Source organism: Aegilops tauschii, chromosome 1 (genome assembly GCF_002575655.3).
Source record: "Aegilops tauschii subsp. strangulata cultivar AL8/78 chromosome 1, Aet v6.0, whole genome shotgun sequence".
In the NCBI taxonomy this organism is placed as follows: domain Eukaryota; kingdom Viridiplantae; phylum Streptophyta; class Magnoliopsida; order Poales; family Poaceae; genus Aegilops; species Aegilops tauschii.
In genome coordinates, this window is record NC_053035.3 from 204,348,959 (window position 1) to 204,421,047 (window position 72,089).

At 47.3% G+C, this 72,089-nt stretch overlaps 1 protein-coding gene across 6 annotated transcripts; it reads left to right on the forward strand.

The window, feature by feature from the left end:
• The first annotated feature begins 43,877 nt into the window (after nt 1-43,877).
• LOC109778885 (uncharacterized) lies at nt 43,878-47,437 on the forward strand. 6 transcript variants are annotated; one of them, XM_045233781.2, is made up of 9 exons: nt 44,388-44,586; nt 44,876-45,005; nt 45,595-45,721; nt 45,807-45,853; nt 45,938-46,238; nt 46,312-46,424; nt 46,590-46,784; nt 47,052-47,084; nt 47,184-47,437. In XM_045233781.2, exons 2-9 carry the CDS (start codon nt 44,895-44,897, stop codon nt 47,274-47,276), a joined length of 1,020 nt encoding a protein of 339 aa, XP_045089716.1. In that variant the 5' UTR covers nt 44,388-44,586; nt 44,876-44,894; the 3' UTR covers nt 47,277-47,437. The 6 variants fall into 6 exon arrangements, with proteins under 6 accessions (XP_045089722.1, XP_045089719.1, XP_045089716.1 ...); XM_045233784.2 differs by having other exon boundaries at nt 43,879-45,005; nt 45,595-45,700; XM_045233778.2 differs by having other exon boundaries at nt 44,392-45,005.
• Nucleotides 47,438-72,089: the final 24,652 nt, after the last annotated feature.

Below are 72,089 nucleotides of genomic sequence, written 5' to 3' on the forward strand. Positions count from 1 at the left end.
TGGAGCACCTGCTTCCTCATGAGGTCGCCGAGCGGGAGCTGGAGATGCAGGAGGCGGCGGAGATCGAGGAGCGCCGGGAGGAGGAGTTGCGCGTGGCCGAGGTCGAGTTAGAGAAGAGTCTGTCCGTCGAGGAATCGGCGGTGGAGTACCAACACGAGCTCTGGCGCAGCCACTACTACGAGTACTACAACCTTGAGGGCGGCGCCGAGGACGAGGACAAGGACAAGGACGCGGTCGACTTCAGCAGGGGGGACGCGGAGTCCACCAACAGCGGCATGTCGCCAGGACAAGTCATCGACGTCTCATCTCACACCGGCGATGCATAGGCCGGCACGGTGGCAGATTTTAATTATGCGTACTTAGGATTTGTTTTTAATGCTTGTCTTTTGTTAGAGCAATGTTTAGGTCAACTGGCTCTGTGTAATTACTAAAATTGCTCGATTCAGTAAGTGTGGTCTGTCTGCTGTATGCTCTTTTGTGTTCCCAAATTAGCAAGCGATGTTAAATTATGCAATGACGTACCCGGGGAAATTTCCACCAAAATTTGAATTATCAAACTCATCCCATGCGCGTAAAGCAGAAGAATCGTTTGCGATGCACACAATCGTTCAAAGTGAATGGTCCGGCAGCACCGCACTCGTTCAAAGTGAATGTGCCCATGCCTTGAGACCAAAATTTGAATTATCAAACTCATCCCATGCGCGTAAAGCAGAAGAATCGTTTGCGATGCACACAATCGTTCAAAGTGAATGGTCCGGCGGCACCGCATGCAAAGTTTCCCTCCACATTTCCAAAATTTTGGCCTACTGCCAAAATATCTACCCCCACCCCCCTTCCCGACCCCCTTTTCTCCCCAACCACAAGTCACATTTCCCCTGTTTCCTCATTCCTTCCTTCCTTGCTAAGCTATAGCCGCTTCCTCGCTCTCGCCGTCTCGCATCCTACCGCCGGGGTCGCCATGGTCTTCTTCAAAGACATCTCCAGCGGTTCCTCCTCCGGCGACTACTCCTTCACCACCCGGGTATGCCTCTCTTCTCTCTCTCGGGCTATGACTTGGAATGAAGGATTTTTACCCGGAGGTCAATTTGAGTCGTTTCTTCCTCTTGTAGCTCCGTAAGACCATCAGTGGCAACGAATGGAGCAGGGTGGTTGAAGATCTATGTGCTCGTTGTCACCATCAATCTCCATGCGTGAAGCTAGTTGCGTTTGATTTTGTGGACAGTGGGAGGAAGTTTCTGGCATGTTCAGAGAAGGTTAGACCCTCTTTCGTTGTTACAAATCATTTGTTAGATGTGATTGAGACACTGTCACGGTCCCAACCCATTCATACCACACCTTCAACCAAACGCATCCTAAGACAGTGTCACAGTTTGTACCTAGTATCTTAAATTGTTGCCATCTCATCAGCGGTGCCATTAGATAATTATTTGGCACCGCTTCAGCAGTTTGTGCAGCCAACTTTGGTCCACACATCCGAGCAGCCAAGCAGTAAAATACTAAATCTTTATGGCACGAAGGAACTGGGCATCAGAGCAAGTACATGCTATGGAGTCCGGGTCCCTGATTTTTTTTCTGCTACATCGGCTCGCCAGTGCAGGGCACCGGTGCGAGATGTAGCAATAGTTGTCGTTACCCCAGTTTTGGCATACATAGTGGACGGCCTTAGTGCTATTAGTTCTATGTTACTAAATTTGTGCATGTACACACCTGTTAGTATCAATTTGTTGTCATCCAAACACTGTCGCTATGCTGTTGCAGTTATATTTACCTTCCTCATAAAATGTTCAATTTGTTATTTATTGTACTCAGTAAGAACTTGTAGCGTCATTGTAGTTAATTATAGCTTCTGATGTTCCAGAATTTGGTTGTTGTGTCAGTACCAATTATTTTATTTGCACATTGATCTTTTTGAGAAGATATGTCATAATTAACATGTTTCTTCAGTTTTTCAAAATAAGCATTGGTGATTTTCTATGTTGCTATAAACCCATTTCCCCTACAATTGTTACTGATCTAGTTTTAAATATTATAGGATGAACGGAAGTGTTCTTACTTGGAGTGGGTTGATCAAGAGTGGCCACAGTCTTTGAAGATGTGCCTAACGAAGCTATGTAGCATGTATGAGGAAGAGAACACACGTAGGCTTAGAAAAAGTCTTGTCAACGCTGAAGCATATTTCAAGATGCGGGATAAAAAGTTGAAGGTGGAGAATGAGCTCAGATTTTTAAAATCAGACTTTGCTAAGATGGTGTTGGCTAAGGAGGAGGCACTTTCCCAGTTGGCCCATGCAAAACGGGTTCTTACTGAACTAGAAGCAGAGGTGGATAAGACGAGCCTGGATGATCTCAATTAGGGAAATGAATATATTATTCTTATGAAGTTGAACTAGCTATATGTTGTACTGTGTTGTTTTCATGTAGCTACCATACTGTGATGTTATAATATATTTATGTGCCTGATATGAAATTGGCAAACAGCTATTCGATATGAAATGTGAATTTGCGTAATACTAGAATTATTAATTGTAAACTAATAAACCTGCTAAATGTGTCATGGACCTTTGCAAACGGTTCTAGCAGTAAAAGCACTTGCGATGGATAGCCCAATGCCACACAGTTTTCTTCATCAAATCGTGTGTGATATAGTTGATAAAAGCAAACAGTTAACCAAGGAAGACCGTGTGTGATAGTTACACCTTTCACACACGAGCCTACACATAAAACTGTGTGGGATGTACGTCCGAACGGAAACGTTTTCCCTGGATTGACTGTGTGGGATGTACATAAGAACGGAAATGTATTCCTTGGATTGACTGTGTGTGATATACATACGAACGGAAATGTTTTTCTGGGATTCACTGTGTGGGATGCATATACCTACGGAAATGATTTTCTCGGATTACCGTGTGGGATGTACATACCTACAGAAATGATTTTCTTGGATTACCGTGTGGGACGTACATATCTACGGAAATGATTGGGTTTCGATGCCTCGCCTGATCGCACACGGCCCCAGCCTGGGTCCCAAGAGGGCCTATCCCCGACGATTTCTGGGTCGTGTGGGAAGGACACCCTATCGCACACACTCACTTGGCGACGGTTCCAAATGCCATCGCGGAAAGGGGTTAAAAACCGTTTGTTTAGGACCGACGCGCACCAGTGTAGGTCAAGCATATTCGCTCCCTTGTAATCGAAACTCAAGCAATACAACTAGAAGCAGGACATAGGCTTTACCTCGTTGAGAGGGGCCGAACATGGGTAAACTCCTTGTGTCCTTTGTCCCATTCAACCCCTTCAAGCTAACCTACGTTGCGATGGCTCCACACCTAAGTCCTTTCACAAGGGCATCTGCCGTGTTAAATCCACGATAGTTCAGATCTAAAATCATGGCACCCGGGCCCAAAGTGACAAGCATTAAGCATGGCAAAGTCATAGCAACATCAATCTCAGAACATCATGGATACTAGGGATCAAGCCCTGACAAAACTAACTCGATTACATGATGAATCTCATCCAACTCCTCACCGACCAGCGAGCCTACGAAGGAATTACTCATTCCCAGTGGGGAGCATCATGGAATTGGCGATGGAGAAAGGTTGGTGATGATGAAGATTGAAGATTCCCCTCTCTGAAGCCCCAAATGGACACCAGATCTGGCCTACCAATGAAGAACAGGAGGTGGCAGCGGCTCCATCTCATGAAACGCGATAATTCTTCCTACCTGGTTTTTTCTCTGAAAATGTGATTTTATAGTATAAGGGTTGAGGTCTGCAGGGCCACCAGGTGGGGACAACCCACCTGGGCTGTAGGAGGGGGGCGCGCCCTGGTGGGTTGTGCCCACCCAGGTGCCCCCCTCCGGTGGTTCTTGGCTCCAGTAATTCTCTTTTATTGTATAAAAAGTCCTCGCAAAGTTTTGTTCCAATCCGAGAACTTTTATCTCTGCACAAAAACAACACCATGGTAGTTCTGCTGAAAACAGCGTCAGTCCGGATTAGTTTCATTCAAATCATGCCAATTAGAGTCCAAAACAAGAGGAAACGCGTTAGGAAAAGTAGATACGACAGAGACGTATTAGGATCGACTAGAAACGGCCAAAAATTACTGGAGTACATATATACTCCACTAAGGGTTTTATTCCGTTAACTTTTAAGGGGTCAGCTAGAGATGGCTTATGCCTTGTGTATTTCACTTATTCACAGTGTGATGCTCTATATGTGCAACTATTTGCCGTGCAGTTCAATTTCATCAATAACAGTTTCAATAATACCGTTACGAATTATGATATTTGATTGTTGTTAACGATGTTGTAGTTAACACGCCTTTTCGTTTTTTAACAAGAACTAGTGTACTTTAGACCTGCACAATACCTGTTTGAATGACTATATTTGCTTGTTTCTAAATGTTATGCCTGTTGCAGTTAACACACCTTTCCACTTCTTGTTTTTCTTAACTAGTGTGCTTAAACCTGTACACTGAAGCTATCGTTTGTAGATTATGCTGTCTACCATGGATATATTTGGTTGATGTTTAGCCGGTTGTGCTTAACATGCCTTTATATGTACTCATACATGACAATATTGAGAATTGATACTGTTTTCCATCGAGGTTAGTTTCATCGCATTGCTTATATACACTCACTGTTCAAGATATCGGTAGCTGGTACTGAGGGAGTCCTGGATTATGGGGTCCCCGGGCGTCCGGGCTGTGTGACATGGGCCGGACTGATGGGCCGTGAAGATACAATATAGAAGGCCTTCCCCCGTTTCCGGATAGGACTCTCCTTTGCGTGGATGGCAAGCTTGGCGTCCAGATGTGTAGTTTCCTTTCTCTGTAAACCGACTCTGTACAACCCTAGGCCCCTCCGGTGTCTATATAAACTGGAGGGTTTAGCCCGTAGAGGCACTCACAAGTCATACAGGCTAGACATCTAGGGTTTAGCCATTACGATCTCGAGGTAGATCAACTCTTGTAACCCCTATACTCATCAAAGTCAATCGAGCAGGAAGTAGGGTATTACCTCCATTAAGAGGGCTCGAACCTGGGTAAACATCGTGTCCCCTGTCTCCTGTTACCTTCGATCCTCAGACGCACAATTCAGGATCCCCTACCCGAGATTGGCCGGTTTTGACATTGACATTGGTGCTTTCATTGAGAGTTCCATTGTGCCATCAACAGAAGGTTCGATGGCTCGATCGATCATCTACAACGATGTTGTTTCAGGGAAAACTTTTCTCCCCGGTCAAATTTTCGCATTCGGCGGCTTCGCGCTGCGTGCCAACTCGATTGGCCACCTTGAACAGATCGACAGCTACGCCCCTAGTCATCAGATCAGTTTTGGGAATCTGAATTATGCCGCTGATATCCGTGGAAACTTGATCTTCGAAGGGTTCGCGGCCCCGGCCACCGCTCTGGCCTTAGATCTGGAGCAAACTACCAGGTCCGAAGATGGGAGTTTAGATTCCACCAGAATCTCTGGAATTACGGAGCTCGCTACCGGAGATCCGGAGGGGGACTGCGTCATCGGCAAGCCCGGAGTTGAACCGGGCTCCCCTGTCATTGGAAAGCCAGACTCGCCCCAGATACCAGCTCCGAACTCTCGAGGTCCACGTTATGTGAGCATGGTCGGGAGGCTCCTGCCCTGCCTAGCTCCACGGACTCTTGCTTCTCCGTCCAAATCTCGCTCTTAAACGAGGCTCTGGACAAAATGTGATCTCTCGCCATTACAGAGGAATCGCCTCCGAACAACGCCCAACCCGGACTAGGGGCTGAACGCGGGGAATTTTACGTCCCACCCACCACCCACTTCATAGCCACTATCGAGGACCTAACCGACATGCTGGACTACGCCTCTGAAGACATCGACAGCATGGACGACGATGCCGGAGACGAACAAGGCCAAGACCCGCCGTTTACCGGACGTTGGACGGCCACCTCCACATATGAGGTGTATATGGTGGACACACCCAAAGAGGATGACGGTGACGGCATGGAGGATCCGGTTGAGGACAAGCCTGCTGAGGCACCTCCAAAGCGCTGACGTCAGCAGCGCCGTTCAAAATCGCGTCGTGAAAAAGACAATAGTACTGGCACCGGAGGCAATAACACTCCGGAGAATGCCGAAGACCCTGAAGCCCCCATCGAACCAACATCCGAACAGGATGATTGGGAGGAGGGGAAAGTTAACCCTGATGATCCGGTCGGGAACGAGGACTCGGAGGATAGTAACTATCTACCAACCTCTGAGGATGATGTGAGCCTCGGCGACGAAGACTTCATCGTGCCAGAGGAACCACTTGAGCAGGAGCGCTTTAAGCGCCAGCTAATCGCCACTGCAAGAAGCCTTAAAAAGAAGCTGCAATACTCCAAGCCGAATAGGATACACTCAACGACAGATGGACCCAAGTCCTAGCTACCGAAGAGTATGGCCTTCAACGCCCAGCAAAGAGTTATCCGAAGTGTCGGCTACTACCACAATTCGACGACGAGGCCCTCGAGCCAATACCATCAAGACATGACCGCGCTGATGAACCAGAGAGGCCACCGCGTGGACGGGACAGAGCGGCCACTCATGTCGAACACCAGCCCGCACCATTCCATCGCAGAGGCAGAGAGACAGCAGCCCCAGGGTACACCTACGACCTACGACAGGACCTGGACAATAGAGCAGGCCAAGCCATACCAATCTATGGATCAAGGGGGCGTGCCCCAACACGAGAAGATGGCCATCAGGCCTGGCGCGATAAGCACAACCTCACCCGGGCCGAAAACCGCATACGGACGACATCCGAACTCCATCGTGATGTCGCTCGATACAGAGGCGCCGCACACCCCTTATGCTTCACCGATGAGGTAATGGAGCACCAGTTCCCAGAAGGGTTTAAACCCGTGAACATTGAATCATACGATGGAATGACAGATCCCGCGGTATGGATCGAAGATTTTCTTCTCCACATTCACATGGCTCGCGGTGATGATCTCCACGCCATCAAGTACCTCCCACTAAAACTAAAGGGACCAGCACGGCACTAGTTAAATAGCCTCCCAGAAAACTCTATTGGTAGTTGCAAGATTTGGAAGATGCCTTTAGATACAACTTCCAAGGCACATATGTCCGGCCTCCAGATGCCGATGGCCTTAGTCACATAGTCCAGCAACCTGGAGAGTCAGCCCGGAAGCTCTGGACCAGGTTCTTAATTAAAAAGAACCAAATTGTCGATTGTCCGGACGCCGAAGCCCTCGCGGCCTTCAAACACAGTGTCCGAGACGAGTGGCTCGCCCGACACCTCGGCAAAGAAAAACTGAAGTCCATGGCAGCTCTTACCGCACTCATGAATCGCTTTTGCACTGGAGAAGATAGCTGGCTAGCTTGCAGAAGCAACAGCACCAGCAACCCTGGCACCTCTGAAGCCAGAGACGGCAACGGTAGTCCACGACGCAACAAACACAAGCGTCGAAGCAATAATGAAGATACCGAAGATATGGCAGTCAACGCCGGATTCAAAGGCTCTAAACCCGGTCAGTGGAAGAAGCCATTCAAAGGAAACAAACATGGTCCATCCAGTTTGGATAGAATACTCGATTGGTCGTGCCAGATTCATGGCACCCCTGACAAGCCTGCCAATCATACCAACAGAAATTGTTGGGTCTTTAAACAGGCCGGTAAGCTAAACACCGAACATAAGGGGAAAGGGCCGCCTAGCGAGGACGATGATGAGCCTCACCCAACAAACACGGGGGGGGGGCAAAAGAAATATCCCCCCGAGGTAAAAACAGTAAATATGATCTACGTTACTCATATCCCTAAGCGGGAGCGCAAGCGCGCATTAAGGGACGTCTATGCCATAGAGCCGGTCGCCCCAAAATTCAACCCATGGTCAACCTGTCTGATCACTTTTGATCGCAGAGACCATCCGACTAGTATCCGTCATGGAGGTTCGGCATCATTGGTCCTCGATTCAATTATTGACGGATTCCATCTCACGCGAGTCCTTATGGACAGCGGCAGCAGTCTTAACCTGCTTTATTAGGACACTGTTTGCAAAATGGGTATTGATCTGTCAAGAATCAAGCCCACTAAAACCACCTTTAAAGGAGTGATACCCGGCGTAGAGGCCTGCTGCACAGGGTCAATAACGCTGGAAGTAGTCTTCGGCTCACCAGATAATTTCCGAAGCGAAGATTTGATCTTCGACATCGTCCCCTTCCCCAGTGGCTATCATGCACTGCTCGGACGAACCGCTTTCGGCCGTTTCAATGCAGTCCCGCACTATGCTTATATAAAGCTTAAGATGTCTGGACCACGCGGCGTCATAACAGTGAACGGAAACATGGAGCGCTCCCTTCGTACCGAGGAGCATACCGCGGCCCTCACAGCCGAGGTACAGGGTGGCCTTATTAAGCCAAATACTGCATCGGCAGTCAAGCCCCGGACACTGTCAAATGAGTCCGGTCTACCTTGCAGAATGATAGTCCGGCTCGTCCAGAGCTAGATTAGCAATTCAGCCTCCGTCCAATCCCTCACCCAATCGCGGCATACATACCGCGCGTACATAACTACACATTAAAAATACCATGGGCAGGGACGGAGATACACTAAGGAAAAAGTCCACAATACGGCTCGACCCTATTCGGACCTTGATCTCCTTCTTTTTTTTCTCTTTTCTCTCATATTTCAGGTTCTTAAAACCCAAATCACTTGTCGGTGGTGCAAAGGGCCCCTTACTAGGCCCCTTCTATATACTTGATCATTGATCCTCTTAAAGGATCCTAAACCAAAGGTGAAAAGTGGCGCAGACGTGCGGCAGGGTGTCCAAAGGATCTTCAAGACCACCTTTTTTTAAGGACCTATATAGAGCTTTTCCCCTGTTCTCAAATTCTGGGCATGTAAAATAGCCTTGATGATCGTGGCATTCCCTGTAAGAGCATGTTTTGATGTATCATTTAGACTAATGGAAACAGTTTCGTCCAACCCTGTTTGGTATTGGCTTATTTCTTAATCTGTCTTCCCTCTTTACGTCAGATTGACATATACACCTCGGCATGATTCAAATCTCCAGGGGCTCTATCCGGCCACATATATTCTTTCAAAAAAAAGAAGTCCGGACACTTTTATAGTATACTTCGGCGTCCTGAATATGGCATTATATGCATTGGCTCTGAATCATGTCTTTGGTCAATAGTTGGGTTGCCCGGCTCCTGTGGTTACTACCTTACGTTCTGCTTGTTCGGCTAAGGTAGTAAAGGGAGAACTACTGCGATTGTGTTTCTGGTTCGCCCTACCAAGCACCTCAATAGAGAAAGCCGAAAATTGACTGTCATGATGCGGCGAGAGCTGGTCAGCAATTCGGCAACTTACTAAATCTCTAGAGATTTCTTCCGTATTACACGAGGGACTTGCTCTCTTCTAGTCACGCGCATAAGGCATCCAAGTTCGGATAGCCGCATACGCACTAGGGGCTATCTCACAGTCCCATTGTCAAACTCCTATAGCTAAGTGAGAGTGATAAAGCCGCATAGTCCGATTGCCTGGTTCGCCGCGCTGACACCTCCTTTACGGACCAAGACGTTGGGTCAAGTGTGGTCATGTGCTATTACAAACACCCCCTTAGTATCTACGTGGGGGCTGAAGCCGACGACTAGCAATCTCTCTGGGATAAAAATGACCGCACAGGAGGAAAAATACTTTAAGATAAAAGGCACAAATATATTACAAAAGCTTCAGTTCATGGCGCAACGCCTGGTCAGGTCAGATACATTTACTCGAACATGATATCCTTCGAGCATTGACCCTCTATCAAACGGGCACTCTCTAGGACGTCTTCGAAATAGCGCTCTGGCTTGCGGTGGTCCTTGCCTCCTAGCGGGCCCTCAACTGCCACGACGGTGGCCTTCATTTTCTCCCAATGCATCTTGACATGGGCGAAGGCCATCCGCGCACCTTCTGTACATGTCGACTGCTTGACCGCGTCAATTCGAGGCAGCACGTCGACGAGTCGATGCACCAGGCCGAAATAACTGCTTGGAATGGGTTCGGTTGGCCACAGCCGGACTATGACGTCCCTCATGGCCAATCCGGACATCCTATGCAGCTCGGCCCACTACGTCATCTGGTCATTCAACAACGTTGGGCGCTTCTGCATCGCGAACTGTGACCAGAATAGCTTCTCCGTCGTGTGCCCCTCCTAGGCCTGGAAGAACTGCGCGGCATCGGCGGCACTCTCCGGAAGATCCGCAAAGGCGTATGGAGCACTCCACAGTCGAGTGAGCAAGGCATACTTCTGATTGCCGAATTTACTCTGTAAGAGAATGGGCTTACCAGGCGCTATCTGTTCGGCCTGCTTGATCTCCTCGCGTGCCGCACGGAGCTCGGTCCGCGCCTCCTTGGCCCCTTGGAGAGCCTTGGTCAGCTCGGCCGCTTGGGCCTTATTCTCCTCTTCCAAAGACTCGCACTTGCTGGCGGCGTCCTTGAGCTCTTGCTCTACTTCAGTCACCCGCTCCTCGTAGTGGCGGCGGGCAACCTGCTCGGCCTTCAAATCAGCGGCCGCTTTGTCAGCGGCCACTTGGCTCACATGTGCCTGCTCCTTGGCTCGGGCAAGGTCGCCCTTCAGGATCTCGATCGTGGCTGCACTACCTGCAATAATGAACAGGGCAACACAGGAGCTTAGACTCCGCATGGGTATATTACTTCAGGTGTGTAAGCATTTTTTCCAAAAACATACCTTGTGCCTCATCAAACCTCTTGTTGATGCGGACGAGATCCTCATCGGCCAGCCCCAGCTTCCACTTGAGCTCAGATACTTAGGCGGCCTGGGCGGTTCCGCTAACAGGGAAGCCTGTTTCTCAAAATAGACAAGTACATTATCTCCTACGAATATTATCGATCCTCTATTCGGCCTTTTTCCAAAAGCCGAACAGAGTCTCAGGGGCTACTATCTATACACAGTCATATTTTTCATATGAAAAGCGGCTAAAGCCAATACATCGTATACCTCAAAGCCTGTTAATAGGCTGGTGAAGGCTTTGTTCAGCCCACTTTTGGCGGACTGAACCTTCTCAACCACCGTACCCATCAGGGTATGGTGCTCTTCCGGATTAGAGGAGGCCGCCACCGGAATAGGTGCTCCCCCCTCCTTCAAAGGGGGTCGCTCATTCGATCCGGAGCCATTTGGGTCTCTGGAATGGCATCTGGCTGGGGGCCGGACTGGTTAGGGCCCCCATCGTCAGTTCCCATGGGGGTTGTGCCCCCCCCCATGTTCTCGGCAGCCGAGGCATTACCCTCTGGTGTCGTCTCGGCGGTCCCCCGCGCCTCTCCGCGGCCCAGAGAGGTCCTTTGAGATAACACCTCGGCATCATGCGCAATAGGTGGCGCGGAGGTTCGCGGAGGCGTCTCGCTCTCCATCATCTCTGATGCCAGAGAGTTCCCCGAAGATGCAGATAGTTGGGAGGAGAACGCGGGCCGGACTGCATCGCATGATTTAATATGATTGCCACGATTCGTAAAAGATTGGATGTGTGTAGAGCATCCTTAGATACTTACGATTTGGCTAGGGGCTTGGCCCTGGGGCGGCGCTTGGGGATGGCTTCGCGTCTGAATCTGAGCCATCCGAGAGGGATATCTTCCCCCTCTTGGATGCCTCTGCCTCCGGATCTACGGAGGTCATCCTCTTCTTCCCCCTGTGAGGAGGGTCATCTTCTTCCTCCTCATCTTCGTCTTCATCTCCCTCATGGGAGGAGGGAGCCTCGGCCCCTCCAAACGTCGCGTCCCAGGTACATTTATGGTGGAGGCCGCTTTCGGCCTCCTTGCTCTTCTTCTTCTTGTCCTTCTTCGCCGGCACCTGGTATGGCGCCGGGACCAACATCCTCATTAGTAGGGGATCAGCTGGGTTTTCGGGCAGTGGAGCTGGACATCTGATCCGCTCCACCTTCTTTGACCAGCCCTGTTTAGAGATGGAATTCTCAGTACACTCCTTTGATTGATGAACTAAGCTATGTTCGGAAATTTAACACTTACCGGGGGGTGAATGATTGCAATCAAGGCCGATGTCCTCGGACGTCTTCGGCCATGACATCTGAGCCTTGAAGAGCAGCTTCTAGATCTCTTTTTACGTCATGCCAAAGAATCGCTGCAGGGTCCGTGGCCCTTCCGGATTGAATTCCCACATGCGGAGAGGCCGTCGCTGGCAGGGTAGGGTTCGGCGGACGCACATCACCTGGATCACGTCAGTAAGGCTGGTGTCCTTTTCTATGATACTTTTGATGCGCTTTTGCAGCATCAACACCTCGTCGGACAAACCCCAGTCCAGACCCTTGTTGGTCCATGACGCGAGCCGCAGTGGGGGTCCGGATCTGAATGCAGGAGCGGCCGCCCATTTGGTGTCGTGGGGTTTGGTGATGTAGAACCACTCGTGCTATCATATCTTGATGGTCTCCACGAAGGCCCCCTTGGGCCAGGTAACGTTGGGGAGCTTGCTCACCATGGCATCGCCGCAATCCGCGTGCTTCCCGTTGACCACCTTCGGCTTCACGTTGAGGGCCTTGAGCCACAGGCTGAAGTGTGGGGGGATGCGGAGGAATGCCTCACACAAGACGATGAACGCCGAGATGTGGAGGAAGGAGTTCGGGGATAGATCATGAAAATCTAGCTCGTAATAGAACATGAGACCGCGAACAAAGGGGTGAAGGGGAAACCCTAGTCTGCAAAGGAAGTAGGGGATGAATACCACCCTTTCGCCGGGCTCCGGAGTGGGGATGGTCTGCTTCGGGGCAGGCAGCCTATGCGTGATCTCCGCAGTCAAGTACCTTGCCTCCCGGAGCTCCTTGACGTCCTCCTCCATCACAGAGGAGGCCATCCACTTGCCTTGAGAACCGGATCTGGCCATGGTCGGAGAAGTTAGTGGTGGTGCAAAAGATTGGAACTTAGGCGCTGGAGCTCGAGGATGGGAAGGCTGACGAAGAAGAAGGCGTGGGGTAAAAAGATGGATCTTTATCTTTTTATATAGGCTGTGAATATCAAGATCCCCCCCTCAAGTCTTAAAACTCGCCTGTTCCCAAAAGGTCATGCGACTGGCACGGTTGGATTACCCAAGCCCGCATTGATGAGAATCCCGCAATAAGGGGACACAATCTCTGCTTTGACAAGACGTGTCAATGGAGGCTGCGTCTCGAAAGCGAAGCGGGAGGCCAGAAAACGGTTCAAAATAATAAAGAGACCAGACGTAACGTTTCGCCGAAAAAACTGCCAGTGGACATACCTCATTTTGGTTAAGTATTGTGCCTTTGTGGTTGAGGGTTGTAACTATTATACAAAGCTGGATATAGTTCTATTGTTCAACTGCTTTGGAGTATTCGGAGGAGGAACCCGCCTTGCAATGCCGAAGACAATCTGCGCGCCGGACACATCATCATTGAAGCCTGGTTTAGGGGCTACTGAGGGAGCCCTGGATTATAGGGTCCCCGGGCGTCCGGGCTGTGTGACATGGTCGGACTGATGGGCCGTGAAGATACAAGATAAAAGGCCTTCCCCCGTGTCCGGATGGGACTCTCCTTTGCGTGGATGGCAAGCTTGGCATCTGGATGTGTAGTTTCCTTTCTCTATAGATCGACTCCGTACAACCCTAGGCCCCTCCGGTTTCTATATAAACTAGAGGGTTTAGCCTGTAGTGGCAATCACAAGTCATACAAGCTAGACATCTAGGGTTTAGCCATTACGATCTCGAGGTAGATCAACTCTTGTAACCACTATACTCATCAAAGTCAATCAAGCAGGAAGTAGGGTATTACCTCCATTAAAAGGGCCCGAACCTGGGTAAACATCCTGTCCCCCGTCTCCTGTTACCTTTGATCCTCAGATGCACAGTTCGGGACCCCCTACCCAGGATCGGCTGGTTTTGACACCGACAGGTACCATATATCCTGGGGGCTCATAAGGGATTAATCATCGAATCGGACATTTCACTGAATATATCTGTAACCCATTTATTAGTATGTTAACTAGGGCCATATTTAATATATCTGAGGCTACATAGCAACATGCATTGTACTGAATGACTAAATATGCAATCCCAGGCTACATAGAAACAAGGAAGAGTCTTACCTTAATGTTCTGATGATGTCTAGATATACATGTGAAAAGATCTTACATAATGGGATGGAGGGAGTGTTGTACTACATCATTTTGCAATTGTTGTTTAGCTTCTAAAATTAACTTGGTGATTTTAGGTACATATGTCATAGCCAAAGATCCACACTTCGACCCTTTCTGCGTATGGGGCAATGAGATATTCATGAACCAGCATCAAGTGAGGAAACTAATAAAGATTGTTATTAAAATGGGTCAAAAGTTGTCAATCGAACTATTTGTTTACACTTTATGCAAGATAACAGTGAACTGCGGGATGGTAAGTAAGAACTCTGTAGCCTTCTTTTTACTGCACATAATGACTTGTTGTGTTAGATGACAATGTATGAATCTTTTCCTTTATAGTGGATCCTGAAGCAGTTTACTCAAGATTACCTCTCAAACTACATGATTGGCGGCCAACCATCACAAGGGGTTGGACTAGAGTCGTGCATGCCTTCTGCATCGAGGAGAGCACAATAGGGCCATTCCGCTTCACCTTGTTTAGCAACTAGAATGTCTCTCGCCTCTTTATTTACTATCTTTAATAGTACAAGTATACAACCCTGGTTCATCATTCTTTATTTGGTGCTTATGTAATTCTTTTCTTTGATGTAATTCTTGAACATATGTACATGTGAATCAAATAATGCATTGGTTGTTTGAGCCTGATGGATATGAATAAAGCTATAACCTACTTTCAAATTCAAATTAGGTACAATTTTAAATAGCAGCAATTAAATTAGGTTGAAATTATGCTCTGTAGGTGATTACGGCGCACATGGTCTATAAAGCACAGTGTGTGTGATATACATCATAATCCGACACGGTTCACGGAGAGGAAATCTGTGTAACCATGCACACAATTGCCCTTTGTAAAGTGTGTGTGATGTCAGACATTATCACAAACGGTGCGGGAAAACTAAATGTGTGTGATTGCCGACCTATTGTACACGGTTTACAATCATGAATTGTTTGTGATGTGTCGGGAATCGTAAACGTAGAGCTAGTTTGGTACGTGCCTGGAAAAATCTCGTGCCTAGACTACGCCTGGTATTAGGTAAAACCACAAAAGTCCGAATGTGATGGTAATGCCAGCACACACGAGTAGCAAAGATGGAGCGTTAGGGATATTAGATATATCCCAAACAGTTGTGTGAAGAATCGCGTTTGGGATAGGTGTGGGCATCGCATACGCTTTGTTTTCGAAAATGTATGAATTCCTACTCCCTATCCCCGACGGTTTCTGGGTCGTGTGGGAAGAACCCCCTATCACCCACACTCGCTTGGCGATGGTTTAAAATGTCGTCGCGGAAAGGGGTTAAAAACCGTTTGTATAGCAACTCGTTGTACCAGTGTATGTCTCTATAAGGGGTGGACACACATTTCAAAATTGAAGTAGGAACATTAGAATCATATCAAATTTGTATTTGAACAAATAAACTAAGGAATTACGAGTGCCATAATGTTTAGCTTCAAGGGTGGAGTGCTGGTAGTGCGACACAAAACAAGTAGGCAGATTGTATTCCATGTAAAAGATCGTAGTCTATGTAAAAGGTGGACATGACACTTTTCTTTCTATACAATGCAGTGTTCGTTGCCCACACATGATGGAAGATATCACATAGAGAAATACTATTTACTCATTTCTACGTTCCAGTATTTTGAAACGGGGTGGTCCATCCTAAAAGAATATTGAAAAACAAATATGATCAGGCATGCATAGAGGTAGTGAATCAATCATTACTTGTGAGCTTCCTAGGACAAGTATGCAGAATTGTAACTGTAGTAAGAGACCGTCCAAAATCTGAATCAAGAAGTTGGTCTAGCACTTATTGTTTGCAAGTAATCGAAGTGAATAATTGAATATCATATCGAATGAGTAATAAAGACAAGTAAAATTGTCAACAGACCTGGGCTGCAGTAGTAATCTGGGTCAATGTCACTATGACCAACAATCCAACATGACTAGTGTTTGTTCCTAGGGTGGGACTTTTGAAACCCTGTGAACTTTACAGGTACTAAAGATTACTGAAATATGTAAACCATTAAGTGCAGGTAGCACTCAGTAGAGAACAAACCCTAATGACAGTCCTGCCTAATGAGTAGTGAATCAATTAGAAAATGGGTGATGGGGAGTGGCTGCTGAGTGTTGAGGACGATAAATTAGGTTGGCTTAGTGGGTAGTGCATGCCTGGGCCCTGAACAAGCTGGGAAGGTAGGCACAGCGGCGCGCCCGGGCAACGGTGACGCTGTTGGGCAAGCGGCTCCTGATCTCCTGTTAGTCTGGCATCTCCTCTAAAGTCATGCCGTCCGGGGATGGCAAGTCACCGGCGAGGCGGGTAAGGGAGTCCTGGATTATGGGGTCCTCGGGCGTCCGGGCTATGTGACATGGGCCATACTGGTGGGCCGTGAAGATACAGAATAGAAGGCTTCTCCCCGAGTCCGGATGGGACTCTCCTTGACGTGGAAGGCAGGCTTGGCGTTTAGATATGAAGATTCCTTTCTCTGTAAACCGACTCTGTACAACCCTAGCCCCCTCCGGTGTCTATATAAACCGAAGGGTTTAGTCCGTAGTGGCGATCATAATGATACAGGCTAGACATCTAGGGTTTAGCCATTACGATCTCGAGGTAGATCAACTCTTGTAACCCTTATACTCGTCAAAGTCAATCAAGCAAGAAGTAGGGTATTACCTCCGTTAAGAGGGCCTGAACCTGGGTAAACATCTTGTCCCCGCCTCCTATTACCTTTGACCCTTAGACGCATAGTCCGGGACCCCCTACACGAGATCTGCCGGTTTTGACACCGACATTGGTGCTTTCATTGAGAGTTCCTGTTTGCTGTCGATAGAAGGTTCGATGGCTCATTCGATCATCTATAATGATGCTGTTTCGGGGGAGATTTTGCCCCCGAGCCAGATTTTCGTATTCGGTGGCTTAGCACTGCGGGCCAACTCGATTGGCCACCTCGAGCAGATCGACAGTTACGCCCTTGGTCATCAAATCAATTTCAGGAACCTAAACTATGTCGCTGATATCCGAGGAGATTTGATCTTCGAAGGGTTCGCAGCCCCAATCGGCGCCCTGGCCTTAGATCCAGAGCAGGCTGTCAGGTCCGAAGACGGGAGTTTAGAGCCCGCTGGACTCTGCAATTATGGAACTTGCTACCGGAGATCCGGAGGGGACGGCGTCATCGGCAAACCCAAAGACGAACTGGAACCCCCTTGTCACTGAAGCGTCGGACACTCCGCCGGACTCTAAATCCGAACTCTCGAGGTCCATGTCAAGCGGGCGCGGCCAGGAGGCTTCAACCCCGGACAGCCCCGCGGACTCTCGTTTCTCTGCCCAAACCTCGCTCCTGAATGAGGCTCTGGACTTGATGCGAACCCTCGCCATTACGGAAGAATCGTTTCCGAATCACGCCCGGCCTGGATTAGGGGCTGAGAGCGAGGAATTTTACGCCCCACCCACCACCCACTTCATAGCCACTGTCGAAGATCTAACCGACATGCTAGACTATGCCTCCGAAGACATTGACGGTATGGACGATGATGCCGGAGACGAACAAGGCCAAAACCCTCCGTTTATCGGACTCTAGACAGCCACTTGCACATACGATGTGTACATGGTGGACACACCCAAAGAGGACGATAGCGACGGCAAGAAGGATCCAGTTGAGGACAAGTCTGTCGAAGCACCTCCGAAGCATCGACATCAGCGCCGCCGCTCGAAATCACGTAGCGACAAAGACAGGAATACCGGCACCGGAGACAATAACACTCCGGAGAATGCCGAAGACCTCGGAGCCCCTGTAGAGCCAACATCCGAACAGGATGATTGGGAGGATGGGCAAGTCAACCCCGATGATCCTGTCGGGAACAAGGTCTCGGAGGACAGTAACTACCTACCGATCTCCGAAGAAGATGTGAGCCTCGGCGACGAAGATTTCATAGTGCCGGAGGAACCCCTCGAACAAGAGCGCTTTAAGCGCCGGCTAATCGCCACTGCAAGAAGCCTGAAAAGGAAGCAGCAATAGCTTCAAGCTGATCAGGCTTTACTCAATGACAGATGGACTAACGTCCTAGCAGCCGAGGAGTACGGCCTCGAACGCCCAACAAAGAGCTATCCGAAGCGCAAGCTGCTACCCCAATTCGACGATGAGGCCCTGGAGCCCATACCGCCAACGCGTGACGCTGGTGACAGACCTGACCGACCACCACATGGCCGGGATAGAGCAACAACGCAAGCCGAACACCAACCCGCACCACCTCGCCGTAAAGCCAGGGGAACAGTGGCTCCGGGGTACACCTACGACGTACGACGGGACCTGGACAATAGAGCCGGTCACACCATATCAATCTACGGACCACGGGGACGCGCCCCAGCGCGAGACGATGGCTATCAGGCCTGGCGCAACAAACATAACCTCACCCGGGCCGAAAACCGCATACGGACTTCATCCGAACTGCGTCGTGACGTGGCCCGATACAGAGGCGCCGCACGCCCCCTATGCTTCACCGATGAGGTAATGGAGCACCAGTTCCCAGAAGGGTTTAAGCCCGTGAACATTGAATCATACGATGGCACAACAGATCCTGCTGTATGGATCAAAGATTTTCTTCTCCACATTCACATGGCTCGTGGTGATGATCTGCATGCCATCAAATACCTCCCCCTAAAACTCAAGGGACCAACTCGGCACCGGTTAAATAGCTTCCCAGAAAACTCTATTGGAAGCTGGGAAGACTTGGAAGACGCCTTTAGAGACAACTTCCAAGGCACTTATATCCGACCTCCGGACGCCGATGACCTTAGCCATATAGTCCAACAGCCCGGAGAGTCAGCCAGAAAATTCTGGACCAGGTTCCTAATTAAAAAGAACCAGATTGTCGACTGTCCGGACGCCGAAGCCCTAGCAGCCTTTAAACACAGCATCCGTGACGAATGGCTTGCCCGACACCTCGGCCAACAGAAGCCAAAGTCCATGGCAGCCCTTACAGCACTCATGACCCGCTTTTGCGCGGGAGAGGATAGCTAGTTAGCCCGTAGCAACAACGATACCGGCGACCCTGGTACTTCTGAAACCAGAAACGGCAACGGCAGGCCCCGATGCAACAAACACAAGCATCGAAGCAACAATGATAATACCGAAGACACAGCAGTCAATGCCGGATTCAGTGGCTCCAAATCCGCTCAGCGGAAGAAACCATTCAAAAGAAATAAAGACGGTTCATCTAGCCTGGACCAAATACTCGATCGACCTTGCCAGATTCACGGCACCCCCGACAAGCTTGCCAACCATACCAACAGAATTTGTTGGGTCTTTAAACAGGCCGGTAACCTAAACACTGAACATAAGGAGAAGGGGTCGCCCAACGAGGATGACGACGAGGAGCCTCACCCACCGAACACAGGGGGACAGAAGAAATTTCCCCCCGAGGTCAAAATGGTGAATATGATATACGCTACTCACATCCCCAAGCGGGAGCGCAAGCGCGCTCTAAGGGACGTCTATGCGATAGAGCCAGTCGCCCCAAAATTCAAACCATGGTCAACCTATCCGCTCACTTTCGATCGCAGAGACCATCCGACTAGTATCCGTCACGGAGGCTCGGCCGCCTTGGTCCTCGACCCAATTATCGATGGATTCCACCTTAAGCGAGTCCTCATGGACGGCGGCAACAGTCTTAACTTGCTCTATCAGGACACGGTCCGCAAAAATGGATATTGATTCGTCAAGAATTAAACCCACCAAAACTACCTTTAAAGGAGTAATACCTGGTGTAGAGGCCCGTTGCACGGATTCAATCACATTGGAAGTCGTCTTCGGTTCACCGAACAACTTCCGAAGCGAAGACTTGACCTTCGATGTCGTCCCCTTCCATAGCGGCTATCATGCACTGCTCGGACGAACCGCATTCGCTCGCTTCAATGTGATCCCGCACTATGCCTATCTCAAACTCAAGATGCCCGGACCACGCGGTGTTATAACAGTCAATGGAAACACGGAGTGCTCCCTTCGTACTGAGGAGCACACCGCAGCCCATACAGGGCGGCCTTATCAAGCCAAATATTACATCGGCAGTCAAGCCCCGGGACACTGTTAAACGAGTCCGGACTACCCTGCAGAGCGACAGTCCATCTCGTCAGGAGCTCGATTAGCAGTTCGGCCTCCGTCTCATCCCCAACCAAATTGCGGCATATGTGCCACGTGTACATAACTACGCACTAAAGATACCATGGCAAAGATGGAGGCATATTAAAGATAAAGTCCATAATACGGCTCGACCCGATCTGGACCCTCATATCCTTTTTTACTTATTTTTATTTTTTTAGGTTCTTTACAACCCACGTCAACTTTTGATGGTACCAAGGGCCCTTTTTCCAGGCACCTTATGAAAACCCGATCGTTGATCCTCTTGAAGGATTATACACCAAGGAGAAAAGCAGCGCAGACGTGCGGTAGAGTATCTAAAGGATCTTTAAAGATCACATCTTCCTTTTTCCAGACCTATACACAGCTTTCCCTTGTGTTAAGCATGTAAAATAGCCTCGATGCTTATCGCATTACTTGTACAAATACATTTTGACGTATCAATCAGACAATAATGGAAATAGTTTTTCGCCCAACTTATTCGGTACTGACTTATTTACTAATCTGTATTCCCTCTTTTTTGGCCGATTGTCATGTACACCGCGGTACGACTTAAATCGCAGGGGCTCCATCCAGCCACGTACATTTCTTAAAATAAGTCCGAACACTTTTTTAGTACAATTCGGCGTCCCGAATATAGCATTATATGCATCGGCTCCGAATCATGTCTTTGGTCAATAGTTGGGTCGCCCGGCTCCTGTGGTTACTGCCTTACGTTTCGCTCGTTCGGCTATGGTAGTAAAGGGAGAACTACTGTGATTGTGTTTTTGGTTCATCCGGACAAACACCTCAGTAGAGAAAGCCGGAAACTGACTGTCATGATGCGGCGAGAGCTGGTCAGCTATTCAGTGACCAAGTATAAATCTCTTGCGATTTTTTCCATATTACATGAAGGACCGGTCTCCACCCTGTTAGGCGTCTACAACACCCAAGTTCGGATAATCGAATAAATACAAGGGGCTACGCCTATAATCTCATTGTCAACCTCCTATGGCTAAGTGAGAGCAATAAAGCCACATAGTCTGATTGCCTGGTTCGCCGCACTAACACCTCGTTCAACGACCAAGCTGTTGGGTCAAGTGTGTCCAGGTGCTATTCCGAACACCCCAGTATTACCTACGTGGGGGCTGAAGCCAACGACTGGCCAACTCTCAGATATCGTAAACGGCCGCACAGGAGAAAAAGAATTCTAGGCAAAACAAGCAACATATTATACATAAAGCCTTGATTCATAATACAACATTCGGGCGGCACGGATACATTCATTCGAAAATAATGTCCTTCGAACACTGGCCCTCTACAATACGGGACCCTTCCAGGACTTCATCAAAATACCGCTCCGGCGTGTGGTGCTCCTTGCTTGCGGGCGGTCCCTCGGTTGCCAGCTTGACGGCGTTCATCTTCACCCACTGCACCTTGACACGGGCGAAGGCCATCCGGGCACCTTCGATACAAACCGACCGCTTTATGGCATCCAATCGGGGGCAGGCACTGACCAGCCGCTTCACGAGCCCAAAGTAGCTGCTGGGTATGGGTTCGGCGGGCCAGAGACGGATTATAATATCTTGCATAGCTAATCCGGCCACCCTATGCAGTTCGGTCAACTATTTCAGCTGATCGCTGAGGGGCACCGGATGCTCTGGCGCAAGGTACTGCGACCAGAACAGCTTCTCTGTCAAGCTCCCCTCTTCGGCTTGGAAGAACTCGGCAGCACAGCAATACTCCGGGGCAGATCCGCAAACGCTCCTGGAGAACTCCAAACCCGGGTTAGTAAGAGGTACCTTCTCCTCACAAATTTGCTCTGCATATTAAAGGCCTTACCCGCCGCGATCTTCTTGGCCTCTTGGATCTCCCAGCAGACGCCTTGGGCTTCAACCCGGGCCTCCTATGCGCTTTGGAGGGCCTTAAAAAGTTTGGAATCTTGATACGTAATCTTGCGCTCCAAGGACTCACATTTGCTTATGGCATCCCTGAGCTCTTGTTGGACTTCCTCCACCCTTGATTCATGCTTTTGGCGGGTGGCTCGTTCCTCCCTCTCCTCCTTCTTGGCTTCGGCCAGCGTGGTCTTGAGGGTCTCGACCTCAGACGCATCAACTGTAAGCATAATTACAAAACTCAGCAAGATAACAAAACAACAAGTCATATCATTTCAGATGTGAATAGGTATCGCATACCTTGCTTCTCCTCCAACCGTTTGTTGGTGCGGATCAGCTCTTCATCGGCCCGCTCCAACTTCCGCTTTAGTTCGGACACTTCGGCGGCATGGGCGGTTGCCACTAACTTTGAAGCCTGTTTGTTCAAATAGACATGTATGTTCATCTCCTGCGAGAACTATCCGATCCTCTGTTCGGCCTTTCTTCACGAACGCCGAACATAGTCTCAGGGGCTACTAATTATACATTCCTTTTATATAGTTAAAAAGTATTACATCCCATACCTCAAAGCCTGTTAAAAGGCTGGTATAGGCCTCGTTCAATCCGTTTTTAGCGGACCGAACCCTTTCCACTATCGTACCCATAAGGGTACGATGTTCTTCCACAATGGAAGTGCTCTGAAGCGCTTCCACCAGATTGTTCGGCGCCTCCGGATTGACAGAGGTCGCGGTGGAGTTGACGCGCCCCCTTCCTGCAAAGGAGGGCGCTCACCTGATCCCAGAGCCGTGCGGGTCTCCGGAATGACATTCATTTGGGGGCCGAAGTGGGCATGGCCCCCGTCGCCAGTCTCCATGGGGGTCGGTTCCCCCATGTTTTCGGCAGCAGAGGTATTACCCTCTGGCGCCACCTTGACGGCTTCCCGCACCTCTCCATGGCCTGGAAGGGTCCCTCGGGACAACACTTCGGTGTTGTCCGTAGCAGTGGGTGGGGAGGCTGGCGGAGGCGACTCGCTCTCCATCATGTTCGAGCCCAGTGAATTCCCAGAAGACAATGATCGTTGGGGGAGGTCGCGAGCCGGACTACAGCACGTGATTCCGTGTGTTAGAATCGCAAGGCATAAAGCCGGATATGTACATTATCTTTAATATACTTACGATTTGGCCGAGGGCTTCGGCCTGGGGTTCCACTCGGGGACAGCTTCGACGTCCGATTTCGAATCGTCTGAAAGGGAGAGTTTCCCCTTCTTGGACGCCTTCGCCTCTAGGTCCGCGGAAGCCCCCCTTTTCTTCTTTCCCCCCTTAGGGCGAGAATTGTTCTCCTCCTCTTCCTCCTCGTCTTCATCTCCCTCGTGGGAGGAGAGAGCTTCGGTATCTTGGATGTTATGTCCGAAGTGCCTTTGCGACGAAAGCCACTTCTGACCTCATTGCCCTTCTTCTTGGCCTTCTTTTCCGGCGCCTGGTATGGCGCCGGAACCAGCATCTTCGTCAGAAGAGGAATAGCTGGGTCTTCAGGCAGGGGAGCCGAACACTGGATCCGCTCTGCCTTCTTCGTCTAGCCCTGGAGGACTGGAAGGCTTAAACTTACTCCTTGGATCTACAAATCAAGGATATGATTAGAAATCTGAAAAACTTACTGGAGTGGCTGGATGAGCGCAGTCATGGCCAAGGTCTTCGGTCGTTGGCGGCCACATCTTTTGGGTCTTAAAAAGCAGCTTCCATATATCTTCGTGCTTCGTGCCGAGGAACCGCTGCAAGGTTCGGGTACTTGCCGGATCAAACTCCCACATATGGAGAGTCCGGCGTTGGCAGGGGAGAATCCGGCGAAAAAGCATCACTTGGATCATGCTGGCAAGGCTGGTGTTCTTCTCTATCATGCTCTTGATGCGCTTTTGCAGCGTCATCACCTCTTGGGATGACGCCCAATCCAGGCCCTTATTGAGCCATGATGTGAGCCACATTGGTGGACCGGATTTTAACTCAGGAGTGGCGGCCCATGTGGCGTCACGAGGTTCTGTAACATAGAACCACTCCTGCTGCCACCTCTTCACGGTCTCTACGAAGGTCCCCTTGGGCCAGGTGACGTTAGGGAGCTTGCTCACCATGGCGCCTCCGCACTCTGCGTGTTGACCCTCGACTACTTTCGGCTTCACATTGAAGACCTTGAGCCATAGGCCGAAGTGGGGGGGGGAATGCGGAGGAACGCCTCGCACACGACGATGAACGTCAAGATGTTGAGGAATGAATTTGGGGCTAGATCATGGAAATCTAGCCCGTAATAGAACATGAGTCCGCGGACGAAAGGGTGGAGAGGAAACCCTAGCCCGTGAAAAAAGTGGGGGATGAATACTACCCACTCATTGGCTCCGGTGTGGGAATGATCTGCTTTTTGGCAGGAAGCCGATGGGCGATTTCTTTGGCTAAATAACCCGCTTCCCGGAGTTCCTTGAAGTTCTCCTTCGTGACGGAGGAGGCCATCCACTTGCCCTGCGCTGCAGTAGATCCGGACATGGTCGGAGTGTTAGTTGGGGACGGAAGGGGTTGAAGCTAGGGTGCTTGAGCTCAAGGATAGATGGGCTGAGGAGGAAGAAGGCATGGGGTAAAATGCGGATCCTTATGTTCTTATAAAGGCAGTGAATGTCGAGCGTCCCCCATGAGCCTTAAAACTCACCTATTCCCCAGGAGTCGTGCGAGCGGCATGGTTGGATTACCCAAATCCTTATTAATGAGAATCCCGCAATAAGGGGACACGATCTCTGCTTTGACGAGACATGTCAATGAATACCGCGTCTCGAAACGCGAAGCGGGAGGCTTAAAAATGGTTCAAAATAATAATAAGGCCGGAAAACAATGCCTCGCTCAAAAAGTTGTCAGAAGACATAACCTATTTTTGTTCAAGTATTTTGCCCTTGCGGTTCAGGGTTGTAACTATTGTACAGAGCCGGATATAGCTCTTTTTGTCAAACTACTTTGAAGTGTTCGGAGGAGGAACCAGCCTTGCAATGCCGAAGACAATCTGCATGCCGGACACATCGTCATTGAAGCCTGGTTCAGGGGCTACTGAGGGAGTCCTGGATTATGGGGTCCTCGGGCGTCCAGGCTATGTGACATGGGACGGACTGGTGGGCCGTGAAGATACAGAATAGAAGGCTTCTCCCCGAGTCCGGATGGGAATCTCCTTGACATGGAAGGGAAGCTTGGCGTTCGGATATGAAGATTCCTTTCTCTGTAAACCAACTCTGTACAACCCTAGCCCCCTCCGGTGTCTATATAAACCGGAGGGTTTAGTCCGTAGAGGCGATCATAATGATACAGGCTAGACATCTAGGGTTTAGCCATTACGATCTCGAGGTAGATCAACTCTTGTAACCCTTATACTCATCAAAGTTAATCAAGCAGGAAGTAGGGTATTACCTCCGTTAAGAGGGCCCGAACCTGGGTAAACATCGTGTCCCCGCCTCCTGTTACCTTTGATCCTTAGACGCACAGTTCGGGACCCCCTACCAGAGATCTACCGGTTTTGACACCGACAACAGGCGGTTGGGGGCGAGTAGAGATCGGAAGCGCAGCAGAACAGAGGGGAATCAGGGTCTGGGCCGACCCAAAATCCTAGGGTGGGTCGTGGACCACCATGGCCACCCTGTAGATCCACACCCCAACGGCATACATGCATTTTTGAAACTAAATAAGGAACATTTAGCTGACAAATTAAATGAATTTGTTTTAATAATATCAATTCGTATTTGAACAACTAGTTTAGCTTCATGGGTGGACCAGTGCTATTATGACACGAAGCACGTAGGCTGATCGTATAGTGGTCATAAAAGGGGGGCTCTAAGCATGATCAATTAAACCCTATTATGACTATGCATGGCAGATTTGAAGCTGCAAACCACAGAAATGCTACTTAGCAACCATTGTTTGCTTCCAACTAAAAACTAAATTCTAAGAGCTGAAAAGAAAGTACAGTAACCAAGTTGATATCTATTTTCTGGTTCAGATCAAATATTTGAGAAGATATGAAGTAGTACCACCTCTCTTGCGGTGCCGTGTAGGCATCTGGGATGCAATGGCTGTCGGTGGCATGGAAGCAGATCTACGATGGTAGACAGATGCACCGAGGGATAAGTCATGTTGCGGTGGACGATAAGGTCGTCGGAGTATAGCCCCGACAAGGAGGACGACGGCGCCTATGAAGCGAGAGGACGCAATGCAAGGCTCCTGGTCCGTCACCATGGATGAGAAACGTCCATCTCTAGCAGTGGACAAGACGGCCTTGGTAGGCACTCCGGCATCGTGGAGGACGACAGCGATGGATGGGGTAGCGGATGGATAAGGATGGTGTATGAATGGGACAATGGAGGGTCGGGTACAGGGAACCATGTCTTTGGGACGCGCCTGTCTGAAATATAGGAAAGTTACGAACTTAGCTCCCGTTTAAAATTTGGACGTCTCGTCGGTTGGGGATAGGATGGTAATCTCGCATCTCCCCAATATTTGCCCGGAGCGATTTCGGGCGAGGAGAGGCTGTTCTGGCACCCATGATGTATGAACGGGACTGATAGGTAGGGCGGTTGTATCACATATGAGTGAAGTTACAAACCTGCCCCTATTATTCGGCCGAGTCGAGTTTGTTTTGCCGCCCATCGTGTATGAATGGGGAAATGGAGGGAGAAAGAGAGGTTTTTCGGACGAGCTTCAATCAAATGTGTTTTGCTGCCCACGTTTGGCGCCCACCGTGTCAGAATGGGCTCAGAGGCGGTCGTGTCACGTCTGATTGAAGTTACTAACCTACCCCTATTGATAGCAGCGGAAATCGGGCCAATGGCTTGTCCGCGTAAGGGGTAGACAGTAATTTTCATCTTGCAAACACTGGCTTCGGGCAGCTGACATGGAAGTGGATGTTTTGCCGCTTCTTTCAAATTTTGGGACAATAAGCATTCATGTTTACCCTGGCAACTAAATTCTAATCCATTTTGTATTCTTATACGAATCCTTAGAAATCATTCTATGTTTTCTTATAAATCTTCAAAAGCACAACAAAGATGTATTCCACTATCATATATGAATATGATTTACAAATGCCGATACTCGAATTCAGAAGGTAGAATCCAATTTAAGGTGAATTTGAATATTTGAAACCACTTTATGTCCAACTCAAGTGTAACATGTATGACACATGCAGCATATAGTGTACTCCCTGTTATATGTACACAAGCGATGTCTCAAGATTCAAAATACTGAACCAATCAACCAATAATGTACAAAACTAACAGACATATAAACACATATAAAGTATATGGATCAATAATATCAACTAACATACATAAGCTAGTCCGCTGTACTTTTTTTGCTCGAAGAGCATCATTTTTTTAGCAAAGCTAAACAGCATCGTGGCCCTTTCAGATGTGTGCCACTTAAGGACCATCTATACTACTATTATTGTTGAATGCACATTCAGCCCGATTGGCATATTTGTAGGTCTCGCATAGCAAACAAAATAAAATATATTTTCCTCAACAACAAAAATAAATGTCTCACGGTCTTATCAATTAATACAAACTCATGCTAAAAAATACAGACCAAAAAAACAAAAAACAATTATTACATGATCTCTAAAACAAATGGTTTGATCGATTACATGAACAAACAACACAAAGGTTATGCAACGATGGAAAAAACATTTCACCTATGATTTTCCAAGTGGGATCTTAATTTCCTTTTTTCCTTCAGGACCTTAACAATGCGGTCAATCTCAGCTTGCTTCATTTTGAAATCCACCAAATATTTAATGGTTGTCTTGAGTACTGCTTCTGATTGTGTTGTTTGCTTCCTCAACATGTCAACTTCATCTCTAAGTGCAGAAGCAGAATCTCTTTCTACCAATAGTTTAGCCTCTAGAGCATCAGCAGTTGGCAATCCACGATGCACGATTGGGCCGGTGCCACTACTCTGGGATGATACAACGTCCATGGGGACCTCACTCTTTGATTTTGGGCTAACCTGTTTTGCCATTAAAGTTCTGATAGGATTCGGAAAAGTTGAAGTTAGCAAAACATCTCAACTGGGAGTTAGAATAGCAACCCAGTTAAACAAACAAGGAATTAAAGAGTTCCGATTGGATGCTGAAAAGTAATTATTAACATCATTGCAACCGGTTGTAGCAGCAAAGCAGTTAAACAAACAAGTTTTGCAAAAGGTACCTGTTGTGGCATTGGAGTTTCTCTTGGATACTGAAAAGTTGAGTAGCCAGTAACTTGATTAGAGCAACCGTTTGCAATAGCAAAGTAGTTAAACAAACAAGTTTTGCAAAAGGCACCTGGTGTGGCATTGAAGTTTCTCTTGGATCTTCAAAAGTTGAGTAGTCAGTAACTTGATTAGAGCAACAAGTTACAGTAGCAAACATGTTACACAAATAAAATTTTTAAAATGTACCTGCCAAGAAATTGGACTTCCAATTGGATCCTGAAAAGTTGAAGTTCGTAAGATGATTACAACAACAAGTTACAACAGCAAACCAGGTAAACAACGAAGTTTTTGAAAACATACATGTTGTGCCACCGGAGTTTCAGTTGGATCCTGCAAACTTGAATGTTAGCAATCATAAATAAAGTCTTGCAATAGCCATAAAAAACTAACATTAAACTAGTAAAACTAACAAGTTTTGGCAACGTATTTAATTACATATGAACTAGTAAAACTAACAAGTTCTTGGCAGCGTATTAAAGTAACAGGTCGGTACTGTTTACCGGCAACATAGACATCTGTAAATTTCTTTGATGTAAGCAAAATGATTCTGCCACATATATATAAGTTAAAAAGACGTTGTCCCTCATATAAACCTAACATTTGTTTGTCTATGAACATGCAAACATTACTAGTGCTACAACTCATAATAGTAAACCATTTAAACAAACAGGGTATCAGAAGGTAAATTACACATGAATTTTGCTGCACCCTAGAAGTAGATATGACCAGCTATGTATGTGCTTAAGTAGCTATTTAAGTTCAAGAAAATAGGTAATTCTATAAACAGTAAGTATCAAACACATAGATAGGCGCAGTCTATAATAGGATTAATAGGCTATGGCATTATGTAATCAGTAGCAAACTAAATTAAGCCAAGCAAGGTAATTGAACAATTTTGCAATCAGTGGCTAACTAAAATTCAGAGGGTAACTGAACTTACGCTAGCTCTTTTTACAAGCACACTGCAACTTCTTTTTCGCTTACAAGGTTCTATGAAGGAGTCCATGGCATCAATTGCTTGGATATGCAGTCCCAATACTTCTTTCTTCCCACATTGCATTGGTAAGTCGAATGGTTAATCTGATAAGATGGTGTGTCCTTGATATGTTATATGAGGACGGGTTGTCAGACTAGTTGTAGCAACACACATCACACTAGCTTTTACTGTATATTTCATGCAATTACATTTGGCATATCGAGATCTAAGCAATCAACAATAGGATGAAAAGACTAGCATCCTTCACATTATTGGCAAACTCAGTTCATAGAAACAAGCAATTCAACCATTCCGTGGGTAAATCAAAAGTGCCACTGGAATGTTTTTCACTACCCCAATCATACACGCAAAAAGGGGCGGTGCCACCATAGGGGCTGGAATGGGCGACCGCCTCAGGTGGCTGGAAAGTGCGCACCTAGTTTCAGTCATCCAGGTTAGCCCAGGCTAGTTTTGTTCATCCCAGCGCACAAACGGGCAATGTAAAAATGAAGAAAAACATTTCAATTTGGATGGGCCGATAACGTAAGTGCAAGGCCGGCCCTATAGCAGGCTCGCGGCCCAAATGAGCGCCTCCCATATCGATCGACAGCAGGAAAAATCCCCAATTCATTCGCTCCAGCCTCCAGTCTGGTTCGCTCCTAACCTAGCCGCCGCTGGCCAGATCGACAGAGCTCTTCCACGTGCCCTCGTTGGACGCCGTTCGCCGAACTTCAAGCGAATGGAAGGATAAGAAGATGAAGATCCAACCCTGGGTGTAGCCTGCGTGGGACGCAGCGGCGGCAGCACAGGCATGGCATCGAGCTTGCGTAAATGGACAGTCATAGCTTGCAAGAGCAGCATGCGCAACGAGCAGGTACATCACATCCCTAATTATATCTAATTCAATTGTTCAATTTCTGGCCATTAGTTAAACCTGATGGTGTTGTATAACTGCTTGTATGTAGGGAATCTACAAGAAAATGAAACCAAATTCTCCTTATGTTATAACTCCCCCAATCAATACTGAACTTACTGAACCTAATGTGACTAATCAAGTTTCCGGTGCAAACATACAAGCTCATATTGTTCTTGAGCCTGAAGTGTCTAATGAACAGACTGGTAATGAAGGATTTGATGCAAACATTTTACAAGCTCCTGGTGATGAACATATAGTGTCTAATGAGGGATCTAATGCAAGCATTTTGCAAGCTCCCATTGAAGGATTTAGTGTGTAATGATGATCTGCTATGTTGAGAGAGAGAGAGAGAGAGAGATTTGCAGGAATTGATGACAAGAAAATTATAGTACATTTTCATGGCTTGAGGAAACGTCGAGGCCATCTACCACAACGTTCCCGTATCATGACAACCTAGCATAAATAATTTTCTAATCTGTTGTTTCAAACTGTTGGCATATTTGTGCAAGATAGATATATTGATATGCAGTTTGTGCACTAGTTATAGGTGCACTTAGACTTGGATATTTTTGGCCAGTGAACGAATAATTCAAGCAGGTAGAGTCCATGTTAGTAGTCCTTGTCCATCATGTTGTATTTTGTGTTTTTTGGTGCTTACATCATCTAGTGGTTTATAGTCTGGAACTACTTTGGATCATTAGATGGTTTTCAAAGTGCATGTAGCTTCACATTTCTTAAGTTATGTTGATTTCCGGAGTGCAAGTGCCCTCGTATATTTTAAGTTAAATTTTCGCCCCTGGTAACTTGAATTTGTGGATCCGCCACTGCACACAAATCATACCCGCAGGGCAGTACGAATTAAATGAAATGCAGGGACTTACACTAGCTTGTTGTACAGGCTCGCTGCAGCTCTGCTTGCGCTTGGGATGTTCCATGTACAGGTCCATGTTACCACTTGCTTGGATGTGTAGGCCCTGTGCTCGTTGCATCCCCCACTGCATTTTTGGCACGGCGAATGGTTGATCAAATGAGAGGAATTGACTTTGCTGTTGTACCCGAGGACAGGTACATATAAGGTTATACCGGCATGCAGGATGTGTACCAGATCCCGTAGCACTATCATGCTTCGCTAAAAAATGGTTTTGCTTGTTTCAGATGATATCTCCTGAAGAAATAAGAGTTAAAGTCAGAGTTGCATAGGCGTGTAACATAAGATAACAGTACAAGGATATCCAGACATCGTCGGAACAATGCACATGGAAGTGATATGTGGATACCTATTTCGGGCCAACGTTTGGGCATGCTCGCCTAGAGTGCGAGTCACTTCAGAGCCGTTGAGGATGATGCGCTAGCGTTGGCTGGCCGCGTACAGATGCATATCTTGAGCGGGAATGGGGCGCTACGATGCTGTGAAGCATCAACTGCCTCGAGGGGTGGAGGTCGACGATGTGCTCGATAAAGTAGCCCCGGTGAGGTGGGAGACAACGTCGGTGAAGCGCACCTGATGTGATGGAAGTCGGTGTCTGTGAGGCACGTCGGCTGTGGCGGCCGAGTTTGTCGGTGGACCACTCGGTGCGGTGGATGAGGGTGTAGATGAGGCAGCACCGGTGCGGTGGTGAAGCACAACCATCGTCTTCATCATCGTCGTCCGGCACAGAGGTGGAGAAAGATACGAGACAAGGGGCGATTCGAATTTTTCTTGGGTTGGCGGCGAATTAGGGATTTCAGTGCTCTGGGCGCGGAAGGAGACAAGGGAGAAGGGAGATTTTGCAGGGCTGGAAATGGGGCTGCCAGATATTTCAATCCGAAACATGGAAGCGCGAACTTTTTTTGACGTCCTTCTTTTTTGGGGGCGGCGGGGGAGGGAGGGGGTTGGTGCTAGCGTCCGTACGACACACGCGACCACCACGACACGACCCTGGTCTGCTTGGTGCGCCTACATTTGAGAATAATTCTTGCTCGGCGACCTTCGCCTCACGGCCACAGTTCACCTTAGATATCACCTGATATCACAAGCAGGTAAAGCGGATTTAGACCTCCTAGGGAACTGATGTCTACTACGCAACTTTATTCTTGTAGACTCGTGTTGGGCCTCCAAGCGTACAGTTTTGTAGGACAGTAGCAATTCTCCCTCAAGTGGATGACCTAAGGTTTATCAATCTGTGGGAGGCGTAGGATGAAGATGGTCTCTCTCAAACAACCCTGCAACCAAATAACAAAGAGTCTCATGTGTCCCCAACACACCAAATACAATGGGAAATTGTATAGGTGCACTAGTTCGATGAAGAGATGGTGATACAAGTGTAGTAATGATAGTAGATATTGATATTTGTAATAGGAACAATAAAAAACAGCAGGGTACCAATTCATAAAACGGAGCGCAAACAGTATTGCAATGCTTGAAAATGAGGCATAGGGCCCGTACTTTCTCTAGTGCAATCTCTCAACAATGCTAATATAATTGGATCATATAACCACCCCTCAACGTGCGATGAAGAATCACTCCAAAGTTCTTATTTAGTGGAGAACATAAGAAGAAATTGTTTGTAGGGTACGAAAACACCTTAAAGTTATTCTTTCCATTCGATCTATTCAAGAGTTCATACTAAAATAACACAAAGTTATTCTTTCTGTTCGATCTATCGGAGAGTTCGTACTAAAATAACACCATATGATACACATCAAGCGACTCTAATGTCACCTAGATACTCCAATGTCACCACGAGTATCCATGACTTGATTATACGATATGCATCAAACAATTTTATATTCATAATACTCAATCCAACACAAAGAACCTCAAAGAGTGCCCCAAGATTTCTACAGGAGAAATAAAGATGAGAACGTGCATCAACCCCTATGCATAGATTACCCCAATGTCACCTCGGGGATCCGCGAGTTGAGTGCTAAAACATATATCAAGTGCTCTCAAATCCATAAAAGTATTCAATCCAATAAAACAAAATCTCAAAGGGAAAACTCAATTCATCACAACAAGATAGAGAGGGAGAAACACCATATGATCCAACTATATTAACAAAGCTTGCGATACATCAAGATCGTGCCAACTCAAGAGCACGAGAGAGAGAGGGAGAGAGAGAGAGAGATTAAACACATAGCTACTGGTACAAACCCTCAGCCCCATGGGTGGACTACTCCCTCCTCATCATGGTGGCCGCCGGGATGATGAAGATGGCCACCGATGATGATTTCCCCCTCCGGTAGGATGCCGAAATGGGGTCTAGATTGGTTTTTCATGGTTACAGAGGCTTGCGGCAGCGGAACTTCTGATATAGGGTTATTTCTGGGGGTTTCTCTATTTATAGGATTTTTTACGTTGGTTTCACGCAAAGATGGGCCTCGAGGTGAGCACAACTCATCTAGATGAGCCAGGCCCCTCTGGTGTGCCCACCTCGTGCCTCTTCCAGCCCTCCCACAAAGCTTCTAGTGCCTCTTTTGTTCTAAAAAATGTCAAAAAGTTTCATTGCATTTGGAGAACTTTTATTTCTGCACAAAAAACAACACCGCGGTAGTTCTGCTGAAAACAACGTCAGTCCGGGTTAGTTCCATCCAAATCATACTAAAATCATATAAAATTGTTGTAAACATGACATGAATACTTCATAAATTATCGATACGTTGGAGACGTATCAGCATCCCCGAGCTTAATTCCTACTCATCGTCGAGTAGGTAAATGATAAAAGGAATAATTTATGAAGTGTGAATGCTAGCAAAGTGCATAAATTTGATCAATGATAATTTCAATCACTTTTCCTAGCATCATAACAACAATTATTTCTCATAAAACTTCTCATGTTAAAGTAGCAACCAATTCACATGTTAAGGTTCAAACAATGAATTCTCTTAAAACTAAACAACCTATATTCTTAGACACCAACCAATTGCAATTCAACTTATTCAACAGAGTCTAAGTAAGAGCTCCACATACTCAATCATCATATAGTCTTCTTTGATTGCTAGTATTCAAAGCATATTTTTAGAACTAATGGCATCCATCGAACACAGACAAAGATAGTGGCTTAATGTTTCGCCTCCCAACTCATTTATCATAGAGATAATTGTCAACAATAATAAATCATGATCAAATATATTTTAATAGCCATATGTGCCTAGATCTTTGCTTGCCAACTAGAGGATAATTGAGGTTTAAATGAGAATGCATACTATTGACTCTTGCATAAAAGTAAATACTGAAAAGTAAAAGATAGGCCCTTCGCAGAGGGAAGCAGAGGTTGTCATGAGCTTTTTATTTTTGGATGCCTAAGGCCTTAATGCAAAGGAACGTCACGTTATATTGCCCCTTATGATAGCAACCTTTATTATGTAGTCTATCACTTTTATTACTTTGCCATCACAAGTTCGTACAACACTCAATGTTCCCTTACAATAAAAATCAAACATATTTAGGAGCAATTTTTATTGCTTTATGCACCGATGATAACTTACTTGAGGGCGCTTATTCAATCCATAGGTAGGTATGGTGGACACTCATGGCAAGAAACTGGGTTTAAGGGTTTTGGGATGCACACGTAGTATCTCTACTTAGTACGAATTTTTGGCTAGCAAAAGATCCTAAGAAAACACCACATGTTGGAGGATCCATAACAATATAACTTCTATGCAAATATACACGACCATAACTCATTACATTGTCTTCCTTGTCCAACTTCAACTAATTTTCTCAAGTTTGAAAATAATTAATGGGTATTCACAATCATAGAAGATGTCCAAGATAATATATTTATATGTGAAAGTTCTCTTATACTAATCATTCATGAATTGCTTGTATGACCAATATTGTGATTGTCAAGCTTCAAAATATTTCACTTTCTAAACCCAATGTGAAGCTACTACTAGGCATGATATGAACATATAATTTAAACTTCATGACATTCAATTCATTCAAAAATTTACTCATAGGATATAAGTGAAGCATGAGAGTAAATGACAAACTACTTCAAAAAGATATAAGTGAAGATCAAACGAGTAGTCATGTAAATGGGTAGCTATTTGAGGACTCTCTTTTATTTAAAAACTTTCGGATATAAGTATCTTATTAAAACTGCAAGCAAAAAAATGACATTCCAAGAATAGCACACATCATGTGAAGAAGCAAAAACTTAGGCTCAACCGAGGCTAACCGATAATTGTTGACGAAGAAAGGTGGGATGCCTACCGGGGAAACCCCAAGCATAGATGCTTGAGACTTCTTGGAATATTAACTTGGGATGCCTTGGGAATCCCCAAGATTGAGCTCTCGTGTCTTCTTCATTCCTCTCATATCACGGTTTCCCTAAATCTCAAAAACTTCATCCACACAAAACTCAACAAGAACTCGTGAGATAACTTAGTATAAATTAATGCAATAACCTTATCATTCTCTACTGTAACAAATCACTAAAATTATTATTTAACATTGCATACTAAATGCCTCTGCATATTTAATACTTCTATCCTCAAATAGAATAATTAAACAAGCAAACATATGCAAACAATGCAAACATAACAACAATCTGTCTAAACAGGACAGTCTGCAAAGAATGCAAGAAGATTCATACTTCTCTAACTCCAAAAATTCTGAAAATTTAACACACTATATAAAATTCATCATAGCTTATTGTGCAAAAAAAATCAACATTTTGTCACATTCTGACTTTTCTCGGGAATTTTCGCAACAATGATAAACTTTCTGTTTTGAAACAGCTACATGTAGACTTGCAAAATAAGCATGGTAAACGCTATCATTGCCACTTTTATTGAAATAAAAGATGCAAAACATTATTCTAAATAACAGAAAGCAAATATCAACAAAATAAAATGACACTGTAAGCAAAACACATATCATGTGACAAATTAATATATAGCCCCAAGTGAGGTTACCGATAATGTTGAAGACGAAAGAGGGGATGCCTTCAGGGGCATCCCCAAGCTTAGTTGCTTGGATCTTCCTTGAATATTACCCTGGGGTGCCTTGGGCATCCCAAGAGGGTCTTTTCACTCCTTATTCTCCTCATATCGGTATCACACCCAAAACTTGAAAACTTCAATCACACAAAACTTAACGGAACTTCGTGAGATCAGTTAGTATGATAAAGAGCAACTCATTCACTTTGGTACTGTCAAAGACAAGATTCATAATTGTTCTCACACAATGCCTACTGTACCTTATAATTTCCACAATTTATATTGAGCGATATAAGCCATAGAAACTAGAAAACAAGCAAACTATGCATTGAAAACATAAGTTTTCAAAAACAGAACAGTCTATAATGATGTGAACAATTACCATACTTCTGTTACTCCAAAACTTCTAAAAAAATTAGGAAAACGTAGACAATTTGTATATCAATCATGTATCAAAAATTAAGAATTTTATCACGCTCCAGTGAATTTTAACAATTCTTTTACTGGAAGCAAATGTTTCTATTTTTGCACAGAATCAAGTCAACTATCATCCACACTATCCCAAAGGCTTTACTTGGTACTTTATTGAAACAAAACATATAAAACATGATTACTACTATAGCTTAATCATGTGAACACACAAAAACAGTAGGGGGAAATGTTGGGTTGTCTCCCAACAAGCGCTTTCCTTTAATGCCTTTTTAGCTAAGCATGATGATTTCAATGATGCTCACATAAAAGATAAGAATTGAAACATAAAGGGATCATCATGAAGCATATGACTAGCACATTTAAGTCTAACCCACTTCCTATGCATAGAGATTTTATGAGCAAATAATTTATGGGAGCAATAATCAACTAGCATAGGAAGGCAAAACAAGCTAACTTCAAAACTTTCAACATAAAGATAGGAAATTTGATATTAGTGAGAAGCCTACAAGCATATGTTCCTTTCTCATAATAATTTTCAGTAGCATCATGAATGAATTCAACAATATAACTATCACATAAAGCATTCTTTTCATGATCCACAAGCATATAAATTTTATTACTCTCCGCATAAGCAAACTTATTCTCATGAATAGTAGTGGGAACAAACTCAACAAAATAACTATCATGGGATTGAAAATTAAAATCATGATGACAAGTTTCATGGTTATCATTATTCTTTATAACATACATGTCATCACCATAATCATCATAGATAACAACTTTGTTTTCACACTCAATTGAAACCTCTTCCAAAATAGTGGAATCATCATTAAATAAAGTCATGACCTCTCCAAATCCACTTTCATCAATATAATCATCATAAATAGGAGGCATGCTTTCATCATAATAAATTTTCTCATCAAAACTTGGGGGACTAAAAATATCATTTCCATCAAACATAGCATCCCCAAGCTTATGGCTTTGCATATCACTAGTATCATGGATATTCAAAGAATCCATACTAGCAATATTGTAATCATGCTCATCATTCAAAGATTTTATGCCAAGCATTTTATTTAATTCTTCTTCTATCAATTGAGCACAATTTTCCTTTCCATCATTTTCAAGAAAGACATGATAAAGATGAATAATATGAGGCCACCTCAATTCCATATTTTTTGTCGTTTTCTTTTATAAACCAAACTAGTGATAAAACAAGAAACTAAAAGATTCAATTGCAAGATCTAAAGATATACATTCAAGCACTCACCTCCTCGGCAACGGCGCTAGAAAAGATCTTGATGTCTACTACGCAACTTTCTTCTTGTAGACTCGTGATGGGCCTCCAAGCGCAGAGTTTTGTAGGACAGTAGCAATTTTCCCTCAAGTGGATGACCTAAAGTTTATCAATCCATGGGAGGCGTAGGATGAAGATGGTCTCCCTCAAACAACCCTGCAACCAAATAACAAAGAGTCTCTTGTGTCCCCAACACACTAAATACAATGGGAAATTGTATAGGTGCACTAGTTCGGCGAAGAGATGGTGATACAAGTGTAGTAATGATAGTAGATATTGATTTTTGTAATAGGAACAATAAAAAACAGCAAGGTAGCAATTGATAAAACGGAGCACAAACGATATTGCAGTGCTTGGAAATGAGGCCTAGGGTTCGTACTTTCGCTAGTGCAATCTCTCAACAATGCTAATATAATTGGATCATATAACCATCCCTCAACGTGCGATGAAGAATCACTCCAAAGTCTTATCTAGCGGAGAACATAAGAAGAAATTGTTTGTAGGGTACGAAACCACCTTAAAGTTATTCTTTTTGTTCGATCTATTCAAGAGTAAGTACTAAAATAACGCAAAGTTATTCTTTCCATTCGATCTATCCAAGAGTTCGTACTAAAATAACACCATATGACACACATCAACCAACTCTAATGTCACCTAGATACTCCAATGTAACCACGAGTATTCGTGAGTTGATTATATGATATGCATGAAACGATTTCATATTCATAATACTCAATCCAAGACAAAGAACCTCAAAGAGTGCCCCAAGATTTCTACCGGAGAAACAAAGACGAGAACGTGCATCAACCCCTATGCATAGATTACCCCAATGTCACCTCGGAAATCCGCGAGTTGAGTGCCAAAACACATATCAAGTGAATCAATAAGATACCCCATTGTCACCACGGGTATTCATAGAAACACATACATCAAGTGCTCTCAAATCCATAAAAGTATTCAATCTGATAAAATGAAATATCAAAGGGAAAACTCAATTCATCACAACAAGATAGAGTGGGAGAAACACCATATGATCCAACTATATTAACAAAGCTCGCGATACATCAATATCGTGCCAACTCAAGAACACGAGAGAGAGAGAGAGAGAGAGATTAAACACATAGCTACTGGTACAAACCCTCAGCCCCAAGGGTGGACTACTCCCTCCTCATCATGGTGGCCGCCAGGATGATGAAGATGGCCACCGGTGATGATTCCCCCCCCCCCCCGGCAGGGTGCCGGAACGGCTTTTCCGTCGCTACAAAGGCTTGCGGCGGCAGAACTTCTCATCTAGGGTTATTTCTGGGGGTTTCTCTACTTATAGGATATTTTGGCGTTGGTTTCACGCGAAGATTACCTTCGAGGTGAGCACAACCCATCTGTGCGAGCCAGGCCCCTCTGGCGTGCCCTGGTGAGTTGTGCCCACCTCGTGGCTCTTTTGGCCCTCCCACGAAGCTTCAAGTGCCTCTTTTGTTCCAAAAAAATCGTCAAAAAGTTTCGTTGCATTTGGAGAACTTTTATTTCTGCACAAAAAACAACACCATGGTAGTTCTGCTAAAAACAGCGTCAATCCGGGTTAGTTCCATCCAAATCATACCAAAACCATATAAAATTGTTGTAAACATGTCATGAATACTTCATAAATTATTGATACATTGGAAACGTATCAGGAACCAAGCCCGGCTAACAAGATGTCGCCGCCCTCGGTCACGGGGGCTACTACTATCATATGAACTCCAATCACTTACATGGAAACCGGGATCCAGCTCCTGGCCGACCTCCCTGAGGGCCTCCCATAACCCGCCCAGTGCTCCGTCATCAGCCTTGAAATGCGCGACGATCTCCTGAGGGACCTCCGACGCATACCGACCAGGCAAAAAGGAGGCAACCTTTGGCGGCGCGCTTGAAGACAAGGCTGCCACGCAGGTCGGGCCTCCCATGGAGATCCCCACATTCTCCGCCATGCTGGACATGGGGAAGGTCAGCACGCCCGAACTAGACAGAGAGGTCGGGACGCGGGCGGCCGATGAGCTCGTGCCGCCCCGAAGGGCATCCTCCATCTCGCAGCCAGCCACGGCCCTAGCGACAGGGGTCCCTGTCCAAAAAAAACAAGAAACGGCCTACATAAAGACTCGATCTCGCAAATGGTCAACAATGCTCACAACTGAAACACCATGCTCACGCAGAGGCCGGATTCCCTCCATTGGCAAAGGGACCTCCATAGACGGCAGCGTCCCTGGGTGCGCGGACAAGGGAGCAGCCGCAATCACGCCCGCAGCAGACGACCCCGTTGGGACATGGGGAGCGACCTTGAAAACAAGCTTAGGAGGTCAGCAAGGGAGCTAGCAGATGTCCAAATAAAGGCTCAAGGACAACGGGAGTGACTTACGGGGTGATCGGTGGCATATGCCTTCTCCGAACTGGTGTTGGGCGGATCAGAGAGATCTGCGGGTTGGGAGACTTCAAGCCCCCCCCCCCCGCCCCACGAGGCTCGCTGTTGGATGGGGTCTCCTCCCGGATGTTGCGGCGAAGCCTTTTCAAGGGCTGACATGACGCGGCGACGGCCACCTCTTCTCTATCGTCGACATCCTCGTCTTCCTCAACGTCCTCGGCCTCCTCGTCGCCCTCGACGTCCTTGGCGAGGTCGGCATTGCCGTCGCCATTCTCTTCATCATTGTCATTGCCTCTCCCGTTGCTGCCACAACCACTAGACGAGGAGAGGCCGTCCTCGTCATCCTCCCGGTCGTCATAGGCCTCCGTCTGTGCCTCCTCTGAGGCCCGCTTCCTCCCCCGATAGGATCCGACCTCTTCGTGAGAGGGCCCGGAGGGGACGATGACCATGAGGGCGGACATGTCAGGGCTAACCTACTGGCCCATCATAAAAGGCTCGGAACAAAAGGTCTAGAAGGCAGTGAAGTCCTGTTAAAAAAACAAGGAGCGGGGTTCAACATCTAAACCCCGGAAGCAAGCAAGAAAACCACAGACAAGATGCTTACGCTGCCAGGAAGGAGGACGGCCGAAAAAGGCCGCACGGTCTCTTTGTTAGACCTCGTAATGGCTTCGGGCCCAACCAGGCCGCTGAGAAGCGCATCAATTGCCTCGGCACCCAACTCCTCCTGATAGACCTGCGCGGGGTCCATAGGCCCCGTGTACTGGGACATCAGGGAGCTCTGAGCCCGCAGGGGGGAGACGCGGCGTGCCACCCACGTCCGCACGATGTGGCCAACGGTCAACCCACCTTTCTTCATGCGGGCGGTGGCTTCCGTGAGAAATTTGACCTCCCGGGTTGGCATCGAAAGCGGGGCCTACGAGAGCAACTTCTAGGGAGGCTCGTTCGCGAAGACTATCAGGTCATCGACGAGGCCCTCCATGTAGAACCACGACTTATGCCACTCCCAAACAGATTTTTTGGGAGGTCAAAGGAGAAGAAGGTGGGTTGGGGCGGAGCTGCAGGATGGCTCCCCTGATGTCGCAAACGGCATTCTCATTCGACTGAACACAGACCCGGAAGAAACAACGGAACAAGTCAAAGTGCGGTGCTATCACAAGGTAGCACTCACAGAAGGTGATAAAATTTGCGATATGCAGAACCCTGTTGGGCGGAATGTGGTGAAGTTGACACCCAAGAAAATAGAGGAGGCCACGCACGAAAGGATGAAGCGGGAAGCCGAGCCCCCGCACGAAGTACCCTGGGCATAAGACATGCTCGTTGGCACGGGTTCCAGCAGGACCTTCCCACTTGGGATGCGCACCCTCAAAAGTCAGATCTACGGGCATGGACAGGTCGTCCTTGTAACCCTTAATTTCACCCTCCGTTGCAACGGACGGGAACCATTTTCCGGTGGATTTGGGTGTTGCGTGCCCTGATCTTGCACCCTTCTTGGGAGCGCCCCTTTTTCTCTTCCCGCCGGCAGGCCTGGAAGGCGGCTCCGAGCCAGAGACCTCTCTCTCTCTCTCTCTCTCTCTCTCACTCACTCACTCACTCACTCACTCACTCACTCACTCACTCTCACTCCTCGTCTTGGCCATCAGCGGCGGGAGAACGGGAGCAGCGGAAACAAAGTGGCAGTGTGGTGAAGAGTTTGAGACGAACAAGGAGTGACACGGAATGAGGTAGGGTTTTGAAACCCCAGTTTCCCTCTCCTTATGAGGCGTCCGGACCTGAGACGTCGTCCACCCCCAGCAGAACGGACCACCTTTTCCGTTGCCTTGGGAAGGTTTTCCTTTCCCTCCTTTTTTTGCAGGGAATAAAGGTGATATATACGGTTGGGTCCTCTCTTAAGGACTCGCGACGGACACCGACTACACCGAATCGGCGTCCAAACCGAAAGGGTGACCGATCCCTTCGGTGCGCCGTACTCCGAGGCTATCCGAGCTCTTAAGAAGCAAGATGATGAAGTAGCCCGCTGGAGGTCTCGCGGCCCTCACTGCGACCTTCGCCACGCTTGGGGGCTACTGACGGGGTCCTGTACCGTGGGTGGCTAAATGCCAAGGAGCCCGGCCTCGCCAACTACAAGGGGGCCCAATAGACCCATGGTATGGCGCTAACCCTAGGAGGCCAGAAGACCTTCTTGATGCCCAAGGCTAGAGGGTGGCGGCACCGAAGATCGCATCCGGCATGTAAACCATAGACATCTCCTGTCTATATAAAGGGAGGTCTAGGGTTCCTCTTGATCATCTATCCTCATATAGGAGAAACTCTCAGTAGCAACATCAAACACCATTGTGACCCCTCGCACGAGGTATCCCACCATTATATATAACCAAAACCAGCAGGAGGTAGGGTATTACTCTGAGGAGGTCCAGACCTGGATAAACCCCTCGTGTGACCTCCAATCCATGACTTCCAGCTGTGCTTGGACCCTTATCGAGGGATCTGACGAAAATTTGCTCCATCAGTGATCCGTCATTTTTTCCTATGGTAGCTGTTGTGGTGGTGCTAGAGACAGGTAACGGGCATTGGTGTCAAGCTCAGAGATTTCTTCGGTCTTGATTGTAATTTTACTTCTTGACTAGTGTTTCTTTGTGTAAAGACTAGCGTTTCACTGTTTTTTCAGTTTTGTCAGGTCGGTATATATGTGGCTTATACTATGATCCTTGTGATATAAATAAGACATGTATTATCATGTGAAAATTATGTGATTTTAATCGTGAAAAATACTGAAAAGGCTCTTCTAGAATATTGAGCGAGATTTCAATACGGAGCGAGATTCTAATCGTGAAAACATTGAGCGGACTTTCAATACTGAGCGAGATTCTAATCGTGTAAATATTGAGCGAACGCTCGATAGGTTGTTGTCCAGCACAACATGTTTTGCACCGTGCGATCTAGCCATGCATGGTTACTCGGTTGGTGATGCCGGTGATATGCAGGGAAAGTGGCAAGCAGAGGGAGTGGTGGCGCTAGATGCTGGTCGCATGGTAGCACAATTCTTAACTGATTTCATGCAACAGTAAAATACTCCCTCCATCTTAAAATAAGTGACTTAATTTTATATTAACTTTAGTAAAAAAAAGTATAAAATTGAGTCATTTATTTTGGGACGGATAGAGTACTTGTAAAAAAAAATGTTAGTAAAAACTTTTGCTCTCTTCATTATTGGGGGTGATAACAGAGCTTATAGCAAACTACATGAAAACTAACATAAACCATCGAATTACAAACGGATGCCATAGATTTCACGAGGATGGCCCGCTATATTCATGTCTAAGTTTCAGTGCAAGTTTTTATACTTTAGAGGAGACCGATAATTTTCACTTATAAGCTACAAAACAACAAGTGCTCTCAGTCTTCATATGGACAATGTAGGTTGATTTTTCGTCTATTTCACACAAGAGCTTTTCCTGTCGTATAAGTCCTATTAATATTTATCAAGAGCATATTTAACACAGAAAAGAGAAAATAAAGTTGTTACTTCCTCCTTGTGGTTTAGAGGGCCTATGTTTTTTTTTTGTTTGTGTCATTTTCATTGTTCCACATCACATGTTCAGATTTTGAGGTGTATTAAATAGCCGCAAGCAATGATCAAAAGAAAATTCACTGATGCATGTAAAAGTCCTTGGTCATTTTGTGGTCATACATACATACGCCACAATTAATGCATCGGTAACATGATTCTTTAAAGAAAAACAAGCACACTAATTGAGTATTTTACAAATTAGAGAAATTATTTCACCACCCATCATCTATCTTGGATGTAAATTTTTTTGAATTTGACCCATACAACTTAACAGAGGGAGTACTATTTATTAAATGTTATTTTGGAAAGATGGGAGTGAATTTATAGTTAAACATTATAATATGTGACTGCACGTAATCCAACAACAACCTATAAAATACAATGATATTTCAATGACTTGTCGCATCAATATTCTTTCATATCTAATGACTTGTCACATCAATTAAAACTTATGAAAAAATAGATGAGACATCCGGTGAATCTCTCGAAAAGAATATTACACCGGATGTCACACCTAGTTTCAAAACAATTAACTTGCTTTGAGGTCTCAGGTATATAGAAGGGGAGGAAAACGCTCCCCTTCAAAATTTCTCCCGTGGTGGGATTCGAGTTGCACACTGTCACCCTGGAAGCTCTCGCCTTCATCTTCCTCCCTTCGCGCGTCCTCCTACCCTCCACGGCCGGGCCACGGTGAGCTCCAGCACTAAACAAGCCTCTCGCCTCTTCTCGCGTCTCGCGCTGTCGCCTCTCGCCACTCCAGAAGATATGCCTGCTCTTGCAGTCCCCGCCCTGCCTTGCTCATCCTCTTCCCCCCGATATTTCTATAAGTGGAAATTTTACTTTATCCATGGTCTGAGATGAAAAAGATCGGGTTTTTTGTGCGTCTCTCTGCACGAAAGACTGCGTTTTTTTATGCAGAGGGGGGTCAGATTGCAGGGGCAAAATTCTTGCATTCATAAGCTTTCCATTTCTTTGACAGCGCGGCGGCAGCAGCAGCAATGGAGGCGGGCGCGTCGTCAGGGACGGGGAGCTTTCCGGCCGAAGACGGTGAGATTTGGGTGCCCGTGCTGTCCGATCCTCTGGATGGGGGCTCGAATTCGCCGACCCAGGTAAGGCCCATCTTTGCTTCCCTCCATTTTCTTTATCGCCTCTGAAGAAATCCATTCCCGTGGAAGATTATTGTTCTTTCCTAGCGTTCATGCTTCTTCTCCTTTGCCTTTTTACTCTTTTGCTTTCTTGCTTCAAGTACTCTCTGTGCAAAACTGGTGTTTCTTTCTTTTGTTTTTCTTTTTGAGAATTTTTTTTGTGCTATTCTTTTTGAGAATGGGAACGATGTGTTGCTCAACAAGCGTCGTGTTGGACTGGCATCCACCTGTACAGTTTGTCATTCATCGAGCGCACAAAACAAATCCCTATATGTAAATTTGTTATTTCACTCAAGATTCATGAGTTATCTGAAAGAAGAGTTTTAAGCACAATCAAAATGGTCAATACAAAGTACTGAAGCTTAATTATTCCAATTCCCTGGTTTCATCAACTTTCTGTTTAACTGGATGCAATATATGTGGCCTAGTACAGTTCATACATGATCCAAGTTCTTCAGATCTTATCGAATCTGACTTGGATATATAGAGTTTGCAGTGGGCTCATCGAAATCCTCAGACGAAACCGACGTATATTTCATTGTTTTGATGGCAGGCGGAGATTGAAGTCTATTCAGCATATCTGGATTATGACGCCATGGACTTCCAAGCAGTCTTAGAAGGACCCCAAGATGAACATGATATTGAAAAATTGTTTGGAGGTGCAATGTTTACTTCTTGCGGTATATTCCAAACTTTGTTACATAAGCAAGCAAGTTTTATCCGTGGTTTCCACTTTGAAACCAATGTATGAAGCTTTCCTTGCAGGTGCACGCAGTCCTACTTATATAAAGGAGGCGAATTTAACTCATGAGGCATGATTTTGGCACATGTAAAAGTATAACTTGCTAAATAAATGATGTGACAAATGTTACTGAAAATATGTTTCATCTTGGCAGATTGAATGTGAATTTTATTCACCAACTAGTGATCATGGCATGATACAAACACTTGCGCCTGCGTCACCAGAAACCAAGGAGATAAGGGGGAGGAGGAGATCTGCGCCGGCCACGGCGCTTCCTGAGAAAGAGGAGGCCCCTGTCACCATGGCCCTAGGTGGAGGAGGAGAGGAGGACAAGAAGAGAAAGGGAGGAGGGAAAGGGCACCCGCTGCCTTGTCACCGGAGAAGCATGAGGCTTGCGCTCGCCGCCACGCCGCTGGAGGAGGGGGCTTGTGCTACCTTCATAGTAGACCTGCTAGGTACGAATTATGAAGGTTGATATATATCACTTGCCAGTCTCAAGTAGTTAAATTCATATGTTATATGCTTCAGATTACATGCCGAAAAGTGGTTGGAGGCACCGAAGTCGCGTGAGAAGTGCACGCAAGAGAGGAATATGGTCGTTAAACACGGAACAAACTTTCCTTCTGCCTAACCATTTAGGGGTAAGAATTATGTTTATTATCAGGTAGAAATTCAACAAATTAGTATGTGTGCAACGACTTCTTTATGTATTCAGTCTTTGCATTGTGCACCTTTTGAGCTCAGATTTATTATCAGCCATCCATCAATGGAAAAATGCTCATAACTATGTCGGTTATGTTTACTAGAATGCGACATGCTTTCAGGACATGAGCTCTACATGTAAAGGCAAAAAATGTGGGCACAGAAAAAACAATGACCACTGGACATACGAAGAGATGAAAAAACTAGTGGATGCTCTGTATATATCTGGGGTTGGAAATTGGACGAAGTTGAAACATGAGAACTTTTCAAGATCAGTTCGAACATCAATGAATCTTAAGGTATGGTAGATTGGTGTATATTGCACCCTAAAGCAAATGCATTATTAGATGTTTTCTTTGCTTGTGACACCATTTTAATTTATTGTATTTTATACTTTTTTTTGTTAATCTTCTATGCATCTATAATTTTTCCGCCGTGAAAGATACAAAATTTTATGTTTGGTACATGTGTTCTATGTTACCAACATATAATTTTACTGTCACCAATCTCTCCTTAATTCTTTGTCCTAGGTCCACACTGATACCAATCTATCTTCTAATGTTTAGGATAAATGGAGAAATCTTAAGAAAGCCTACACGGTCAGGCCCACTTCTAAACGGAATGTTGTATACCATAAGTTTTTTGAACTCAATATGGAACACCACTGATTTGCATTTCTTACATTTCTTAAATTCCAGGGAAATGCTAAAAAAAGGATCTTGCCGACTCTAGACAAGGATTGTGTCGAAAAGATCCAGAAGCTAGCCTCCAAAATGAAGCTGCACTTGTGAATGATACAAGAAACATTGTATAGTACTTTTGGTGTAGGAGTGACTCAGCAACAGGAGTTCTGTTATTTTTTCTAGGACAGCAAGGCATAGGCCGGCTGCCATATTGAGTGTGTAGAGAGTAGAGATTAGCAGCTTATATATCCTTCCTAACTGCTTGTAAAGTACTCTCTTATTAATGAAACGGGGGGGGGGGGGGGGGGGGGGGGGAGCTCTCTTAATCAACTTTTCTGTCAACACATCATGAGATGCATCACATGAGTTTTCCTGTCACATCAGATACTCTGATACAGAGATATACAAAAGGTACTTAAGCTGAAGCCCTAAAAAATATTTTATTTTTTCTTCCATTTGCCAACGGTAAGCATTATGTAGATTGCTTCCGCTATATTTCCCTCGGGACAAGCAAGAGGAAGAGACTGCGGTATCAAAACTTCCAGCTGATGTCGGGGATGAGAATGGTGAAACTGTAATAGATGAAAGGAAAATAAGAATAAGACCTTTGCCTGCTGGTGCAGCAGATAGAACAGTGGCTGCAACTCCTCTTGATCTTCCTCTTAAGCCTTAGAAGTTTAACATTTTCCTAGACTCTTCAATCACTGGTAGAAAAACACATACAATGTATGCAATAGGTAGATTTGCAGTTGATATGTGGTAATCTGAAATTCTGAATTCTAGCTTTGTGCTGATGCTGATTCATAACTTAGGGCATTATGCATCATTGTTGGTCTTAATCAAACAGCTTAAAATTGACCTGTTCATCTTACTTTATGCAGAATGACTTGCCTCTTTTTTTTTTATTGAAAAACTATCTTTAGCTTGGCCGAAGTGTTGGGTTTTCTGTGCTCTCTGCATTTCTTAACATTAGCTCTTATGTGCATTGGCAGTAAGTACACAAGAATGATGTTCGCTTGTTCAAATTTCAAACATACATGAAGGCAACTGTTCCGTAACTCTGTTATTTTAAAGTCTTGGTATAATGGTTTTACGAAACTGAGAGATGAATCTGCACAAATATAACTGAAAACAAGAAAATATACAGAAAAGCAACCAAGAATGTTTGATGGGTTTACAGGGAATATTTGCTCAATATTGTATTGCATAAATCATATAAATATGCCTCCGAAGATTGTTTTGTCGTTCCCTCTTAGTATATATTCCACATACGTATGTATATAGACATATTTTAGAGTGTAGATTCACTCATTTTGCTCCGTATGTAGTCACTTAGACTACTTGTTGAAATCTCTAGAAAGAAAAATATTTAGGAACAGAGGGAGTAATTCGTGATTTTTAGTTTTACGTATTGTTATTTTGCCAATCATAGAAAAGAGAATCAAAATATACAAGGCATAAAATGTGAATTAGGTTCATTCTAAAAGCAGGATCCTTTCTCTTTGCAGGAGTTTGAACCTTTGATTCAGAAGGCATATACTAGTATTATCTATCTCCACTCGACAGCATCATTATAACGGCAAGTGTCTGATAAAAAGAATGTCTACTTGATCCCATGAGGTTTGGAGCCGGGACAACATGCCCTGTTCCAAAGGTGGGCTGGTTATTTATCTGGTTTAAAACCTCACGGGTCATGTTATCACGGCTCCAAACCTGTGCGGGTCAAGTAGACTTTTTCTGCTGCTAAACGTTCGCCGTAGGCTGAAGGAAAATCCATATTCGCTGTTACCAGTAACTTGTCAGTTCTGTACAACAACAACAACAACAACAACAAGCCTTTAGTCCCAAACAAGTTGGGATAGGCTAGAGGTGAAACCCATAAGATCTCGCAACTAACTCATGATTCTGGCACATGGATAGCAAGCTTCCACGCACCACTGTCCATGGCTAGTTCGCTGGTGATACTCCAGTCCTTCAGATCCCTCTTTACGGACTCCTCCCATGTCAAGTTTGGTCTACCCGGCCTCTCTTATCAAATTCTGATGTAACTTGTCTGTTCTGTGTTGTAAGGAATTTTCTTAATCCATTTCCGGGAAACCATATTTAGGATCCACGCCGGTATCTCCGTTCTTCTCACTATGTAACAGATTTATTTCATAATAAGTTGGTCTTCTGAAAGTTTTCACTATATAAGGAGATTCATATATTCCGCCCAACCTTTTGGGTTGAGAACAGTTATTTTGGCGATGCAGCTTTTGATTGATGGAGAGGTACCTCCTATTTCACCCCATATTTACATTTCTTTCTAATCTTATAATGTGTTTCTTAAGCTTTAGCACCCTCTTTTTTACCGAAAAAGGCTTTCGCCCCGCTTTATATATAAAGCACCAACCAACCACAATCTGATACAAACACACGCCACCACAACTCACGCACACACCCAAGGCTAGATACATAGGCGCTAGACGCAGCAATACCACACCCAGCCACTACAAGAGCTGCCGGGATCCTCAACCGTGAACATGCCACCGCGAAGAGATGTAGCTGCAGACGATGAACCGTGAGCTTCAAGGCGGCGCCTTCAGGAAGGTTACGACACATGAGTGCCGCCACCGCCCGAACCGAGGGTCAGGGTTTCCCCTGGAGCAACACGACGGGCAATGAGGATCGTGACGACGCCTTCAAGAAGGGGACGAACTCGCCGCCGCCGGACTGCCCAAAGACAGAGCAGGTTTTCACCCCGGTCCACGCTCACTGCCCCTGACAAAGGTACGGAAGCCGCACCACCACCACCGATCGTCATCCCCCGGCCACCACGCCGCCCACACGGCCATGGCCACCGCGCAGCACCTGAGCCACGGCCTCCGCCCGCGAGCACCGGGCTTCCACCACCAGAGCCGCCGCCCTAGCATCCAAGACCACCCCACCTCCTTCCACACGGACCACCGGACGCGACTGTCAGAAAGGCGAGCCCTTTGGGCGAGAATGGGACCCAGCCGGCTGAAACAGGGCAGGGAAAGCCACCGGCGGCTGCCGGGCACGCCGCAGCCACCTCGCCATTTCTCGAACCGGGGCCGGGCCGCCGTCGCCACCCCTGGCAACAGCAAAAACCCGGAGGCACCCCTGCCAACCCCCGGAGCGCCCCAACCACCGTGGCCAGCCAAAGACGAGGAGCGTTGAGCCACCGTGCTCCACCCTCCGGCCACGCCTCCGACCACAGCTCCAAGCACCCCAAGCATCAGGAGAGGGGGGCCGAACCACCGCTACTGCGCCGCCACCCCAACCAGCCGACATGGCCCCGGTCGAGGCGGCTGCCCGCAGCCCAAGCCTTCCGAGGCCCGCACCGCTGAGAAGTCAGATCTGGCCGAGCCGCCGCCAAAGTCGCAGCCACCGTCCCCGACCACCAGCACGCACCACCATCTCCCACCTCCACCAGGCAGGGAGGACCCGGCAGAGGTGGCCGCCCGCGGCCCTCGCTGCCACAGGGCCAGATCCGGCCGAGGCGCCGCATCCAGACCCCGGGCACGGCCCGCCTCGTCGTAGCCCACCACGCCCGCCGGAGAGCCCCGCGCCACCCGCAGAGCCGCCGCCACACCGCCGCGTCCCGCGCTCCGCAGCGCCCTGGTCCGACCGCGCCGGCCCGCACAAGGGGGTGAGAGTCCCCGCCGCCGCCGCCGCCGGCCGGGCTTCGCCCGGGCGCACCCTCTGGCAGCGGCGGGAGGGGGAGAGGGGAGGGGGAGAGGAGAGGCGCCGGCGGCTAGGGTTCCTCCCCTGCCGCCCGCGGGGGCGCCAGAGGAGGGAGGGGGGGTCAACTCATCGTCTAACATCCTCTTTTTTTAATTAGGTATGGAAGAAAGTTGTGTTTGTTGACAAGCTGGTGCAACTGTTCAGATATGTACCAGAGCTTAATCCTACTGGTAGGGGCTTAATTGTGAACCAAGAACAGAATGTATCTATCGGAGCTTATACATGTCGCTTCTATGGCCCAAAGCAATGTTGTTTGCCAAAAAAAAGGCAAGCAGGCAATGCATATATCCACAGCAAGGAATAGTGGGTCTTCGGCGCTCTGTTGTTCGTTTGCTTGGTTTGACTATAGGCATAGATGTAAGATGCTCTACACAGAATTGCTTTTACGCGACAAAAAAAAGTCTAGGGACAATACCTTTTAACTGCATAATCTGTTTTCTATTTTCTCAGTTACATTCCGCGGGCATTAGGATAACAAATGCCGAATCTTCATTCACTTCATGTTTCCAGATTCTCAATCCACAGTGCATCCTGTGTCAAGTAGTCTTGCTCAAATGTTTTCTGAAGTTCATACAAACTAATATTACTAACCATAGTGTTAACAAATAAAGCAGACTTGTCAGTTACAAAAAACAGACTTGTCATGATCATCCATTAATCACTGGTAAACAGACTTAAGGATTTTTTTTCTACTAACTAATCTCAAATTGGACGATAAAATTGGACAACTAGCTAGCTTCTCACAGTTTACTGAATGCAGCACACATGCAACCTTCCAGCACAGCTCCTTTTTAATTTGAAGAGAACATGAGAGAAACTAGCTTCAGCGTCCATCCATCACCGAGCACCATCAACACCCAGCGTTGCTTCCTATGAAAAAGTTCAGTTGGCACTTGGCCTTTCTGATTTGCTCCACCAAACTTTCACTGCGGGGTGTAGTTTGTCACTTACCAAAGGAAAAAAAAGGCTCAACTCAGCAGATTTATACTACCAATTTGTTGGAGTTTTGATCTGAGATCGTAATTGACCGAGAGAAAAGAGGGAGCCTTTTACCCGCCAGCAAATCCAGCCGTTGGTTTCGGTCCTGGTCCTTTTAGCGCCACCTATATAAAGAGCAGGTTGTACCCCTTTGTAGGATACTGTTAGACTTTGTAACGTAGGCTAACTGTGTAACCTGTACATTGTATAACCTTATATATATATGCCACCCCATAGAGGGTTGAGCCAGTTCCCACAAATCCTTTGTTTTACATGGTATCAGCCTAACCCAGGTCCTACTTCACCTCAGTCGTCGTCGCCGCCGCGCCCCCAACCCTAGGGCCGCCGCTGCCATGTCCGCTTTCGCCTCGGGCGCCGCCAGCTCCGGGGCCATCCCCGCGTCGCTTGCCGCCCTCCTCAATCTCCCCTATCACGCCGGTGCTTCGCCGAGGCCCCAATTCTTCGGCACTACCACTGTCGGCTCGATGTTCTCGGCTCCGATCCCGCCATCTCCCGCGACATCGACGGTGGCGATCTCCACCGCCGCGATGATGGCGCCACCCGCGACCTTTGCTGGTTCGTCCCCGACACTCGCCATCCTGCCGGCGGCCTCGGGGCCTCCGATGCCCCGCTCACGGGTGTGGCACCCGCCGCCACTGCAGCGTCCGCTGCCCCTGCCACCGACGCCGTCATGCCCTCCGGGCCGTTTCACTTCGACAACCTGATCACCATCCGCCTCACGCCGGACAACTACCTGTTTTGGCGCGCCAAGGTTCTACCGCTGCTCCGCAACCGCTCCCTCCTTGGCTATGTCGATGGTTCCCTACCGTGTCCGCCGCAGGTTATCCCCACTGTCCACGGCCCGGCCATCAACCCGGCGCACCGTGTGTGGGTGCAGCAAGACCAGGCGATCCTCTCCGCCATCCAGGGTTCCCTGGGAGACGGGGTCGCTGGCCTTTGTCTTTTTGCTGCCTCCTCCTTGGATGCATGGACGACTCTAGAGCATGCTTTTGCCCAGACCTCCACCGCCCACTCGATGGCTCTTCGCAGCAAGCTTGATGACATCAAGAAACTGGACTCCTCTGCCACAACCTACTTCAACAAAATCAAGGTCTTGGCGGACACACTGACCTCTATTGGTCGACCGCTGAGTGATGAGGAGTTCGCCGGCTACGTCATCAAGGGCCTCGACGCCGAGTACGACAATCTTGCCGAGGCCGTCCACAACGCCAAGCCGCCGCTCCCTCCGCACGAGCTTTTCTCCCGCCTGCTCTTCACCGAGCAACGCGTCGAGGCTCGCCGCTCCGCCACCACCATCGCCGACCAGTCGGCGGCCTTTTGGGCATCGCGCGGCCAGCGGCCGCCTGCGTCTTCTTCGGCTGCCTGGGTTGCCAACCCCCCTGCGCCGACCCCGGGTGGGGGCCCAGTGCGGTGCCAGCTTTGCGGTCGTGAAAAGCACATCGCCTCCAAGTGCCACAAACGCTTTCAGCGGAGCTTCCTGGGCATCGGTAATGATGGGAAAGGTAATGAGCGCCAATTTGCCATGGTGGATTTTGGCCCTCCTGCTGCTCATGTTGCCGCCAAGGGCAAGGACACACGCGTCGACCAAGGTTCTACGCTGTCGTACCCGATTGATCCCGCGTGGTATATGGACACCGGCGCCACGAACCATATGACGAACGAGCTCGCCAAGCTGTCCACTCACCAGCCCTACTACGACTACGACAAGGTTCACACCGCCAACGGTGTAGGTATGCACATCTCTCACGTTGGCCAAGCATCTCTCTTAACTAGTCATCCATCTAGGCAGCTTCATCTTCGTAATATTTTACGGGTCCCTTCAGTGACTCTTAATCTGTTATCTGTTTCAAAGCTCACTCTTGATAATAATGTCCTATGTGAATTTCACCTGTTTGATCTTTTTGTTAAGGACCGAGCCACCCGGGAAATTCTGCTTAGTGGCCGCCTGAGCCATGGTTATACCGCTTGGAGGATCCATCCGCCCCGCGCGTCTTCAGCGGTGTTCGTGTGTCACCGTCTCAGTGGCACTCTCGCCTTGGTCACCCTGCCACTCCCATAGTTCGCCATATAGTTCACCGCCATGAGCTGCCTATCGAGTCTAGCAATAAGGAGATGTCCGTGTGTGATGCGTGTCAACAAGGCAAGAGTCATCAGCTACCATTTGTTTACTCTACTCGGGAAGTAACGAGTCCTCTTGAACTTGTGTTTTCTGATGTGTGGGGTCCCGCACAAACATCTGTTAGTGGTCACAACTACTATGTTAGCTTTATTGATGCCTATAGTCGCTTTACCTGGCTTTATCTTCTTAAGCGCAAATCTGATGTGTTTGATATATTCATTCAGTTTCAAGTGCATGTTGAACGTCTTCTCCAGCATAAAATTATTCATGTTCAGTCCGATTGGGGGGGGGGGCGAATATCGCAACCTCAACACTTTCTTTAATAAGATTGGGATCTCTCATCGTTTATCATGTCCTCACACACATCAGCAAAATGGCGTTGTTGAGCGCAAGCATCGACATGTAGTTGAGACCGGACTCATACTCCTGGCTCACGCCTCTGTACCTTTTTGCTTTTGGAGTGATGCCTTTGCTACAGCGTGTTTTCTTATTAACAGATTACCTACGCGTGTCCTTAATATGAAAACTCCTATTGAGCTTTTTTTACATGAAACTCCTGACTATACCTTTTTTAAGGTGTTCGGGTGTGCCTGTTGGCCCCATCTTCGTCCATATAATCATAGAAAGCTTGAGTTTCGGTCGAAGAAATGTGTGTTCCTGGGATATAGTTCTCTCCATAAAAGCTACAAGTGCCTTCATGTGCCAACAAATCGTGTCTACATATCTCGTGATGTTGTCTTTGATGAGAACGTCTTCCCCTTTTCAGCCATGCCGCAGCAACCCACCACACCTCCATCTATGCATTCATCTCCTATTATGCTTGGCCAATTTGAAAATGTTGCATATTCGCCTGTGTTGTTACCTAATCATGGTGCAGGAATTGGACATGGTGCTCGCCTGGAACTACTTCCCGATGCATCTCCTGTGATGCACGTCGATCGGCCGGTGCATGTGCATGCACCGCCTCCCGCTTTCGACCCCGTCTGTGGAACCACGCCTGCCCTTGCAACCGGACCGACGCCAGCGACGGCCTCAGTACCTGGCCGGCGTCAGTCACGGCTGCTCCTGCGCGGCCCACGTCACCGACGGCCTCACCCGAGCGGCTCGAGCGGTCTTCATCACCGCCTCCACGCCCGGCATCGCCTCCGTCATCACCTACGTCGCCCGCACGTACTTCTCTGCCGCCCCTCTCACCTGGGTCGGCCGAGCATATCTTCGCCTCGCCTGGGCCCCCATCGCCCGATCCTCCTTCGCCGACGTCTCCAGGATTGGTGCCGCCTGCTCTTGTACTCGTTACACCGCAGCGTCCGCATACTCGCAGCCGCAGCGGTATCGTTCTTCCCAAGCAGCGTACTGATGGTATTGTCACATACTTGGCTGCCTGTCTTGCTCATGCTGTTGCAGATCCCACTGCTGAACCACGCAGCTATGAGGCTGCTATGAGTATCCCTCACTGGAGGGTTGCTATGGAGCAAGAGTACCACGCCCTTATGCATAATGAGACCCGGACACTGGTTCCCCCTCCGCCTCGCGTCAACATCATTGATTCGAAGTGAGTTTTCAAAGTCAAGAGACATGCGGATGGGTCTATTGAGCGCTACAAGGCGCGTCTTGTGGCTAAGGGGTTTAAACAGCGTCATGGTCTGGACTATGAGGATACATTCAGCCTAGTTGTTAAGCCTACTACTATTCGGCTTCTCCTGTCTCTTGCAGTCTCTCGTGGATGGTCTCTTCGACAGCTTGATGTGCAGAATGCTTTTCTCCATGGGCTGCTTGAAGAGGAGGTTTACATGCGGCAGCCACCAGGATTTGTTGATCACGCTCAGCCTCATCATCTCTATCGTCTGACGAAGGCTCTCTATGGACTGAAGCAGGCGCCCCGTGCCTGGCATGCTCGCCTCGCTTCGGCTCTTCGTACTCATGGCTTCGTTCCGTCGACAGCTGACAGCTCGCTGTTCTTATTTCAGCGCCCCAGTGTGACTGTGTATTTGCTTGTGTACGTGGATGACATTATTCTGGTCAGCTCCTCTGCAACGGCTGCTGATGCTCTCGTGACTGCACTTGGCAGAGATTTCGCGGTTAAGGATTTGGGACAGCTTCACTTCTTCCTGGGCATTGAAGTTGCGCATCAGTCTCGCGGCAGCTTAGCTCTCACCCAGAAGAAGTACTCTCTTGACCTCTTGCGCCGTGCTGGTATGCTCAAGTGCAAGCCTTCCCCCACACCCATGTCCTCCACCGACAAGCTCTCGGCTACTGCCGGTACTATTCTGTCTCCTACGGATGCGACGGAGTATCGGAGTATTGTTGGTGGCTTGCAGTATCTGACGATCACACGCCCTGATCTCTCCTTTGCGGTTAACAGGGTATGCCAGTATCTTCATTCACCTACTAATGTGCACTGGTCTGCTGTGAAGCGCATTCTTCGTTATGTGCGTCTCACTGTCTCCTATGGTCTTCACCTGCGACCCAGTTCCTCGGCAGTTCTATCTGCGTTTTCAGATGCTGATTGGGCTGGGTGTCCAGATGATAGGCGATCTACGGGGGGATATGCTGTGTTTCTGGGCCCTAATTTGATCGCCTGGAGTGCACGCAAGCAAGCCACTGTTTCTTGCAGCAGCACAGAAGCCGAGTACAATGCAGCAGCCAATGCGATTGCCGAGCTTATATGGATCGAGTCTCTACTTCGAGAGCTGGGAATCTCCGAGCCACATCCTCCAGTTCTTTGGTGTGACAACATCGGTGCTACGTTTCTTTCAACAAACCCGGTGTTCCATGCACGGACCAAACACATTGAAATTGACTATCATTTTATGAGGAAACGTGTTGCACAGAAGCTACTACAGATCAAGTTTATCTCCTCAAAGGATCAACTTGCAGACATCTTCACCAAGCCTCTACCTTCTCCTATGTTTGAGGTCTGTAGGCGCAATCTCAACCTTCTAGATGCATCAGGAGTGAGTTGAGATTGATATATATATATGTGTGTGTGTGTGCGCGCGCGCGCGCGTGTGTGTGTGAGATAGGCTATAGAGGGTTGAGCCAGTTCCCACAAATCCTTTGTTTTACAGATACACATACCTACGGGTCATACCTAAAATGAGGAAGCCCAAGGTGATCAGAAGACCGACTACCACCGCCGGCCACCGCAAGGTCAGTGCGGGCGGCAACCTATGCGTCTCCTACCTCGCCCTCCTGCTGCCCTTCTTCCTGGCCATGTCCTCGCTCCCAGAGATCCCAAGATGCAGCCATGGCCTACTGCTAATGGACTCAGCCGATTCTAGTTAGCAATCGTCCACTATATTTAGGGTGTTCTAAAATCAGGGATCAAGATCCTATTATGGTAATCCCAGGGAATTTAATCTGGTAACGCAATTCACTCCACTGAGTCAAATAAACAGAAGCAAAAATCCTCATTCACAGTGAATACACAGCTATGTATTCAGGTACAAATTTAAAAGCCTTTTGGCTAGATTATGTGTAACAAAACTGCATATCAAAGCAACATATAGTTGCACCCAAATGTAAATAAACAGCATTAATCAGAGCCAGCATCGCGCGCCACAATGTCAGATAAAAGGGGGATTACATGTTCAGCCTGCATATCCTCGTACATGTTCAAAGAACACACATAACTTACCAGACTGTGTGCTACCTTGTTGCAGTTCCTATTAGCAAAAATAAACCTACAAGCATCGAAGTTTTTGCTTCAGGAACAGCTTCAGTTCAGCCATAACATTGCAGGCTGGTGATCGATCAGTACCATCCCTCTCAATCTCAAACCCTTGTGCTAGCACCAGGGAATCAGTTTCAAGAGTTAAAGACCTGCTTTCCATAGAGGCTACATAGTGAGCACCAAGGAGCTGCAAGCAAAGGCAAAGGCTCTTGAGCTGGCATCATGGATCGCTCATATTCTGCAAATTTAAGAAGGCAAACTTCATTTTGGACAACCAGACTGTGGCTGAAGGCTGAAGCGGCTGCAAGAAGAGATCTTCGAAACTTCCCAGGACATTGGATGATCAAGCCATATATCTCGAGTTAACTTCAGCTCACTGATCAACAAGATGCTAGAGTGTTCAAAATTGATCACAAGAACAATTCAAATGCACACAGGCAAGCTCAACGTGCTTATGGACTACATGATGTTGGCACCTGTTTGTTTACTTGTTTAGGTATACATCATCGAGATGATCAGTGTCCTAATAAGGTCATGTTGACCTCTCATAATGTGCAATGTTGCATCCTGGAAGTATGGAATAAATCTGTTATTTTTTTTTTTTAAAGGAGCTGCCGTCCTCCGCGGCCAGTGTCGCCGGCGCAGGTGTCGCTGCCTACACAGTCCGGCTCCCCGCCACACGATTGGCATCGTCGGTGAGGCTGCCTGGGCCAACGCCTCGGTCAACCTTGCCTGCCCCACGGGCGTCCCTCACCTCAGCCATCCGCGGTGAGGGGAGCTTTGGCGCGATGCGCCTCTTTCGCTGCCATTGGGAGGCCCGCCGGACCTGCTGGATGTGGCCGCCTCGCTTCAGGAGTCGCCTGCCTCCGTGACGTCCACCGCCGGCAAATTTAACAAAATTGACCTGTAGACGAAATCAGATCACAGAATGAATTGTCCGTGAAACTATTTCACGCGGCTGACCTTTTTATGTGACACCTGACACGAAGGCGTCACACTACAATGTGCAATGTCTCATAGATAGGCGCTACACGCCTGCCCAACGTTGCACCCCAGACTGCCTAAAAATTGCTAAGTCATTGTGCAGAGCCTAAGAGCTAGGCGCTGCACTGTATAGTGTGGCGCCTAGCTCTCAGGCGCTGCACTAGTGGTTGCACTACAAAATGAAGCAACCACTAGTGCAACGCCTAGACGCTAGGCGCTACACTGTATAGTGTGGCGCCTAGCTCTCAGGCGCTGCACACTGACTTAGTAATTTTCGGATCACACGGGTGCGATGCTGGCCAGGCGTGTAGCGCCTATCTGTGAGGCGTTGCACAGCGTAGTGTGGCGCCTTCGTGTCGGGCGTCACACAAAAAGGTTAGCCGCGTGAAATAGTTTCACGGGCAGTTCATTCTGTGATTTGATTTCGTCTATAGGTCAAATTTGTCAATTTTGCCTCCACCGCCACAGCAGCACCGTGGAGGGCGGCAGAATCGTTTGCTGTCAGAGTAAAACCAGATTGAATGAAAACGAATGCTATAAAAAAGAAAAACAACGGCTCTGTATCATTATTGATGACCTCAATAAAATTGCTGAGACATGCACCTTATCTCAACAAGAGATTGAATTGAAAAATCAATCTAATGAAAAGGTTGCACGTCTTTTGCGAGAAGAAGAGATCAAATACTACCAAAGATCCAAAGCTGATTTCATTCTGATGGGTGATAGTAATACAAGATACTTCCAATTGGTCGTCAATGGGCGGCATAGGAAGAAATGTATTTACAGTCTCCAACAAGATGAGGGGCGGATTTAAAGTCAGGAGGAGCTCAAAAAGTATATCACCAACTACTACAAATCTCTGTTCGCGGCGATCGCCGAAGGGAACTTCACCCTTGATGAGACCTGAACAAATGATATTCCACAAGTCACGACGGAAGAAAACGATATCCTTACATCATCATTCTCTGAAGAGGAGGTGAGAGCTGCGGTGTTCCAAATGGAACATAACAAGCTCCAGGTCCAGATGGTTTCCTCGTAGAATTCTATCAGAATTTCTGGGATATAATCAAGTTTGACCTTTTGGAGTTGTTTAATTGTCTTCATGCCGACAGACTTGACCTATTCAGACTTAATTTTGGTGAGATTGTCTTGTTGCCGATGTTTAAGGAGGCCGAACGGATCCAACACTTCAGACCCATATGCCTCCTTAATGTCAGCTTCAAAATTTTCACCAAAGTGGCTACGAATAGGTTAAACTCGGTAGCTAAACATGTTGTCCGGCCATCTCAAACGGCTTTCATGCAAGGAAGAAATATACTTGATGGCGTAGTAATCTTGCATGAGACCGTCCATGAGATGCACCGAAAAAACATGAGTGGAGTAGTATTCAAGATCGACTTTGAAAAATCCTATGACAAGGTCAAATGGTCTTTCCTCCAACAGGCCATAAGGATGAAAGGTTTCTCCGATAAATGGCGCGAGTGGATCCATAATTTTGTAACTGGAGGTAGTGTGGCCATCAAAGTCAATAATGACGTAGGCCATTACTTTCAAACAAAAAAGGACTACGACAGGGTGACTCCATGTCCCCAATGTTATTTAACATTGTCGCTGACATGTTGGCTATTCTGATTGAGCACGCCAAGCAGGACGGCCACATTGCAGGAGTAGTGCCATGACCTAGACAAGGCTCGAAACCTTAAACTCTTGTTGTCAACGTTTGAGCAAATGTTGGTGAGGGAGTCCTGGACTAAGGGGTCCTCGGGCGTCCGACCTGTTATCCATCGGCCGGACTGATGGGCTGTGACGACATGAAGACCGAAGACCATACTCGTGTCCGGATTGAACTCTCCTTGGCGTGGAAGGCAAGCTAGGCGGCCAGCTATGAAGATTCCTTCTTATGTAACCGACTACATGTAACCCTAGATCTCTCCGGTGTCTATATAAACCGGAGAGAATAGTCCGGATAGGACACATTCAGTACCATATATTCATAGGCTAGACTTCTAGGGTTTAGCCATTACGATCTCGTGGTAGATCAACTCTTGTAACACTCATATTCATCAAGATCAATCAAGCAGGAAGTAGGGTATTACCTCCATAGAGAGGGTCCGAACCTGGGTAAACATCGTGTCCCCCGTCTCCTGTTACCATCGATCCTAGATGCACAGTTCGGGGCCCCCTACCCGAGATTCGCCGGTTTTGAAACCGACATTGGTGCTTTCATTGAGAGTTCCACTGTGTCATCGCCAAGAGGATTGATGGCCCCTTCGATCGTCAGTAATGGCACTGTTCAGGGAGAAACCTTCCTCCCTAGACAAACCTTTGTGTTCGGTGACTTCGTACTGCGGGCCAACTCGCTTGGCCATCTGGAGCAGGTCGATAGCCACGCCCCTGGCCATCAGGTTAGATTTGGAAGCTTGAACTGCGTTGCGGATACCCGTGGAGACTTGATCTTCGACGGATTCAAGACTGTGGCAGTCGCTCCCCCTCTCTCCGATGAACATGGCTTAAATCTGTCATCGGATCACACCCAGGAGATGGATCATGTTGCTGCAATGGCCTCAGAACCAAAGCAGATCGTGCCCTCCAAGGCCACAAAGTCCACGGTGTTGGAGCCGCATACGGACTCGACATCCTGCTGTTGGGGAACGTAGTAATTTCAAAAAAATTCCTACGCACACACAGGATCATGGTGATGCATAGCAACGAGAGGGGAGAGTGTGTCCATGTACCCTCGTAGACCGAAAGCGGAAGCGTTATGACAACGCGGTTGATGTAGTCGTACGTCCTCACGATCCGACCGATCCAAGTACCGAACGCATGGCACCTCCGAGCTCAGCACACGTTCAGCTCGATGACGTCCCACGAACTCCGATACAGCAGAGCTTCGAGGGAGAGTTCCGTCAGCACGATGGCGTGATGACGGTGATGATGATGCTACCGACGCAGGGCTTCGCCTAAGCACCGCTACGATATGACCGAGGTGGATTATGGTGGAGGGGGCACCGCACACGCTTGGGAGAGATCAACAGATCAACTTGTGTGTCTATGGGTGCCCCCTTGCCCCCGTATATAAAGGATGGAGGAGGGGAGGCCGGCCAGCCCCTAGGGCGCGCCAGAAGTGTGGAGTCCTACTAGGACTCCCTAGTCCTAGTAGGATTCCTCCTCCCACATGGAATAGGAAAAAGGGAAGGGAAAAGGAGAAGGAAGGAAGGGGGCATCCCCCTTCCCTAGTCCAATTTGGACCAGACCATGGGGAGGGGTGCGGCCACCTTTTGAGGCCTTTCTCTCCTTTCCCGTATGGCCCATTAAGGTCCAATACGAATTCCCGTAACTCTCCGGTACTCCGAAAAATACCCGAATCACTCGGAACCTTTCCGATGTCCAAATATAGTCGTCCAATATATCGACCTTTACGTCTCGGCCATTTCGAGACTCCTCGTCATGTCCCCGATCTCATCCGGGACTCCAAACTACCTTCGGTACATAAAAACACAAAAACTCATAATACAATCGTCACCGAACTTTAAGCGTGCGGACCCTACGGGTTCGAGAACTATGTAGACATGACCGAGACATGTCTCCGGTCAATAACCAATAGCGGAACCTGGATGCTCATATTGGCTCCTACATATTCTACGAAGATCTTTATCGGTCAAACCGCATAACAACATACGTTGTTCCCTTTGTCATCGGTATGTTACTTGCCCGAGATTCGATTGTCGGTATCTCAATACCTAGTTCAATCTCGTTACTGGCAAGTCTCTTTACTCGTTCCGTAATACATCATCCCGCAACTAACTCATTAGTTACAATGCTTGCAAGGCTTATAGTGATGTGCATTACCGAGTGGGCCCAGAGATACCTCTCCGACAATCGGAGTGACAAATCCTAATCTCGAAATACGCCAACCCAACAAGTACCTTCGGAGACACCTGTAGAGGACCTTTATAATCACCCAGTTACGTTGTGACGTTTGGTAGCACACAAAGTGTTCCTCCGGTAAACGGGAGTTGCATAATCTCATAGTCATAGGAACATGTATAAGTCATGAAGAAAGCAATAGCAACATACTAAACGATCAAGTGCTAAGCTAACGAAATGGGTCAAGTCAATCACATCATTCTCCTAATGATGTGATCCCGTTAATCAAATGACAACTCATGTCTATGGCTCGGAAACTTAACCATCTTTGATCAACGAGCTAGTCAAGTAGAGGCATACTAGTGACACTCTGTTTTCTATGTATTCACACATGTATCATGTTTCCGGTTAATATAATTCTAGCATGAATAATAAACATTTATCATGATATAAGGAAATAAATAATAACTTTATTATTGCCTCTAGGGCATATTTCCTTCAGTCTCCCACTTGCACTAGAGTCAATAATCTAGATCACATCGCCATGTGATTTAACATCAATAGTTCACATCACCATGTGATTAACACCCATAGTTCACATCGTCATGTGACCAACACCCAAAGGGTTTACTAGAGTCAATAATCTAGTTCACAATGCTATGTGATTAATACCCAAAGAGTACTAAGGTGTGATCATGTTTTGCTTCTGAGAGAAGTTTAGTCAACGGGTCTGCCATATTCAGATCCGTATGTATTTTGCAAATTTCTATGTCAACAATGCTCTGCACGGAGCTACTCTAGCTAATTGCTCCCACTTTCAATATGTATCTAGATCGAGACTTAGAGTCATCTAGATCGGTGTCAAAGTTTGCATCGACGTAACTCTTTATGACGAACCTTTTGTCACCTCATAATCGAGAAACATATCCTTATTCCGCTAAGGATAATTTTGACCGCTGTCCAGTGATCTACTCCTAGATCACTATTGTACTCCCTTGCCAAAATCAGTGTAGGGTATACAATAGATCTGGTACACAGCATGACATACTTTATAGAACCTATGGCTGAGGCATAGGGAATGACTTTCATTCTCTTTCTATCTTCTGCCGTGGTCGGGCTTTGAGTCTTACTCAATTTCACACCTTGTAACACAGGCAAGAACTCTTTCTTTGACTGTTCCATTTTGAACTACTTCAAAATCTTGTCAAGGTATGTACTCACTGAAAAAACTTATCAAGCGTCTTGATCTATCTCTATAGATCTTGATGCTCAATATGTAAGCAGCTTCACCGAGATCTTTCTTTGAAAAACTCCTTTCAAATACTCCTTTATGCTTTCCAGAAAATTCTACATTATTTCCGATCAACAATATGACATTCACATATACTTATCAGAAATGCTGTAGTGCTCCCACTCACTTTCTTGTAAATACAGGCTTCACCGCAAGTCTGTATAAAACTATATACTTTGATCAATTTATCAAAGCGTATATTCCAACTCCGAGATGCTTGCACCAGTCCATAGATGGATCGCTGGAGCTTGCATATTTTGTTAGCACCTTTAGGATTGACAAAACCTTCTTGTTGCATCATATACAACTCTTCTTTAATAAATCCATTAAGGAATGCAGTTTTGTTTATCCATTTGCCCGATTTCATAAAATGCGGCAATTGCTAACATGATTCGGACAGACTTAAGCATAGATACGAGTGAGAAAATCTCATCATAGTCAACACCTTGACCTTGTCGAAAACCTTTTTGCGACAATTCTAGCTTTGTAGATAGTAACACTACTATCAGCGTCCGTCTTCCTCTTGAAGATCCATTTAATCTCAATGGCTCACCAATCATCGGGAAAGTCAATCAAAGTCCATACTTTGTTCTCATACATGGATCCCATCTCAGATTTCATGGCCTCAAGCCATTTTGCGGAATTTGGGCTCATCATCGCTTCCTCATAGCTCGTAGGTTCGTCATGGTCAAGTAACATGACCTCTAGAATAGGATTACCATACCACTCTGGTGCGGATCTTACTCTGGTTGACCTACGAGGTTTGGTAGTAACTTGATCTAAAGTTACATGATCATCATCATTAGCTTCCTCACTAATTGGTGTAGGAGTCACAGGAACAGTTTTCTGTGATAAACTACTTTCGAATAAGGGAGTAGGTACAGTTACCTCATCAAGTTCTACTTTCCTCCCACTCACTTCTTTCGAGAGAAACTCCTTCTCTAGAAAGGATCCATTCTCAGCAACAAAGATCTTGCCTTCGGATCTGTGATAGAAGGTGTACCCAACATTTTGGGTATCCTATGAAGAAGCACTTCTCCGATTTGGTTTCAAGCTTATCAAGTTGAAACTTTTTCACATAAGCATCGTAGCCCCAAACTTTAAGAAACGACAGCTTAGGTTTCTTGCCAAACCACAGTTCATACTATGTCATCTCCACGGATTTAGATGGTGCCCTATTTAACGTGAATGCAGCTGTCTCTAATGCATAACCCCAAAACGATAGTGGTAGATCGGTAAGAGACATCATAGATCGTACCATTTCTAATAAAGTACGATTACGACGTTCGGACACACCATTACACTGTGGTGTTCCAGGTGGCGTGAGTAGTGAAACTATTTCACATCGTTTTAACTGAAGGCCAAACTCGTAACTCAAATATTCATCTCCGTGATCAAATCGTAGAAACTTCATTTTCTTGTCACAATAATTTTCCACTTCACTCTGAAATTCTTTGAACTTTTCAAATGTTTCAGATTTATGTTTCATCAAGTAGATATACCCATATCTGCTCAAATCCTCTGTGAAGGTCAGAAAATAATGATACCCGCCGCGAGCCTCAACACTCATCGGATCTTATACATCAGTATGTATTATTTCCAATAATTCAGTTGCTCGCTCCATTGTTCCGGAGAACGGAGTTTTAGTCATCTTGCCCATAGGGCATGGTTCGCAAGCATCAAGTGATTCCAAAATTCCATCAGCATGGAGTTTCTTCATGCGCTTTACACAAATATGACCTAAACGGCAGTGCCACAAATAAGGTGCACTATCATTATTAACTTTGCATCTTTTGGCTTCAATATTATGAATATGTGTATCACTGCGATTGAGATCCAACAAACCATTTTCGTTGGTGTGTATGACCATAGAAGGTTTTATTCATGTAAACAGAACAACAATTGTTCTCTAACTTAAATGAATAACCGTATTGCAATAAACATGATCAAATCATATTCATGCTCAACGCAAACACCAAATAACACTTATTTCAACACTAATCCCGAAAGTATAGGGAGTGTGCGATGATGATCATATCAATCTTGGAACCACTTCCAACACACATCGTCACTTCACCCTTAACTAGTCTCTGTTCATTCTGCAACTCCCGTTTCGAGTTACTAATCTTAGCAACTGTACTAGTACCAAATACTGAGGGGTTGCTATAAACACTAGTAAAGTACACATCAATAACATGTATATCAAATATACCTTTGTTCACTTTGCCATCCTTCTTATCCGCCAAATACTTGGGGCAGTTCCGCTTCCAGTGACCAGTCCCTTTGCAGTAGAAGCACTCAGTCTCAGGCTTAGGTCCAGACTTGGGTTTCTTCACTTGAGCAGCAACTTGCTTGCCGTTCTTTTTTTAAGTTCCCCTTCTTCCCTTTGCCCTTTTCTTGAAACTAGTGGTCTTGTCAACCATCAACACTTGATGCTTTTCTTGATTTCTACCTTCGTCGATTTCAGCATCACGAAGAGCTTTGGGAATCGTTTCCGTTATCCCTTGCATATTATAGTTCATCACGAAGTTCAAGTAACCTGGTGATAGTGACTAGAGAACTCTGTCAATCACTATCTTATCTGGAAGATTAACTCCCACTTGATTCAAGCGATTGTAGTACCCAGAAAATCTGAGCACATGCTCACTGCTTGAGCTATTCTCCTCCATCTTTTAGCTATAGAACTTGTTGGAGACTTCATATCTCTCAACTTGGGTATTTTCTTGAAATATTAACTTCAACTCTTGGAACATCTCATATGGTCCATGACGTTCAAAACGTCTTTGAAGTCCCGATTCTAAGCCGTTAAGCATGGTGCACTAAACTATCAAGTAGTCATCATTTCGAGCTTGCCAAACTTTCATAACGTCTGTATCTGCTCCTGCAATCGGTCTGTCACCTAGCGGTGCATCAAGGACATAATTCTTCTGTGCAGCAATGAGGATAATCCTCAGATCACGGATCCAATCCGCATCATTGCTACTAACATCTTTCAACTTAGTTTTCTCTAGGAACATACCAAAAATAAAACAAGGGAGCTAAACGCGAGCTATTGATCTACAACATAGATATGCAAATACTATCAGGACTAAGTTCATGATAAATTAAAGTTCAATTAATCATATTACTTAAGAACTCCCACTTAGATAGACATCCCTCTAATCCTCTAAGTGATCACGTGATCCATATCAACTAAACCATGTCCGATCATCACGTGAGATGGAGTAGTTTCAATGGTGAACATCACTATGTTGATCATATCTACTACATGATTCACGCTCGACCTTTCGGTCTCAGTGTTCCGAGGCCATATCTGCATATGCTAGGCTCGTCAAGTTTAACCTGAGTATTCCGCGTGTGCAACTGTTTTGCACCCGTTGTATTTGAACGTAGAGCTTATCACACCCGATCATCACGTGGTGTCTCAGCACGAAGAACTTTCGCAACGGAGCATACTCAGGGAGAACACTTATACCTTGAAATTTAGTGAGAGATCATCTTATAATGCTACCGTCGATCTAAGCAAAATAAGATGCATAAAAGATAAACATCACATGCAATCAAAATATGTGACATGATATGGCCATGATCATCTTGCGCCTTTGATCTGCATCTCCAAAGTACCGTCATGATGTCTATTGTTACCGGCATGACACCATGATCTCCATCATCTTGATCTGTATCAACGTGTCGTCACATGATCATCTCACCAACTATTGCTCTTGCAACGACATCGTCCTCTTCCGCAGCGGCTACCACGCCCTGCTCGGACGAACAACGTTTGCTAGATTCAACGCAGTGCCACACTATGCTTATCTCAAGCTCAAGATGCCCGGTCCATGCGGCGTCATAACAGTCAATGGCAATACGGAACGCTCCCTCCGAACAGAGGAGCACACCGCCGCCCTAGCAGTAGAGGTACATAGCGGCCTTCTCAAGCAGCACCATAATGCGGCTGCCGAGCCCCTAGACATCATCAAGAGGCTCCGGACTACACTGCACCAGGACAGCATGGCTCGTCAAGAGATCGATTAGCAATTTGGCCTCTGTCCCAGTCCCGACGAAGTAGTGGCATTCACACCACGTGTACATAACTACGCACTTAAAATCCCATGGACATCAATGGAGGCAGAAGCTAACCCGGGATCTACAGCTCGGCTAGACCGACCCCGGACATACATACTTTCACCTTTTCCTTTTTATTTCAGGTTCCTTTTCCCACGAGCCTGCGGACCGGTCCCTTCGAAGGATCGGCATATATAAGGAGGCAAGCAGCATAGGTGTGTAGAGTAACCTCTATACGTCTTCTCGACGGTATTTATATTTATTTCCCAGGACCCGCAAGCTGCGCCCTCTTGATTCCGGCATGTTAAATAGCCCGGAGGCTTATCACGCTATTTGTACAAAATACGCCTTGACGTATCCATCCAGTCATAATGAAAATGCTTTGCGGCCCAATTTCTATGGTTTTAGCCTCTTACTTCATTTTATTTCGATCTTCTTATCGGCTGCATCATTATTCTTGGGTACGTCTCAGATTCGCTAGGGGCTACTTATCGCCCCACAACACGGCAGCAAAGACCGAACACTTCTTATATAAGTTTGGCACCCCGAATTTAGCATTATATGCATTGGCTCCAAATCATGTCTTTGGTTAATAGTTGGGTTGGCCGGCTCCTGTGCTTGCTACCCTACGTCCCGCTCTATCAGCTAGGGTAGTAAAGGGAGAACTACTGCGATTGTGCCCTGGCTTTGACCGGATGAGCACCTCAGTAGAGAAAGCCGAAAACTGATTGTCATGATACGGCGAGAGCCGGTCAGCTGTTCGAGGGTTATAAAATCGTTGGAGATTTTTTTTGCGTCACGCGATGGATCAGCACTTCCCGATTAGATGCTGACAGTACCCTGGCTTGGACCAGGGGCTGCGCACTTGCTGAATTATAAAACTCCTATGGCTAAGTGAGGGCGTTTAAGCCGTACTGTCCAATTGCCTTGTTCGTTGCGCTAAACAACTCCTCCAAAGGACCATATAATTGGATCAAGATTGTTTAGAATCCATCCCGAACACCTCCGTACTACCTACGTGAGGGCAGAAGTCGATGACTGGCCAACCCTTAGATTGCACATAACACGGCCGCACCGGAGGAAACAATTCAAAGCATAATAAAATTATTTTACAAACACTGGCTTTGTTCCCATAATACAAGGCAAGGGCAACATGAATACATCTATTCAAATATAATGTCCTGCGAACATTGCGCCGCCACAAGTCGAGACCCCTCTACGACATCCGCAAAATATCGCTCGGGTGTGCGGTGCTCCTTGCCCTCCGGCGGCCCGCTGGCAACTTCAACACCGTTCATCTTCGCCCACCACATCTTGCAGCGAGCGAAGGCCATACGGGCACCTTCAATACAGGCGGAGTGCTTGAGGACATCCAGCCGCGGACACGCCTCCACCAGACGCCTCACGAGTCCGAAGTAGCTGCCGGGCATAGCTTCGGCTGGCCATAGCCGGATTGTCAAATCCTTCATGGCTAGTTCGGCCACCCTATGCAGCTCCACCAGCTGCTTCAGCTGATCGGTGAAGGACACGGGATGCTCTGGCGTCACGTACTGTGACCAGAATAGCTTCTCCATCGAACCTCCTCCTTCGGCTCGGTAGAACTCTGCAGCGTCTGATACGCTGCGTGATAAATCCGCAAAAGCCCCTGGGGAACTCCGAACCCAGGTTAGTAAAAGGTATTGCTTCTCCGCATACTTGCTTTGCATCTTAAATGCCTTAACCGCCGTGATCTTCTTGGCCTCCTGGATCTCCTGGAGGGCGGCCTGGGCCTCATTCTGAGCGGTCTCCGCACTCTGACGAGCCTTGGTGAGTTCGGCCTCTTGAGCCGACGCATCATTCTCCAAGTTCTCACATTTTTTCACCGCATCTTGGAGCTCCTGCTGGATTTCTTTGACCCGGGCCTTCAGCTTCTTACGAGTGGCCTGCTGCTGGACAGCTTTCCCCTCGGCCTCGCCCAAGGCCTTCCTCAGGGCCTCGACCTCGGCCGCGGCTCCTGCACATATTACGACACTACAGTCAATATACATCGCCTACACTTTCCGAGCATACAGCAAGTCGTTATTCACCCTGCTTCTCCTGGAGCCGAACCCTAACCTCGCCGAGCTCGTTCTCGGTCCGCTCCAGCCTCTGCCTCAATTCAGAGACTTCGGCAGCATGCGAGGTTGCGGCCAACAGCGACGCCTGCTCATGCATACATGCTATGTTAGTCTCCTATAATAGATCCTCTGTCCGGTTCTTCTTGCCGGATAGTGTCTTAGGGGCTACTGACTACAGGGGTTTTTTCTCTATGTCGCTTACCTCGAAGCCTGTCAACAGGCTGCTGCAGGCTTCGTTCAGTCCACTCTTAGCAGATTGAACCTTCTCATCGTGCCCATAAGGACACGGTGCTCGTCCATAACGGAGGCGCCTCGTAGCGCCTCTATCAGGTTATCCGGCGCCCCTGGATGGACAGGGACCACCGGTGGGAGCGGCGCACCCCCTCCTTCAAAGGGGGCTGCTCGCCCGACTCCGGAGCCATATGGGTCTCCGGAATCGTATTGGGCGGAGGGCCAAACTGAATACGGCCCTCCTCGCTAGTCTTCATGGGGGTTGGCCCCTCCACGTGTCCGGCAGTGGAGGCCTCGCCTTGTGGCGCCTCCCGGACAACGTCCTGGGCTCCTCCCTTGGGAGAGGTCCTCCGGGACAACACTTCGGTGTCGTCCCTGGCCCCGGGGGAGTAAGCGAGCTGTGGCGACTGGCTCGCCATCTCCGATGGAGCCAACGAACCTCTAGATGAGGATCGTTGGATTAGGTCGCAGGCCGGACTGCAACAGTACAGTTCACCACATTAAGATAATGGAAAGAAAGGGCAGGATGTGCGCACGAGCGAACCCTGTTACTTACGATGCGGCCTGGGGCTTAGTGCGGGGGCGTCGTTCCGGACTGCTGTCAACGTCCCAGGCGGCGTTGACCACTGGAACGCCCTTCCCCTTCTTGGGCGTCTCCGCCTCCAGATGCGCCGGAGCCGCCCTCTTCTTCTTCTTCTCCTCGGGAGGAGGGTTGTTCTCCTCCTCCTCCTCCTCGTCATTGTCCACAGGGACAGAGGAATGGGCCTCGTCATCTTCGGACGTCGCGTCCGAAGTGCCCTTGCGACGGGGGCCACTCTTGGCCCCCTTGGCCTTCTTCTCCGGCGCCTTGTATGGCGCCGGCACCAGCATCTCCGCTAGGCACGGGATGACCAGTTCTTTGGGCAGCGGGGCCGGACACTGGATCCGCTTCGCCCTCTCCATCCAGTCCTGAAGGAGCCGTAATAAGAGCTCAGGCATCATCCTCGAAACAATAAGGTTGGGGATACGACAGAAATAACGTACCTTGCTGGCGGGGTGTGTACAATCGTGACCAGGGTCCGAATCCGTGGCCGGTGGTTTCTCGTTGCCCTTGAAGAGCGACTTCCACGCACCTTCGTGCGTAGTCTCGAAGAGCCTCAACAGGGTCCGGTGCTTCTTCGGGTTGAACTCCCATAGCGGGCAGCTTCGGCGCTGGCACGGAAGGATCCGGCGAACCAACATCACCTGGATCACGCCGACGAGCTTGACGCTCTTGGTTACCATGCTTTGAACACGCGTTTGCAGCGTTATCAGCTCGTCGGGGGAACACCAGTCCAGACTCTTCTCGACCCAGGAGGTGAGTCGCATAGGAGCACCGGAGCGGAATTCGGCAGCCGCGGCCCAGGTGGTGCCGCGTGGTTTTGTGATGTAGAACCACTGCTTCTGCCACTCCTTCACTGTCTCCACAAAAATACCTTTCGGCCAGGAGACGTTGGGCAGCTTGCTCACCATGGCTCCTCCGCACTCCGTGTGCTGGCCGTCCACCACCTTCGGCTTCACGTTGAAGACTTTGAGCCACGGCCCGAAGTGGGGTTGGATGCGGAGGAAGGCCTCGCACACGACGATGAACACCGAGATGTTGAGGAAGGAATTCAGGGACTGATCATGGAAATCTACCCCATAATAATACATCAGCCCGCGGACGAAAGGGTGGAGTGGAAACCCCAGCCCGCGGAAGAAATGAGGAAGGAATACTATCCTCTCAGTGGGCTCCGGCGTGGGGATGATCTGCCCCTCGGCCGGCAAGCGGTGGGCGATTTCCTTCGCCAAATATCCGGCCGCTCGGAGCTCGGTAATGTCCTCCTCCTTG

Coding starts and splice junctions, on each gene's coding strand:
- LOC109778885 (XM_045233781.2), top strand. CDS start 44,895: ATGGAGGCGGGCGCGTCGTCAGGGACGGGGAGCTTTCCGGCCGAAGAC. Junction 45,006..45,594: donor GCTCGAATTCGCCGACCCAG/GTAAGGCCCATC, acceptor TTTTGATGGCAG/GCGGAGATTGAAGTCTATTC. Junction 46,425..46,589: donor TTCTGCCTAACCATTTAGGG/GTAAGAATTATG, acceptor TATGTTTACTAG/AATGCGACATGCTTTCAGGA.